Genomic DNA, 72,089 nt, shown 5'->3' with positions numbered 1-72,089 from the left:
AACCCTCTGATCGGACCCAATGAGCTACCGTACCGGCTCCTACTAGTTCATCGAGGCACCAACTCTTCTTAACAGAAATACAAAACGTGTGTATTTTGAGGTATGAAATTTTTCTTATCATTGAATTTCGTTTGCTGTACTTTCATGTAATGTTAAATTATTAAACGTGTGCTGCGCATATTTTGTGGTTTATGTAATGAAGCACTATGGCCTTTAGGTGATTATTATCTATGTTATGTAAATGAACAAGAAGACACTTGAGAGATGGTGTAAGATTACGGCATTAGGTTAACTAAATTCGGCACAGATGACAAACTGCCTATTGGCTTCTGTCTCGGGTTCTTCGGCCGACGTTCATCTAATGATTTTTCTGACGTTTCGCCAGCACGAGTGGCTGGCATTGTCAAAGCTTCACCCTCCATTGCCGGTGGTGAACTGGAGCCGAGATAGCGGCCGCAGACTATATGTACCTGGCGCGCCAACGTCCGAGGGCTTCTCCGCGGTCATTTCCGGTGCGGTTCTCTTCTTGCTACCTGCGACGGTCGTTCGCTGCAGTACGGGAAGCCAGGATCCGTTTACCTTAAGGCTTTCCTCTTTCTTGTTCAAACAGTTCGCGTGTTTTTGTATTTCTACAGCTTCTCTGAACAAGCGCGTGTGATAATGCTTCTCTACAGCCAGAACTTCCGTGTCGGCGAATTTTACTACGTGGTCGGTCTCATTCAGTGCGTGGAGGGTGAAGCTCTGACAATGCCAGCCACTCGTGCTGGCGAAACGTCAGAAAAATCATTAGGTGAACGTCGGCCGAAGAACCCGAGACAGAAGCCAATAGGCAGTTTGTCAACAAGTGGCCACGAAAGCCTTAACAATTTTGTATTCGGCACAGATGTTAAAATATGCTATACGCCTTTACAAACACGTTTTCGTTCTTATCGACGCTATAAGTTTTTCATTATTAGCAAGGTGAGTATAAATAATCCTTTTTTTGAAAAGAAGTATCGCAACGAAATTAACGCATTTTTGTACAGAGTTTGATGTTCCAATATTAAAAACATCTGTGTGTCGGAATTTTGATACCTCTTCTTGCTGGGATTTTACAACACCATACATATGGAAAAGGCCAAAAAATTTGTGGCTGTTCTGTTACGCAAATGTCTTACCATTGTATTAAATGGAAATTCCGTCCCTAGAACGTTTCACTAGAGTAATAACTAGTTGCTTGTCAACGTCTGTGGTTTTTAAAATGCAAGTTATTAGAAACCTGAATCAAGGATTTTATTACGCCTTATCTGATCTGGTGAACTAATACAAACCATAAGCATACTCTTCTTCATCCTCAAGCAATCTTTTCTTTACTTATTTTCTTTGCTTAACCTGGTTTTCAAATTGAATAGCAACAATGTCAGCCGCAGAAATTCTCCTGTTATATATTTCCTTCAGTATCGACAGTGTGAAAGTACCTGGGTCAAATCATAGCCATTGTAGAGTTCGTAGTCTGCCAAGATTACCACAGTTAAAACCTATACAATCATCATGTACCGCAATTTCAACAAAAGTTGAGGAGACAAATGTTGTCTTGGGGCGTCGTTTCCATATCAAAGAGTTGTGACTTTCATCAAGATTTTGAGTTTCTCCATGTACAAACTTTTCTAGAAGTTTTGAATATGGTAAACATCTAAATGTAGATTTTTTTGTATTTGATAGAGCCTTAGGTAACCTGCTTATGTGAATAGTTGGTGCCATCGTGCTCAGCTTTCTTGAATTTGCACAATGATATCATACAAATTACGTAAAGGTTTGACATCAGTAGACAGTTAACGAAAATATATAGATCTCACAGCTTTCCGCATATTCTTTACATTTCCACTGTTTCCCCTTACGGCCTTGCCGTGTACACTTGTAAAGAACGGACTTATTTGTCCGTGAGCCTCTTAGTACCGCCTATAGGTCCCCATCTAAAGCTTTTACCTTTCCATTCACTTTTTAACCTTCAAAGTCTGTTCGTCTTTACACAATACTAACACATTCTGACGTTTTCATAGCACAAGTAGCACCATAGAGTTGTTTTTCAAAACAGTTTTGAATGCGCTGGAGTCATTATCAGCTAAGTATCGTGCATGTGTAACATCATACTTTTCCTCACTTCGATGACACATAAGCTTTATACCTGCAGGTTACATTTCACCACTGAAACCGGAATCATTTCTATAGGAAATTGTCTTAGGTTCAGCATGAAACTTATTTTTCCCCTCTTTATTCTCAGTATTCTTCCTGAATGTACAGTTACTACAATATTTATTTATTTCCTGAATGTCAAGTATTTTAAAGCGTCATCGCTGACGTATTGCCATACTTCATCCATGTTCCATCATATGAGACAGACACATCGGTGTCTAGTGTTTTCTCTGCTTCTAACGTCGTATAATTATTTATCTTCGCAGCTTCCTGTGCAGAGTACTTTAACTTTTGTTCCAGCTCTTTTGAAGAGTACTTGGATGTTCTTTACTTCTGGTGGTGAAGCTAGCATCCTCAGAATTCCACAAAACAATCTGGTACCTTCTCTGCCTATACCAAAACATCTCACAACATTCAGTCATTGCATATTTGCTTCATATCTACGGTTACTTGTTGCTCAAGTTCTAAAAGCTGTGTCTGAATGACCGTTGTCGCAAATGAAATGCAGCTTTCACACTATTCCAATTCTGTTGCATTCATCATTCTTCACCTTATAACCGCAAAGCTATTTCACCAAATGCAACAGAAATGCCAGCAGTTAAGTATTATTGGATAATATTTTCAAATCAATAAGCCTTAAACCACTAATAGCTTGAGCGCCTGAGCCACATTCATCAATTGATACATTACGATCCATTATTCTGTTTGAATTACTTGTTTTCTTACTTGGATAGAGGTCTTCCTTCATTGTTATTCAGCTAATTTTCAAGATGTCTTTACAGCACTGAGACGAACGACACTATCTAACTCTTTTAAACATTTTACTGCAACGAGGCACGCTGCAGATTTAATAACAGATCTACACACAACTTTTTCAAAAACCTACTTCTTAGTAATCGCATATAAACAAACAGCATAAGCCAAAGATTTCAAAACCAGTGGCATTGATGTTATTCCACAGCCTTCTTGATGTATTACACAAACATTCTCTTCACCGTGAGTGCATAAAACTGCAAGAAAATGCCACAGGAATAAATAATATGAGGAAACAAAGAACAAGAAAGGGCATTGTGCAAGCATTTGGCAGTTATTTTTATCACGCTTAGGAGTGGAATTGGAACGCAATATTCAGAAATTTAAATTTCAATACTATGTAGTAAATGAAGAGCCAATAAGAAGGCTTTTACAATTTTGGTCGCTTACGCATATGTCCCTCTTTTAGGGAGGAATCGTTCATGTAATGAGGTGGAAATAAATAATATAAAACAATGTGAGTGTATGCTTTCCCGGCGTATACAGCTGGCGAAGAGTTCTCGGGCTTCCAGCCGGGTGGCGGTGTCTTCAAACAGCGACGTTTCGACGAGTGACATACTCATCATCTTCTGGCGAAGTGCCGAGACTTTGCGGATGCCGGTCCCTTTATACCTGCGGTGTGCCCCCCACCACCTGGCCGCGGGAGGCTGGGTCCAGAGGAGCCCGCGGGCGAGGTGGAGGGGGAAGCGGGTGCGCCGTTCGAGTCTCCGTCAGAGCATTCTGATTGCGTCTCGTGAGCTGGACGGTTCTTGTTGCGTTCCTGGCGAATTGCGGCTAATGCTGGATTCCAGGCCGCGCTCAGTTGATAGACTTCGTCCCTGTTCACAAGGTTCTCGTGGACCCGTATTTCTATTGATTCTTTAATGACGCTATCCCAATAGCTACCGGCTCGGCATAGCACCCTGGTGTTTTCGAAGTCAAAGGTGTGGTTTTCTTTGATGCTATGTTCAGCTATAGCAGATTTCTCTATCTGTCCAAGTCGAACATGCCTGATGTGTTCCTCGCACCTTTTTGAGATGCAGCGCTGCGTTTGACCAATGTACTGCATACCACATTCGCAGGCAATGTTGTATAAACCAGGTGTGTTTAGTTTGAGTGGGTCTTTAGCTGAGCCCAGCAGCTCTTTCGTCTTCGGCGGTGGTCGGAAGACGGTATTTATGTTAGATTTTCTTAATAGCCTCCCGATTTTGGCTGATGTGGTCCCCAAATATGGAAGAAAGGCGAGTCTCTTGTTAACTTCCTCTTCCTCTTCCTAAACTTTGTCAGCCTGTCTCCTCTTGAAGGCCCTGCCAATCTGTGTGTCACTGTACCCGTTTTTCCGAAATACCTCTCTTAGGTGGTGTAATTCGTCTGAGAGGCTTTCTTTGTCACAAATGACGTGCACCCTATGCACCAAGGTGGTCAGTACTGACTGGCGTTGCGCCGGATGGTGGCAGCTGGTTGCATGGAGGTACAGGTCTGTGTGTGTCTTTTTTCTATATACTGAATGGCCCAGTGTGCCATCCGCTTTCTTCCTGATCAGTATGTCCAGGAATGGAATACAGCCATTCTCTTCTCCTTCCATCGTGAAGGTTATATTCTCATGTATGCCGTTTAGGTGGTCCATAAACTCCTCCAGTGCCTGCCTACCATGCTGCCAAATCACGAAAGTGTCGTCCACATAGCGGAAGAAGTGCCTGGGTTTACGGTGAGCAGTTTGTAGTGCCACCTCTTCAAAGTGTTCCATATAAAGATTCGCGATCCCTGGAGCAAGGGGAGATCCCATGGCCACTCCATCCACTTGTTCATAATGCTCTCCATTGCACTTGAAGTAGGTGGTCGTAAGTGCATATTCAAAGAGCTTCACTGTTTCAGGCTCGAAGTGCCGATTAAGGAGCGCCAAGGCGTCTTGTAGCGGTAATTTTGTGAACAAGGAGGTGACGTCGAAGCTCACGAGTAGGTCATCACTCTGTATTCGGATGTCCTTCAGTATTCTAACGAAATCCGCGGAGTTTTTCACGTGATGACTGCAGTGTCCCACCAGTGGTTTCAATAGTGTCGCCAGGTATTTGGCCAGTCCATAACTGTGCGAGTTGATAGTGTCCAGAATCGGCCGTAGAGGCACCCCATCTTTGTGAATCTTGGGCAACCCATACAGACGCGGTGTCGTTGGCGCTCTGGGATACAGCCGTTTCTGCGCTGCCTCTGGTAGATCTGAGTCCTTCAGTAGCGCCACGGTTTTCCTGGCCATCGTCGATGTAGGGTCCTTGTTGAGCTTCCTGTAGGCTGGGTCTTGCAGCAGAGAGCAGATTTTCTGTTGGTAGTCGACTGTGCGAATCAGCACCGTCCCATTTCCCTTGTCTGCTGGGAGGACCATGATGTCAGCATCATCCCTCAGTGCGCGGATAGCCTCTCGCTCCTGCGCAGTAATGTTAGCTTTAGGGAGTCGTGACTTGTCGATGATCCTGCAGGTCTCCCTTCGGATCTGCTCAGCTTCCTCCTTGGGTAGGCCCCGGATTGCTTCCTCTACGCTGCTGATGATGTCCCGTTTCGGTATGGTCCTTGGTACAGGTGCAAAGTTCAACCCTTTCGTGAGGACAGAAGTTGTGGCTGCATCTAGCACCTTATCTGTCAAATTTACAATAGCTCTGGTGCTATTTGTCACCTTCTGGGTCGACTGAGCTCCAGAGAGTCTGCCGAATTTGTTGATCTGTTTTGTGGCAACATGTCGTTTCTGCACCTCACTGTCGGCGTGAGAGCTGCAGTCAACCCACTCCCAAGTGTGTGCCGGTAATGCTTCTGCCATTTTCAGGTGACATGCGATCAGGATGCGTGCATTCTTGTCCAGTTCTTGCCGTGTGTAGTGAATGCGTTCCCTGACAATGGCCATCCCTGCTCGCCGTAAAATACGTTCGGTTTTCTTCGTTTTCACAGGATGTCTTAATTCCGCAAATCGTGGCAAGATGTTCTTGTCTCGGCAACGTTGGAGGAAAGCCAGTGAGCTGAGCAATTTGGCCTTCCTGTTGCGTTCTTTCTGCAGCAGCTTGAAGCTACAGAGCATCTCCTCCCCGTAGAGGTGTCGTAAATGTGAGTGTATGCTTTCCCGGCGTATACAGCTGGCGAGGACTTCTCGGGCTTCCAGCCGGGTGGCGGTGTCTTCAAACAGCGACGTTTCGACGAGTGACATACTCATCATCTTCTGGCGAAGTGCCGAGACTTTGCGGATGCCGGTCCCTTTATACCTGCGGTGTGCCCCCCACCACCTGGCCGCGGGAGGCTGGGTCCAGAGGAGCCCGCGGGCGAGGTGGAGGGGGAAGCGGGTGCGCCGTTCGTGTCTCCGTCAGAGCATTCTGATTGCGTCTCGTGAGCTGCACGTTTCTTGTTGCGTTCCTGGCGAATTGCGGCTAATGCTGGATTCCAGGCCGCGCTCAGTTGATAGCCTTCATCCCTGTTCACAAGGTTCTCGTGGACCCGTATTTCTATTGATTCTGTAATGACGCTATCCCAATAGCTACCGGCTCGGCATAGCACCCTGGTGTTTTCGAAGTCAAAGGTGTGGTTTTCTTTGATGCTATGTTCAGCCATAGCAGATTTCTCTATCTGTCCAAGTCGAACATGCCTGATGTGTTCCTCGCACCTTTTTGAGATGCAGCGCTGCGTTTGACCAATGTACTGCACACCACATTCGCAGGCAATGTTGTATATACCAGGTGTGTTTAGTTTGAGTGGGTCTTTAGCTGAGCCCAGCAGCTCTTTCGTCTTCGGCGGTGGTCGGAAGACGGTATTTATGTTAGATTTTCTTACTAGCCTCCCGATTTTGGCTGATGTGGTCCCCAAATATGGAAGAAAGGCGAGTCTCTTGTTAACTTCCTCTTCCTCTTCCTGAACTTTGTCAGCCTGTCTCCTCTTGAAGGCCCTGCCAATCTGTTTTTCACTGTACCCGTTTTTCCGAAATACTTCTCTTAGTGGTGTAATTCGTCTGAGAGGCTTTCTTTGACACAAATGACGTGCGCCCTATGCACCAAGGTGGTCAGAACTGACTGGCGTTGCGCCGGATGGTGGCAGCTGGTTGCAGGCACTTCTTCAGCTATGTGGACGACACTTTCGTGATTTGGCAGCATGGTAGGCAGGCACTGGAGGAGTTTATGGACCACCTAAACGGCATACATGAGAATATAACCTTCACGATGGAAGTAGAAGAGAATGGCTGTATTCCATTCCTGGACATACTGATCAGGAAGAAAGCGGATGGCACGCTGGGCCATTCAGTATATAGAAAAAAGACACACACACAGACCTGTACCTCCATGCAACCAGCTGCCACCATCCGGCGCAACGCCAGTCAGTTCTGACCACCTTGGTGCATAGGGCGCACGTCATTTGTGACAAAGAAAGCCTCTCAGACGAATTACACCACCTAAGAGAGGTATTTCGGAAAAACGGGTACAGTGACACACAGATTGGCAGGGCCTTCAAGAGGAGACAGGCTGACAAAGTTCAGGAAGAGGAAGAGGAAGTTAACAAGAGACTCGCCTTTCTTCCATATTTGGGGACTGCATCAGCCAAAATCGGGAGGCTATTAAGAAAATCTAACATAAATACCGTCTTCCGACCACCGCCGAAGACGAAAGAGCTGCTGGGCTCAGCTAAAGACCCACTCAAACTAAACACACCTGGTATATACAACATTGCCTGCGAATGTGGTGTGCAGTACGTTGGTCAAACGCAGCGCTGCATCTCAAAAAGGTGCGAGGAACACATCAGGCATGTTCGACTTGGACAGATAGAGAAATCTGCTATAGCTGAACATAGCATCAAAGAGAACCACACCTTTGACTTCGAAATCACCAGGGTGCTATGCCGAGCCGGTAGCTATTGGGATAGCGTCATTAAAGAATCAATAGAAATACGGGTCCACGAGAACTTTGTGAACAGGGACGAAGGCTATCAACTGAGCGCGGCCTGGAATCCAGCATTAGCCGCAATTCGCCAGGAACGCAACAAGAACCGTGCAGCTCACGAGACGCAATCAGAATGCTCTGACGGAGACACGAACGGCGCACCCTCTTCCCCCTCCACCTCGCCCGCGGGCTCCACTGGACCCAGCCTCCCGCGGCCAGGTGGTGGGGGGCACACCGCAGGTATAAAGGGACCGGCATCAGCAAAGTCTCGGCACTTCGCCAGAAGATGATGAGTATGTCACTCGTCGAAACATCGCTGTTTGAAGACACCGCCACCCGGCTGGAAGCCCGAGAACTCTTCGCCAGCTGTATACGCCGTGAAAGCATACACTCACATTTACGACACCTCTACGGGGAAGAGATGCTCTGTAGCTTCAAGCTGCTGCAGAAAGAACGCAACAGGAAAGCCAAATTGCTCAGCTCACTGGCTTTCCTCCAACGTTGCCGAGACAAGAACATCTTGCCACGATTTGCGGAATTAAGACATCCTGTGAAAACGAAGAAAACCGAACGTATTTTACGGCGAGCAGGGATGGCCATTGTCAGGGAACGCATTCACTACACACGGCAAGTACTGGACAAGAATGCACGCATCCTGATCGCATGTCACCTGAAAATGGCAGAAGCATTACCGGCACACACTTGGGAGTGGGTTGACTGCAGCTCTCACGCCGACAGTGAGGTGCAGAAACGACATGTTGCCACAAAACAGATCAACAAATTCGGCAGACTCTCTGGAGCTCAGTCGACCCAGAAGGTGACAAATAGCACCAGAGCTATTGTAAATTTGACAGATAAGGTGCTAGATGCAGCCACAACTTCTGTCCTCACGAAAGGGTTGAACTTTGCACCTGTACCAAGGACCATACCGAAACGGGACATCATCAGCAGCGTAGAGGAAGCAATCCGGGGCCTACCCAAGGAGGAAGCTGAGCAGATCCGAAGGGAGACCTGCAGGATCATCGACAAGTCACGACTCCCTAAAGCTAACATTACTGCGCAGGAGCGAGAGGCTATCCGCGCACTGAGGGATGATGCTGACATCATGGTCCTCCCAGCAGACAAGGGAAATGGGACGGTGCTGATTCGCACAGTCGACTACCAACAGAAAATCTGCTCTCTGCTGCAAGACCCAGCCTACAGGAAGCTCAACAAGGACCCTACATCGACGATGGCCAGGAAAACCGTGGCGCTACTGAAGGACTCAGATCTACCAGAGGCAGCGCAGAAACGGCTGTATCCCAGAGCGCCAACGACACCGCGTCTGTATGGGTTGCCCAAGATTCACAAAGATGGGGTGCCTCTACGGCCGATTCTGGACACTTTCAACTCGCACAGTTATGGACTGGCCAAATACCTGGCGACACTATTGAAACCACTGGTGGGACACTGCAGTCATCACGTGAAAAACTCCGCGGATTTCGTTAGAATACTGAAGGACATCCGAATACAGAGTGATGACCTACTCGTGAGCTTCGACGTCACCTCCTTGTTCACAAAAGTACCGCTACAAGACGCCTTGGCGCTCCTTAATCGGCACTTCTAGCCTGAAACAGTGAAGCTCTTTGAATATGCACTTACGACCACCTACTTCAAGTGCAATGGAGAGCATTATGAACAAGTGGATGGAGTGGCCATGGGATCTCCCCTTGCCCCAGGGATCGCGAATCTTTATATGGAACACTTTGAAGAGGTGGCACTACAAACTGCTCACCGTAAACCCAGGCACTTCTTCCGCTATGTGGACGACACTTTCGTGATTTGGCAGCATGGTAGGCAGGCACTGGAGGAGTTTATGGACCACCTAAACGGCATACATGAGAATATAACCTTCACGATGGAAGGAGAAGAGAATGGCTGTATTCCATTCCTGGACATACTGATCAGGAAGAAAGCGGATGGCACGCTGGGCCATTCAGTATATAGAAAAAAGACACACACAGACCTGTACCTCCATGCAACCAGCTGCCACCATCCGGCGCAACGCCAGTCAGTACTGACCACCTTGGTGCATAGGGCGCACGTCATTTGTGACAAAGAAAGCCTCTCAGACGAATTACACCACCTAAGAGAGGTATTTCGGAAAAACGGGTACAGTGACACACAGATTGGCAGGGCCTTCAAGAGGAGACAGGCTGACAAAGTTCAGGAAGAGGAAGAGGAAGTTAACAAGAGACTCGCCTTTCTTCCATATTTAGGGACCACATCAGCCAAAATCGGGAGGCTATTAAGAAAATCTAACATAAATACCGTCTTCCGACCACCGCCGAAGACGAAAGAGCTGCTGGGCTCAGCTAAAGACCCACTCAAACTAAACACACCTGGTATATACAACATTGCCTGCGAATGTGGTGTGCAGTACATTGGTCAAACGCAGCGCTGCATCTCAAAAAGGTGCGAGGAACACATCAGGCATGTTCGACTTGGACAGATAGAGAAATCTGCTATAGCTGAACATAGCATCAAAGAAAACCACACCTTTGACTTCGAAATCACCAAGGTGCTATGCCGAGCCGGTAGCTATTGGGATAGCGTCATTAAAGAATCAATAGAAATACGGGTCCACGAGAACTTTGTGAACAGGGACGAAGGCTATCAACTGAGCGCGGCCTGGAATCCAGCATTAGCCGCAATTCGCCAGGAACGCAACAAGAACCGTCCAGCTCATGAGACGCAATCAGAATGCTCTGACGGAGACACGAACGGCGCACCCGCTTCCCCCTCCACCTTGCCCGCGGGCTCCACTGGACCCAGCCTCCCGCGGCCAGGTGGTGGGGGGCACACCGCAGGTATAAAGGGACCGGCATCAGCAAAGTCTCGGCACTTCGCCAGAAGATGATGAGTATGTCACTCGTCGAAATGTCGCTGTTTGAAGACACCGCCACCCGGCTGGAAGCCCGAGAACTCTTCGCCAGCTGTATACGCCGGGAAAGCTTACACTCACATTTACGACACCTCTACGGGGAGGAGATGCTCTGTAGCTTCAAGCTGCTGCAGAAAGAACGCAACAGGAAAGCCAAATTGCTCAGCTCACTGGCTTTCCTCCAACGTTGCCGAGACAAGAACATCTTGCCACGATTTGCGGAATTAAGACATCCTGTGAAAACGAAGAAAACCGAACGTATTTTACGGCGAGCAGGGATGGCCATTGTCAGGGAACGCATTCACTACACACGGCAAGAACTGGACAAGAATGCACGCATCCTGATCGCATGTCACCTGAAAATGGCAGAAGCATTACCGGCACACACTTGGGAGTGGGTTGACTGCAGCTCTCACGCCGACAGTGAGGTGCAGAAACGACATGTTGCCGCAAAACAGATCAACAAATTCGGCAGACTCTCTGGAGCTCCGTCGACCCAGAAGGTGACAAATAGCACCAGAGCTATTGTAAATTTGACAGATAAGGTGCTAGATGCAGCCACAACTTCTGTCCTCACGAAAGGGTTGAACTTTGCACCTGTACCAAGGACCATACCGAAACGGGACATCAGCAGCAGCGTAGAGGAAGCAATCCGGGGCCTACCCAAGGAGGAAGCTGAGCAGATCCGAAGGGAGACCTGCAGGATCATCGACAAGTCACGACTCCCTAAAGCTAACATTACTGCGCAGGAGCGAGAGGCTATCCGCGCACTGAGTGATGATGCTGACATCATGGTCCTCCCAGCAGACAAGGGAAATGGGACGGTGCTGATTCGCACAGTCGACTACCAACAGAAAATCTGCTCTCTGCTGCAAGACCCAGCCTACAGGAAGCTCAACAAGGACCCTACATCGACGATGACCAGGAAAACCGTGGCGCTACTGAAGGACTCAGATCTACCAGAGGCAGCGCAGAAACGGCTGTATCCCAGAGCGCCAACGACACCGCGTCTGTATGGGTTGCCCAAGATTCACAAAGATGGGGTGCCTCTACGGCCGATTCTGGACACTATCAACTCGCACAGTTATGGACTGGCCAAATACCTGGCGACACTATTGAAACCACTGGTGGGACACTGCAGTCATCACGTGAAAAACTCCGCGGATTTCGTTAGAATACTGAAGGACATCCGAATACAGAGTGATGACCTACTCGTGAGCTTCGACGTCACCTCCTTGTTCACAAAAGTACCGCTACAAGACGCCTTGGCGCTCCTTAATCGGCACTTCGAGCCTGAAACAGTGAAGCTCTTTGAATATGCACTTACGACCACCTACTTCAAGTGCAATGGAGAGCATTATGAACAAGTGGATGGAGTGGCCATGGGATCTCCCCTTGCTCCAGGGATCGCGAATCTTTATATGGAACACTTTGAAGAGGTGGCACTACAAACTGCTCACCGTAAACCCAGGCACTTCTTCCGCTATGTGGACGACACTTTCGTGATTTGGCAGCATGGTAGGCAGGCACTGGGGGAGTTTATGGACCACCTAAACGGCATACATGAGAATATAACCTTCACGATGGAAGTAGAAGAGAATGGCTGTATTCCATTCCTGGACATACTGATCAGGAAGAAAGCGGATGGCACGCTGGGCCATTCAGTATATAGAAAAAAGACACACACAGACCTGTACCTCCATGCAACCAGCTGCCACCATCCGGCGCAACGCCGGTCAGTACTGACCACCTTGGTGCATAGGGCGCACGTCATTTGTGACAAAGAAAGCCTCTCAGACGAATTACACCACCTAAGAGAGGTATTTCGGAAAAACGGGTACAGTGACACACAGATTGGCAGGGCCTTCAAGAGGAGACAGGCTGACAAAGTTCAGGAAGAGGAAGAGGAAGTTAACAAGAGACTCGCCTTTCTTCCATATTTGGGGACCACATTAGCCAAAATCGGGAGGCTAGTAAGAAAATCTAACATAAATACCGTCTTCCGACCACCGCCGAAGACGAAAGAGCTGCTGGGCTCAGCTAAAGACCCACTCAAACTAAACACACCTGGTATATACAACATTGCCTGCGAATGTGGTGTGCAGTACATTGGTCAAACGCAGCGCTGCATCTCAAAAAGGTGCGAGGAACACATCAGGCATGTTCGACTTGGACAGATAGAGAAATCTGCTATAGCTGAACATAGCATCAAAGAAAACCTATGCCGAGCCGGTAGCTATTGGGATAGCGTCATTAAAGAATCAATAGAAATACGGGTCCACGAGAACTTTGTGAACAGGGACGAAGGCTATCAACTGAGCGCGGCCTGGAATCCAGCATTAGCCGCAATTCGCCAGGAACGCAACAAGAACCGTGCAGCTCACGAGACGCAATCAGAATGCTCTGACGGAGACACGAACGGCGCACCCGCTTCCCCCTCCACCTCGCCCGCGGGCTCCTCTGGACCCAGCCTCCCGCGGCCACGTGGTGGGGGGCACACCGCAGGTATAAAGGGACCGGCATCCGCAAAGTCTCGGCACTTCGCCAGAAGATGATGAGTATGTCACTCGTCGAAACGTCGCTGTTTGAAGACACCGCCACCCGGCTGGAAGCCCGAGAACTCTTCGCCAAATATAAAACAAGGTATAGACTGTTATGTTTTCGTAACAGTGGAGACAGAGGTTCCGTAACTGTAAGAAATTAAAATGAAGCTATTTTGGAGGAATTCCAGATGTAATGAAGAGCGAAGTTGTGGATGGTAATTTCGTTGTGTTTCTACTGGTCGATGACTTTTAATATGAGACAAGGTGCACATAAAATTTATTTAAAGACTGTGCAGCCCTTCCAAGAGACGAAAGAAGGAAATGAATTAATTTCCTGATGGAGATACCCGCAAGCCTGTGTCGGGTCATAGTCCCACATCGAGCCTCTTCCCAGGTGGTGGATCAAAGAACACTCATTACGTATAATGCGCACAGAGGAAATAGAACACTTGGGGTGGTCCAAAACTATCAAACCCAGTGGTGGATCGAAAGTAGTGGAAAAGGCAATGCCTCTAGTGTGGGCATTCAAATATAGCGCCATTGGCAGTCCTGGTTGGAGTTCGTGCAAAGGGCTGCCTCCCCACATAAACCATTTATGCAGACTCTCTCGAAAAACCTCGGAATGAGAGTTGTCTCAGCTGGATTCGGACACGGCGGCGGACAGTGGACTTCTCCTTTGGAACCTGGAATGTAAGGAGTCTACACAAGCTAGGAAGGGTGTAGAATATGACCAAGGACTTAGAAAAATACAAGCTGAAGGTATAGCTCTCCAGCAGATTAGATGGAAGAGTATGGTATTAATGAAGAAGCAATGTGAATGTCCTGCATGGGAACTGTGGAGAGCGCCGTGAGTTCGGTTCTGGTTTATATATATGGTGACTGCAACTAAAGTTAAACTTTCAAACCGCTGTAGAAATAACTCCACTGGTCAGAATGACGTCAAATTGCAACTGAATAGTATCGGAGAAGGAGAAAAACATACGGTGGAAGAAAAATAAATAGTTACAAAATGTAGCAATACATGGCGCTGTAAGCATCATAAGATAAAAGTGGTGGACTGAAAATGACAAATGAATCATACAACAATGCCTGAGGGTACGTTCGTCGTTACACAAACTGTACTACTCTGTGTGCATGGGTATACAGGTGTGATACTGTTAGTTACGTGAGGTCATCCACCGCGGCAAGCTCATATTACATCTGATGGGAGAAATCGGTTTTGAACTGTCCTGAGGCAAAAAACCGCATAAAAACTATCAAACACATCAGTTTTTAACCGTCCTGAGGCCAAAAACAGCACAAAAAGCATCAATCACATTGGTTTCTAATTGTTCTGAGGAGAAAAACTGCATACAAACATCAATCAAAATCAAATCCGATTATTAATATCTTTGTGATGGCTCAAAACATGCTCCATATGCTGTCCACAGTTTTCTGCAACAAGTTGAAACCGAGAAACAGCATGTTCCACAACTGATGGAAGTGTTTTCAGCCGGCCGGAGTGGCCGAGCGATTCTAGGCGCTTCGGTCTGGAACCGCGCGACCGGCATGCGACCATGCCTCTGGCATGGTTGTGTGTGATGTCCTTAGGTTAGTTAGGTTTAAGTAGTTCTAAGTTTTAGGGGGCTGATAGTGCTCAGAGCCATTTGAACCCTTTTTTTGAAGTGTTTCCGGGGTTACGTCCAGAATGTGTTGGGCAATGCGTGCCTTCAATGCGGTTAAGTTGGCAGTCGGAACACTGAACACCACTTCTTTCAGATATCCTCACAGCCAGAAGTCACATGGATTAAGATCAGGTGATCAGGACGGCCAGGCTGTACGGAAATGGCAGCTGATATTTCTAGCATTTCCGAAGTGGCGCTTCAGCAACTACTTAACTGGATTTTCAATGTGCTGGGATGCGCCATCCACGCTGTTGGATAGCTGGAATAGCGCGATTGCGCAAAAGACACTTGTAGCGCTTACCAGTGATGGTACAGGTAACAGGACGGGAATCACCGGTCCTTCGAAAAAATATGGCCCTATGATAAATGATGCAATAAATCCGCACCACGCAGTGACCTTTTCAGGATGAAGTGGTACTGGTTGATTTGCTTGTGGATTTTCCATTGCCCATATTCGACAGTTCGGTGTTTTGACATATGCTGCCACTGGGAAGTGGGCTTCGTCTATCCACAAAATCTTCCACGGCCAGTCATTGTCCACTTCAATGGGAGCAAGAAATTCTAAAACAAAGGTCTCTCTTGCTGGCAAGCCAACAGAAAGCAACTCATGCACATGGGTAATTTTGAATCGATACTAAAGAAAGATGTTTCGTAGTAGTTTACGCACCGTGCTCAAGGGTATGGCCAATGTTCGGGCAATTCCCCGTTCACTACACGTTTGCACACCACCACTCGTCTCCTCCTGCATTTCTGTGGCCACTGCTTCCACTGACGCCGAATAAATTGGTTTCCTCCCTCTACCAGGGTGCACACCAAAAGAGACCGTCTTTTCGAATTTCCAAATCATTGTCTCCATACCAACGGCAGTTATCGGACCAAGGCCTGTTTCAAACCCTTCAGTGTCCGGAACGTCTGCTAGCGACGTGTGCACAGTCATCATTCTTGTAATACAGCTTTACAAGCAGAGCACGGTCCTGCATTGAGACAGTCATGACGAGTGTCGCAGACGCGAAAGAAGGAGTAGCCGTGTACCCGGCGTGTTTAGACCAACTTCAGTGGGTCGTGCGCATGACGAGTGCTTTCATTTTCATATTATGATGCATACAGGGCCATCTATTGATCGATATCGATTTTCACACAATTTTTTTTTCTTCTGCCATACGTTTTCCCCCTTCTCCCACAATTTGGCGTCATTCTAGCTAATGGTGTTATTTTTCAGTGTTTTGAAAGTTTAACATAAATCATAATTACCCTGTATATTGTTATGAGAACTGGAATTTCGTAAGAGGTGGTGCTGGACTGAGAGACGATGTACACACTTTAAACCTATTTCTTTCTCCAAACAATTGAAATCCCCACTCCAAGAGGGTGTGCACCCAGTTCACAATTATTCGACAAAATATCAAAACATCATTTTAACAGAATTAAAGCTTTGCACAATTCATAAATGCTCAAACAAGAAAATAGAAAATTAACATTAAAATTTAGGATTTTCGTATCGCAGTGTTGACAGATTCAGGTGCGTGTAGCTCCAGCTACAGCACCCCCAAATTAATTTCCTTAAATGATTAAACAAACTATCCACACAAGTTTCTCAACATATGCAAGTTACAGTCCCAGAACACTAGTACTGGTCAGGCTCTAGCTTCAGTTACGGTTTCAGTAAATTCCAAGGTTCATATCAAAAGTTAACCTACGTTCAACACGACTTATTTTTAATGCCATAGTCTTAATAACAAACAATTCGCATCCAAACACGCCGGAATGATTGATATGTAAAGAATAGTCGGTGCAAAATACCAACGACCCATAACAGACTGCACTAATGGTCATTTACTGCCAAAGAGGAGGGCTCCAAGGTAGCTGGTGCATAAATAACTTTGTGTTATTCAACAAGATAATAAGTAACTCATAGGTACTGCTCGTTTCTAGTTAAGAATCAATAGAACACATGAACACAGAGCACAAGCTCACCGATGGACGGCCGTTTGTCGACAGAGCATAAGATCAGTTTCTAACCACAACAATAACAAGGACACTTCTTTGTAAACCGTTCCTCGGCTGTGAAACACTTTCTTACAAATACACATCTCTGGTTAACAGTACAAAAAATTTCACAGCAGATCAATCCATCAATAATCAGTGACAGAGCGACAGGGAACAGAAATATCGATAACGTACAATGTCCTTTGAGTTTGACCCACTCTAACCACAGAAAGAATCATCAGGACTTAATACAACAGGATATATCAATGTGCTCTTGTTGTTCTGAGTCCTTCCTAGTATCAAGTCTCTCAGTCTGCTACCACCACTAGAGTGCTCCATTGCTGCCAGTCCAGCCGGTGAAATGCAAACAGTGTCGTCTCGCCACTCCCCAGGCTTCCCTGTATGAGCTCTGTCCTCACACCAATGTTGGCCTGTTGCTCGCTGCTACCAACTTCCGATGCCTGTTGCACTGACCGACTCGAGCTGACGGGGCAGCCAATTATATAGTTCTTCTGTGTGCTTTGGTAGTTCAGCTTTTGAATTTCTGAGTATTAATGGGTAATATTTAATAGACACAGTTCTCGCGTTTTCGTTTGTGTCGAAAAGTAAACTTATTTTGTGATATACACTAAGTTCATGAGGAGCGAGTTATTCAGACACACTTCTTGCAATTAGGGCCTGTGACTGCTGTGTGGTGTGAGCTGAGTTGGTGATGCTTCGCTTTCAGCTGCAGGCAGTGTTGACTTCGGTTACTTAGTGTGGGGCTGCAGTGGATGGACCGGCCTTGGGGATTCAACAAACGTCCAGCACGACCCACAAATCCGCTGATCGGTCTGCAGTGGTAACCAGCCCAGTAACACCTCACCCCAGGTCGAGTGGGGGACATGGCAGGCTGCAGAAGACTCCCCAAGGGGCTGACTGTAAGGCCTCTCAGTCTGACAAACAGGTTCCACGTGCTGTCTGTGGCCGACAGTCTCTCACAGACACACGCATTCATTAGTCCTATTTCAGAGTAAACATCTCAGTCTGCAAGATACGTGCAGTCACAGAGGTGGAATTATTTATCATTGGGAGCTCCAGTGTGAGGCGTTTTGTGAGATCCCTTATGGACATGGCTGCAAGGAGGCGAAGAAATCCAGTGTGCACTTCATGTGCACACTGGGTAAAGTTATTCCACATGTGGAAGGAGTTCCATTTAGTACGAAGAGAGAGCATAAGCTGCAGCTAATCGCAGGTGGTGCATCACGTCAGTAAAACTGATGGGTATTGCTTTGGATCGGAAGAGATTCTCTCTGGTTTCTAGGTGATATTAGAAGTGGTAAAGGCTGCCAATCTTCTTGCGAGATGAAAGTAAAACTCACCATTTGCAGCACAGTCGACAGGACCGATTACAGACCTGGATGGTCTGAATAAGAAACTCAGATGGTTCTCTGACCATGTAGATTGCAGATTCCTCGACTTGCGCCATAGGGTAGTAGGATTTCAGGTTCCGCTAAATTGGCCAGGATTCCATTACATGAAGGAGATGACTACACGGGTAGCAACGACTGTGTGGTATGAATTGGCCTTTTCTTAGTTTAGAGGGTCTTGGGGAAAGATAGAAAGGGCTTCAGTCTCAAATGGTGCAGGTCGAACACAGGAAGAACGTACGTCTACGAACCATTGGTATAACAGTTGTCAATTGTAGTAGCTGTGATGGAAAAGTACGAGAGTCCTGAATGCTAATAGAAACTACTGATACTCAAATCGATATAAGCCCTGAAAGCTGGAGATAAGTTCAGTCGAAATATTTGCGAAAGACGTAACGGTGTCGAGAAAGGATAGGCTAAATACAGTTGGCAGTGGCGTGTTTGTTGCTGTTAGAAATATTTTTCTTGTATCGAGTTTGAGGTAGCTAGTTCCCTCCAGTTATTATGAATGGAGGTTATTCTTGGCAACCGGAATAAAACAATAATTACATTGAATCCAAAGAGATTTTGGTCGTGTACAAAATATGCTAGCATCAAGACATAGTCAAGGCTTCCTCTGCGCGACAGCAACACTATTAATGACAGTGGTGATAAAGCGGAGTTACTAAAAGCCTTCTACTGAAATTCCTTCATCAAAGAAGACGAAGTAAATATTCCAGAATTCGAAGCAAGAACAGCTGCCAACATGAGTAATTTAGAAGTAGATATCCTTGGAGTAGCGAAAGAGACATAAATCACTTAATAAAAGCAAGTTTTCCAGGTCAGACTGTGTATCAAGTAGTTCCCTTTCAGAGTATGTTCATGCATTAGCTCCATATTTAAAATGCTCGCTGGAAGGAAGATCCGTACTAAAAGATTGGAAAGCTGCCCATGTGACACAAATATTCAAGAAAGGCAATAGCAGTAATCCTCTAAACTACTTGCCCATATTATTAACGTCGATATGCAGTAGGATTTTGGACCATATATTGTATTCGAAAATTAGTGCTACCTCGAAGAGAATGGTCTCTTGACACACAGTCAACACGATTTAGAAAACATCGTTCTTGTGAAACACAGCTAGTTGTTTACTCACACAAGGTGTTGAGAGCTGTCAGCATAGGATTTCAAATTGATTCCGTATTTGTAGATTTCCAGAAGGCCTTCGACACAGTACCCCACAAGCTATTTGTAACCAAGTTAGTGCTTATGGAAAATCGCCTCAGTTATGCGATTGGATTCGCGATTTTCTGTCACAGAGGCCGCAGCTCGTGGTAAGAGACGGAAAGTCTTCGAGTAAAACAGAAGTGATTTCTAGCATTCCCCAAGGATAGTGTTACAGGCCCCGTTCCTTATCTGTCTATATAAACGGTTTAGGAGACAATCTGAGCTACCGTTTCAAACTGCTTACAGATGATGCTGTCACTTACCGTCTAGTAAAATCATCAGAAAGGTCATAAAAATTTTCAAAAAGATGTAGAAAAGGTATCTGTATGGCATGAAAATTGGCAATCGACCCTAAGTAATGATAATGTGTGATGTCATCCGCATGAGTGCTAAACGAAATCCGTTAAACATCGGTTACACGATTAATCAATCAAATTCAAGTATAAAGGTCTTAAATTCAATTAAATAATTGCAGTTTCAATTACAATTACGAACAACTTAAGGTGAAAAAAATACATAGAAAATGTTGTGGGAAAAGGGAACCAAAAACTGTGTTTTATTGGCAGAACATTCAGAAGATCCAACAGATCTAGACTGCCTAAACTACGCTCGTCCGGTCTCTTTTGGAATACCGTTGTGTTGTGTGGGGTACTTACCAGGAAGGATTAAAGGAGTAAATCGAGAAATTCCGAAAAGGGAGAGCATGTTATGTATTATCGACAAAGAAGAGAGTGTCACTGACATGATACAGGATTTGGGGTGGGAATCATTGAAACAAGTTTGTCTCACTGGGGCACGAAATTTCAGTCACCAACATTCTCCTCCGAATGAGAAAATATTATGTTGACATCACCCTACACAGGGAAAAATTATCATCATAATAAAATAAGGGAAATCAGAGCTCGCACGGGAAGATACAGGTGTTCGTTTTCTCCGCACGTTATGCGCGAGTGGATTATGGAGAATTATTGTGAAGATGGTTCGATGAACCCTCTGCTAGGCTCTTGAATGTGTTTTGCAGAGTATAGACATAGATGTAGATGTACCTGTACGATGGCCCAGGTGCCTGCTCTAACGACGCGATTTCTCGCGCATCGGGGGTTCCAACTGGTCATGTGCCTGACGACGGGTGGTACCGACACATACATTATGTAACCAAAAGTATCCGGACATCTGGCTGAAAATGACTTACATGTTCGAGGCGACCTCCATCAGCAATGCTGGAATTCAATATAGTGTTGGCCCATCCATAGCCTTTACAACAGCTTCCACTCTCGCCTCGCAGGCATACGTCCAATTAGGAGCTGGGAGGTTTCTTAGGGAATGACAGCCCATTCTTCACGGAGTGCTTCACTGAGGAGAGGTATCGGTGTCGGTCGATGAGGCCTGGCACGAAGTCGGCGTTCCAGAACATCCCACGGGTGTTCTATAGGATTCGGGTCAGGACTCTGTGCAGGCCATTTCAATACAGGGATGTTACTGTCGTGTAACCCCTCCACCACAGGGCGTGCATTATGAATAGGTGCTCGATCGTGTTGAAAGCTGCAGTCGCCATCCCCGAATTGCTCTTCAACAGTGAGAAGCAAGAAGGTGCTTAAAACATCAATGTAGGCCTGTGCTGTGATAGTTCCACGCAAAACAACATGGGGTGCAAGCCCCTCCATGAAAAACACGACCACGCCATAACACCACCGCCTCCGAATTTTACTGTTAGCACTACACAAGCTGGCAGACGACGTTCACGTGGCATTCGCCATACCCACACTCCGCCATCGGATCGCCACATTGTATACCGTGATTAGTCACTCCACACAACGTTTTTCCACCGTTCAATCGTCCAACGCTCCTTCCACCAAGTGAGGCGTCGTTTGGCATTTACCGCTCAACCGTAAAATCCAAGTTTTATCACCTCCCTCCTAACTGTCATAGTACTTGCTGTGGATGCAGTTTGGAATTCCTGTGTGATGGCCTTTATAGACTGCCTATTACACATTATGACCTCCTTCAATTGTCGGCGGTCTCTGTCAGTCAACAGTCGAGGTCGGACTGCAGGCTTTTATGCTTTACGTGTCCCTTCACGTTTCGACTTTACTATCACATCGGAAACAGTGGACCTAGGGATGTTTAGGATTGTGGAAATCTCGCGTACAGACGTATTACACAAGTGACACCCAATCACCTGACCACTTCTAAGTCTGTGAGTTCTGGGGAACGCCGCTTCTATCTCTCTCACTATGTCTAATGAGTACTGAGCGCACTGATATAGAGTATCTGACAGTTTGTAACGCCGGAAATGCATATCCTCCTATTTCCATCTATTGTACCATAATTTTTTCATTATTTTGTTACCTGAAGATATAACATTTCTGTGTCTTTATATATTGTAATTGTTTTAATATTTTTGTATATATATATATATATATATATATATATATATATATATATATATATTTATGCATTTATGTCGATGTATAATTGGTTTGTTTTGTAAATATTATTTGTATTTTACGCTGGGTTTTGCCTAGGGAAAACTATGCTATCGAACGAATACGATAGGTCGTGTGAAGAACGAAAGTGTGTAGGATCCTTGGTAGTGTGAACTCGGCCGCGTGGAGCGCGGGCAGAGCAGAAGGGGTCTGGCTGGAGTAGCGAGTGGAGGAGGTGTTGTGTGACGCTCCCGCGAGTTGCCGTGCTTTCCGGGTTCAGCAACATGTAATTGCGCTCGACTTGCGATGATAGTTTCTGACATGGTGTCGCGGACAGGAAGCATTATCTGGCGGACATCAAGAGCCCGTTTCGCCTGGTGACCGTGTCGAGAAGAAGGCGCGCCAGCATCCAGCTTCTGCAACAGCGACGGCCGACAATGAGTGACTGTCGCCACCTCCTCGATCGACGACTTCAAACCTTCAATCAACCAACAAGGAAGACTAAAAGCACGTAAAGTTTCAGAACTGTATGGCAGACCTCAGCTTTTCAAAGTGTTCAAATCGCAAAATTACAGCAACTTAGCATGAACCTTTGTTGCTCAGTGTCCCAATTGCATTACCAAGCAGGGTCCCTTCCTTTTCCGAAATGAACCCGAGTGTCGTTGAAATTCAAACGCCAGCATTAAAGCAGCATCATTCACTTTCATTGCTTTAATTTCAAAGTTCAGTTTAAGTATTCAGAGCTGGCTACAATATTTAGATTACACGAGCACAAATTAAGAGTGCGAGTTTTGTTACCGTATTTTAGCTTACCTGTGACTGCAGCTCAGCTTGGTACGTACAAATTTTACTATTGTTAATTGTTCAGAATCATTTAATTCAAGTTCGAAGTTAAATCTCTTACTTCTAAATTGCTTAGATTCAAGTAGCTTTTGAAATGATTGTTGAGGTAGCCCAAGACTAACTGTATTTTACTGAATTTCGATATGCTTCAGAAACAAAGTTCACTATTAATCTCAGTCACTAAATTAACTTTCAATTTTCCGGTTTTATTAATTCTTTTGCTAAATTAAGTCAGAGTGTAGCGAAATTTATTACTTCTGACAAACTTTCAGTTTTCACACTACACGTGTCAACCTTCAGTTGCCACGCTTCTATTGCTAATTATATGTGTAATAACCTTTCTTTTTCAGTTACTATAGTAATGGTCCATAGGACTGGCGACCGTAATTTCCCCCAAATCTCAAATATCTAATTACCGCTAGTTAATTGTTAACGTAACGACCGCACATTTACTTTCTTTATTAACTTTACCCTTTTTCAAAATTAATTTCCACCAGTTTTATTTGCATTTTTCCTTTCATTTAGAGGTAAGCCTTTCCTCGCTCTTTACCGACAGATTAACTTCGGTGACGATTGCTTTTCCCAAATTTCCATTAGGTACACGCGGTTTAATTTTTCACTGTCATTAAGGTCGATAAGTGAGGGGGAGGTTACACGTGGCGACCTGGTGACAGGACAATCTTCAGATTTGAGGTTGTTCTGGACACGAATTTAGTTTGGTGCAAATGTCGTAACAAAGTATTGGTTACGAACAGATAGTTACGTCAGCGAGATTAAGTAGTGGGAGGAATCCTAATTAGATTTGAGATTTGTTATTTGTATTGAAAATTATTAAAATGAGTGAAGGCAACAATTACCAAAATTTGGCAGACTTGGATACAGAACAATCGGTCGAACAGTGGGAAACGCGCACCGCGGTACCCATTGCTCAGGGGCAGGCGGCTAGCGTGAAAGACGCGACCGCCGAAACGCAACAAAGAGCAGAAATGGAATTCCAAACTTAAGAAAATGTTTCGGAATCGGAAGTGAAAATCAAGTCTGAACCCCTTGATGACGAATACGCAGGGACAATTAAAGAGGAAGCCGCTACGGAAGTAAAACCGGTAGTTTCCGGGAATTTAGCTGATTTATTGAATGTTTTGATTAACGAAATCAAGGCTCAGTCTAGCAAGATAGAAACTCAATCGGCAGAAATTAAAGTTCAGGCTGCCAAGCAAGAAGATCAGTCTGAAAAAATTGACAGGAAGCTAGGCAATCAGAACAAGGCTATTAATGTTGGAGTTGTTAACGCAAAAGTTGATAAAATCAAAGAAGATATTGTTGTGATTAATACCGAAATCGGTAATCTTAAACAGGAAATGATAGGCGTTCAGGCGGAAATTGCGAGCATAAATAGGCGTTTTAATTCAGAAGTTAGCAGAATCGAAAAAAGTGTAGGAGAAGCAGTTGCTCCGATCATCGAGAATAAGGTGACGGAACAAATTCAGTTAGTGAAAAAAGAGGATCAAAAGAAGGCGGAAACTTTAAAGGCTTTAGTATCCGAAGTAGATACCAAAGTGACGAAGCAGGCTAATTCCTGCGAAGAGAAAAAAAAGGAAGTAGAAACGCTTGCGACAACCACTTGCCAAGTAATTACGAGAGTGTCGGAATTAGGAAAGAAACTTGACGAAAAACTGAGCTATGTGCCAATCTGTGGACATAGTTCTGAATTGTTGACGAAAGAGAAGCGGTTCGACCCCTTGAAAAAAGGCGGTATACACGCGACGGATTTCATTAAAAATTGTGAAAGAGTTTTACCTAGATCATGGACTAATGAGAGAAAAATTAATGCGGTTTTTGATGTGTTGGCTGGTGATGCCAAGCGTTGGGGCTTAAACCTCAACATTACGAACCTGACTTTTGACGAGTTTAAAAATTTGTTTCTGGCTGAATACTAGTCAGAGCAAAAACAACAAAGTGTCTGTCACGAATTTGTCGTATCGAGGCCTTTCGATGCGAATTTGCGCGGCTCGATGAAAGAGTTCTGTGAGGGGTGGATCTGCAAATTGGAATATTTGCGTGATCGCCGCACGGAATCTGAACAAGAAGCTTCCAGATGATACAAAACGCTACATAGGAAGCAATTACAGGACAATCAATGATTTCCTGGAAAGAGTTGAGGACGAGGAGAATTGGCGCAATAATCGCGACAGTGGTAGAGTCCGTGGTAACAACAACGGGTACCACAGCAACCACAACAACGATAACCATGGGAATATTGCATACCGCAACTTTGGCAGCAATAAGAATAGTGGTTCGGACCGTAATAACAATCGGTACAATGCAAATAATAACAGGAATGACGGAAACCAGTATCATACTAACGTGATACGGGCTTCACAGGATAGTAATAACGCCAGAGGGTGCGATAAGCCGCCTCAGCAGCATTCGGGGAGCAGATCTGCTGGGACGAGACAGGGAAACCATTAGCCGCGCCGTGAGGGGCCGACCGGGCGTGGAGAAATTTTGGCGGCCCAATAACAGGAGAAAACCCAGGTGTCGTCGTTACGAAAATTCCGTGTGAAATAATCAACGGCGGGAGAGTGTGCCAGTGTTTGGAGAAAGGTGTGCGCCCACAAGTAGTAGATCAGCTGTAGACACGGCAGTAGAAAATACATTCACTGTCAGTGAGAACAATGTAAGTAGTGTTCCGGAAATCGATTATAAAGTGGCAGCTGTAATACCCACAGCGGAACTGGAGATTGAGTTTCAGAATGATTCGCAAGTGTTGAGAGAAGATCAGATGTCGGATAAAACGTCCGTCATCGAGCGAGGGGATGCAGAGAGGGTTGAGGTCTGGTTAAGGCAGTTCGGTCGCTTATACGACGAACTAAGAGATTATAGGGGTCTGTATGGGAGAAGTGTTTATGGGGAGCGCGTGCAGGATTTGCCGCGTCTCGTCCCTCAGGAAGATAGTGTTTATGAAATGATAGAAAGTTCTGGCCCTAACCGGCAGACTTTACCGGAAACAGTTGATGTTAATGGGGAGCACGAGCAAGTTTCGTCGTGTTTCCCCCCGCAGGAGTTGAATGTTGAAGTAGTAACGGAAAGTTCTGGCCCTGACCGGCAGATTTTACCGAAAGTTATAGTGGTAGAAGTAGCCGACCCATCCGACGCAAAACTCCAGTTTAAGGATTGCGAAAGTATTGAGGAGAAAGATTACGAGAATTTTAGTGATAGCCGGACTCGACTGGTAGAAAAGCACGTAGATTACAGCGTGTATGAGGTTAGAGCTGACTTTATACGGTCAGACGGTAGAATGTGGGTTGCGCAGATCCAGAAGAAGTAATTGCAGATACTACTGGGCACATTCCTCCAGGTGGAGTGGCAGATGAGATCAATCTGACCAAAGAGGAATCGAAGAAGGTGACAATTAATGAATTGATAGCAAAGCAACACTGACTAGTAGACGAGTTACAGGAAAAGGTTTCGGTATTGGAGGCGAAGCTACAGACTAAGCCTCAGGACAAACGTGTTGAGATTAAAACTGTATGTGAACAGAGGCTGAAAAAGCCGCCAGATAAGCAGGATTTAGGATCAAAGCCGGATGGTTTCTTCTGGAATGACCTGAATATAGACGAGGATTTACTGTGGGAAAATAAAGAAACAGTCGAGGACAAGTGTAGACAGATAGTAGTGTCTGTTAATATGCACGACCTACAACTAAACGTGTTGATTGACACCGGTGCAGAATTGAGTGCTGTATCTGCGAAAATATTTGAGTTACTGAAAGACAGACCTGGCATCGTAGTTATGCCAGTAACAGGAGTGAAAATTATCAGTGCTACTGGGAAGGCCAGTAAACCGGTCACAAAACAGATTTTTGTCAACTTCGAGATATGTGGGGCACGATTTGAACAAGAGTTTGTCGTCGTGCCAGACTTAACTACGGAAGTAATTATCGGGTTAGATTGGCTATTAAAGTACCGTGCAGTGATTTATTGCGAAAGCAATACTTTGACATGTACGTCCCAAGATAAAACAATAGTAGTTAGTTTTGACGAGGCGGGAGACGGTGTGCATAGGCAATACCAGCCTATACACATTGTTAACTGGCCGGATGACATTGACGCAGGAATGAATTTGAACTGCTGTAACGTGAGGAATCTCAGCATTGACAGAAGTGTAGAAAGTGAATTGGAAGAGATAATCAAATTCCCTCCACGGAATGACATTAGTATTGGTGTGAAAAAAGATCGTTTGCGAGAAGTAATGAAGCTAAAAGCCGATGCTCGCATACGATGTCATGACGCTAAAGCGCGTTTTGCTAAGTTTGCAATCGGAGACTTAGTACTTGTAAAAGCTCATGAGAAATCGAGCGAGATAGACAATGAAATCTCGAAATTTAAGTTTGTTTATAATGGACCATATAAAGTCATTGGTATACCTCACACAAATGCTTACTGCTTAGAGTATCCAAGCTCTGGAAAACTATTAGGTATACGGAATATTGTAGACTTGAAATTGTACCAACCTAGGATCGATTAATACCACACAATGGGTAATTTGTACAGCATGTAAATATAGAGTGTAAGATTTAAGGTTTGCTAGATTGCCATGCTTTTGCCTGACCAAGAGGTCATTAAAGAAGTTGTAATTAATAAGTAATTAATTTTTGATTAAATGATTTGATCAATTGAAAAATCCAAGCTGCTAGTTTAAGTTTTCAGCTGAGTCACAGTAGATTTAATTTAATATGATTTTGTAACAAGCTGTAAGATTTCATGAATATGTGTTTTACTAGTCATTGCCGATGTACTTAGACGATGTTTTAAGTTTCAGGCTTGTACATGTGTGATGATGGACAGTGTTGAGTTATCCACTGTGATATTGTTAATGGACTCCTTGAGATTACTCGGGAGTGAGTTTTTCCGAAAGAATTCAGTGAAACGGACGTTCTGGAAATGCCGTTACACAGGCGAGTGAGATCAAGCGTGCCGCACAGGCGGGCGCAACAATACTGGCAAGGCGGAGCCGCTGTCGGCTCATGTGCCGCTGTCGGCATTCTTGGCACTTGCGAGTACGGAAGGCGGAGTTGTTTTTCTTCCTGGACAGCTGATGTGAAAGAATTCTGCTCTCAATATTTATGTTTTTGTCGATCTGCTGTATATTATTTTTTTGTTTAGCGTTAAGTGGACTCTCATGGCGAGAGTATTAATTATGAAAAGGTTATATAAAATGTGTATTCTATGTAATTAATTATTAATTTGCGTATTTTGATGTACCTGTTTTTTAAGACCGTGTACTCTGATTAATTTTGTAAATAGTAGTACATTTCTTGATACTGTTAAGAATTTTGATTTTTTGGAGAGCTAAACCATTTTCTATGTTTTCTATGAATTTTAATATGTTGCCACCCTGTTTTCTTTTGTGTAATATGACAGAGTGGAATAAGATTAGGAGTGTCTCCACTCAATTATTATGGTCTAATAATTGGTTTATGGTTAATTAGCCTAATGCTAAATTTTCTTGATGTTTTGAGCATATGCATTTCCGCTGTTTTTTTCCTTTTTGGGACATTTTCTGAGTCTGTTTAGGTTACACGAACATCCTCAGACAATGTGGGGCACGTGTAACGCCGGAAATGCATATCCTCCTATTTTCATCTATTGTACCATAATTTTTTCATTATTTTGTTACCTGAAGATATAACATTTCTGTGTCTTTATATATTGTAATTGTTTTAATATTTGTATATATATATATATATATATATATATATATATATATGTATATATATATGTATATATATATATATATATATATATATATTTATGCATTTATGTCGATGTATAATTGGTTTATTTTGTAAATATTATTTGTATTTTACGCTGGGTCTTGCCTAGGGAAAACTATGCTTTCGAACGAATACATCGATAGGTCGTGTGAAGAACGAAAGTGTGTAGGATCTTTGGTAGTGTGAACTCGGCCGCGTGGAGCGCGGGCAGAGCAGAGTAGAAGGGGTCTGGCTGGAGTAGCGAGTGGAGGAGGTGTTGTGTGACGCTCCCGCGAGTTGCCGTGCTTTCCGGGTTCAGCAACATGTAATTGCGCTCGACTTGCGATGATAGTTTCTGACATGGTGTCGCGGACGGGAAGCATTAGCTGGCGGACATCAAGAGCCCGTTTCGCCTGGTGACCGTGTCGAGAAGAAGGCGCGCCAGCATCCAGCTGCTGCAACAGCGACGGCCGACAATGAGTGACTGTCGCCACCTCCTCGATCGACGACTTCAAACCTTCAATCAACCAACAAGGAAGAATAAAAGCACGTAAAGTTTCAGAACTGTATGGCAGACCTCAGCTTTTCAAAGTGTTCAAATCGCAAAATTAAAGCAACTTAGCATGAACCTTTGTTGCTCAGTGTCCCAATTGCATTACCAAGCAGGGTCCCTACCTTTTCCGAAATGAACCCGAGTGTCGTTGAAATTCAAACGCCAGCATTAAAGCAGCATCATTCACTTTCACTGCTTTAATTTCAAAGTTCAGTTTAAGTATTCAGAGCTGGCTACAATATTTAGATTACACGAGCACAAATTAAGAGTGCGAGTTTTGTTACCGTATTTTAGCTTACCTGTGACTGCAGCTCAGCTTGGTACGTACAAATTTTACTATTGTTAATTGTTCAGAATCATTTAATTCAAGTTCGAAGTTAAATCTCTTACTTCTAAATTGCTTAGATTCAAGTAGCTTTTGAAATGATTGTTGAGGTAGCCCAAGACTAACTGTATTTTACTGAATTTCGATATGCTTCAGAAACAAAGTTCACTATTAATCTCAGTCACTAAATTAACTTTCAATTTTCCGGTTTTATTAATTCTTTTGCTAAATTAAGTCAGAGTGTAGCGAAATTTATTACTTCTGACAAACTTTCAGTTTTCACACTACACGTGTCAACCTTCAGTTGCCACGCTCCTAGTGCTAATTATATGTGTAATAACCTTTCTTTTTCAGTTACTATAGTAATGGTCCATAGGACTGGCGACCGTAATTTCCCCCAAATCTCAAATATCTAATTACCGCTAGTTAATTGTTAACGTAACGACCGCACATTTACTTTCTTTATTAACTTTACCCTTTTTCAAAATTAATTTCCACCAGTTTTATTTGCATTTTTCCTTTCATTTAGATGTAAGCTTTTCCTCCCTCTTTACCGACAGATTAACTTCGGTGACGATTGCTTTTCCCAAATTTCCATTAGGTACACGCGGTTTAATTTTTCACTGTCATTAAGGTCGATAAGTGAGGGGGAGGTTACAATTTGATGGCAGCAAAATACACATAATTTGAAAAACGTATGTTTTTGGGGGTGTCCGGGTAGTGTATGTTCCCATAGCTCAAGTTACTTCACGTTCACCATTCACAAGAATCTATATCCGTCAACAACAGAATCTCCTATAATACAATGACTGCCAGTCATAGCGACGTATCCTCCTTTAATGCACACGCCGACTGCGCAGTTAAGGAGGAATTCCTGAAGGAGGAATTCTCTACTGAATCGTATTGTGTGTATCTCTGGTTGCCAAATCATAGTGTTATAACAATGCTGGGTGTTTTTGACGCCGGAGTGGGTCAGGAAGACATCTATTAACCGGTGGTCGGTAATGAATGTCTGCGACATGAGAGAATCGATAGTAGTACCCATTCGATAAACTTCGTAATTGATAATAACATCTGTATCAAGAGTACATGGTTTCAACGTAAAAACATACACAAACGAATATATACATAGGATACGGAAGGATCCCGAAGCAGTATGCGAACAGAACTAAAGATCCGTGGAGCTTATAAAACCGCACTGAAGCACTGGTAAACGTGAAACTTAAATAGGTATGTAGAACTAGTAAGCAGATTACACATTATTATAAAAATAGATTAAAAGGAAGTACGAGTCAGCACTGCCAGGAAGCCCAAGTAATTGTGAGGAAAAAGAAGGAGACACTGATAAACACGACTGGTGTCAGATTAAGGAAACGGTAAACAAGTAGCCTCATAAAGTCTGGGCAAACGAAAGGCGTCAGGTAAGGTGTGGTTCAGTCAAGTGTGCCAGCAAAAGAGTGGAGAGAGGAGGTTGGTTAAGAAGACGTGGCTAGCAAATGTCAGGCATCAGGAGCTACAGACATGTATATTAGGGTAAGGAAGGAAATGGCAAGTATACTAAGGCGGGAGAAACCGACGTATAACAAGAAGCTAATAGAAGAAGCCGAACGGGAATGTATTCAGCGCAGGACAAGACAAATATAACGATAAGGACAGAAAGTAACACAGAGATATAAAACAAAAGAAACATTAGGTAATGACACACATGGGAAGATTCTCACTAATACCTCTGAAGTAGAACGACGATGGCCGAAGTACTTAACGTGAAGTACAAAATTCTGTATCAGTTTATACTGAAAAGAATGATTCCTATTGGAGAAGAAATTATAGGGGACTGTCACTGTGGTTTCAAAAGGAGTAAGCCAACTGTAGATCAGCTCTCCACGCTCAGACAGGAAACGGAGACTAGGGACATAGTACTGTTCAAAAAGCTATGAGAATACGCATAGGGGCGTATTTGCGAATGTCCTGAAAGAGTTTCAGTTTCCACAAAAATTAATACGTCTGCGTTAGATATACTTAGAGGGGGTTTGGTGGCCAACGGAAGTGTTAAAACTCAGAAGAGTGTTCCTAGAGCCACTCTGTAGCGATTCTGGAAGTGCAGGGTGTCGCATTGTCCTGCTCGAAATACCCAAGTCCGTCGGAATGCACAGTGAATATGAATGGATGCAGGTGACCTGGCTGTATGCTTACGTACGTAAGACTCGTATCTAGACGTATCAGGTGTCCCATATGACTCCAACTGCACACACTCCACCCCATTACAGAGCTTCCACCAGCTTGAACAGTTCCCTGCTAATATGCAGGGTCCATGGATTCATGAGACTGCCTCCATACCCGTACACGTCCATCCACTCGGTAGAATTTGAAACGAGATTCGTTTGACCAGACAACATGTTTCCAGTCATTATCAGTTCATTGTCGGTGTTGACGTACCCAGGCGAGGCCTAAAGCTTCGTGTCGTCCGGTCAACAAGAGTACCCAAGTGGACCGTCGGTTCCAAAAGCCCATATCGATGATGTTTCGTTGGTCTCATTCTTGCAGGATCTTTCTCCAGCCGCAGCGATGTCGGAGATTTGATGTTTTACCGGACTGCTGATATTCACGGTACACTCGTGAAATGGACGTATGAGAAAATCTACACTTCATAGCTGCCGCGAAGTTTCTATGTCCCGTCGCTCGTGCGCCGTCTATAACACCACGTTCAAACTCACTTAAATCTTGATAACCTGTCATTGTAACCGCAGTAACCGATCTAACAACTGCACCAGGCCCTCGATGTGTTATATACGTTTTTCCGACCGTAGCACCCTATTCTGCCTGTTTAAATATGTCTGTATTTGAATACGCATGCGTATACCAGCTTTTTTTTTTTTTTTTTTTTTTTTTTTTTTTTTTTCTTTTTTTTTTTTTTTTTTTTTTTTTTTTTTTTTGAAACTTCAGTGTAGAACGAACTCACAGCTGGGTAATATTTAAAAAAATTATTGGGTATGATGGAATGAAACAGTTTGTAGAAAACATTGGTTCCCTTACGCAAGAGCAGTAATCTACATACTACTTGCAGTTAATGCAAACTGAAAGTCAAATTCACTTCAGATTTAGCAAACTCTAACACAGTCATCATGAAAATGTCTCCTGCTTTACAACGAATGCAACTGGAATTCGTGAACTAAACAGCGACAAATTTTCTGAGTTCACGCTGATAGCGTACAAAAGCTATGACGGGCGGATAAGGAGGGGGAGGGAGAACTAAGCAACTCATGTAAGGGGTGGAGAAACAAAAGAGAGGTTTCATCTGAAGTAGAAATCGAAACTACGAAAAAACGGTGTTTGGTGATCACCAGACATGCTGAAGCTACCACTTGATAACAAGTAGCTGCTTCTTACAATGTTGTTAAGTAGGAGAATATTGTTGGTATGGAATTCTAAACTGTTTAGTTGTTTTTGATTTTGGCTGTTAACAAGAAAACCTCCTTCAATTGAACGTACGAGCAAGTTGAACTGGGCGGCTCCCCCCGTCGGAGGTTCGAGTTCTCCCTCGGGCGTGGGTGACTTAGTAGTTTAAGTTAGATTAAGTAGTGCGTAAGCTTAAGGACCGATGACATCAGCAGTTTGGTCCCTTAAGACTTTTACACAAATTTCCAAAATTTCCAACTTGGGCGTTTGAGAATCCAGAGCCATATGGAATTTTCAGCTGTAATGTCCATCAACATCTACATCTACATCCGTACTCCGCAAGCCACCTGACGGTGTGTGGCGGAGGGTACTTTGAGTACCTCTATCGGTTCTCCCTTCTATTCCAGTTTCGTGTTGTTCGTGGAAAGAAAGATTGTCGGTATGCCTCTGTGTGGGCTCTAATCTCTCTGATTTTATCCTCATGGTCTCTTCGCGAGATATACGTAGGAGGGAGCAATATACTGCTTGACTCCTCGGTGAAGGTATGTTCTCGAAACTTTAACAAAAGCCCGTACCGAGCTACTGAGCGTCTCTCCTGCAGAGTCTTCCACTGGAGTTTATCTATCATCTCCGTAACGGTTTCGCGATTTCTAAATGATCCTGTAACGAAGCGCGCTGCTCTCCGTTGGATCTTCTCTATCTCTTCTATCAACCCTATCTGGTACGGATCCCACACTGCTGAGCAGTATTCAAGCAGTGGGCGAACAAGCGTACTGTAACCTACTTCCTCTGTTTTCGGATTGCATTTCCTTAGGATTCTTCCAATGAATCTCAGTCTGGCATCTGCTTTACCGACGATCAACTTTATATGATCATTCCATTTTAAATCACTCCTAATGCGTACTCCCAGATAATTTATGGAATTAACTGCTTCCAGTTGCTGACCTGCTATATTGTAGCTAAATGATAAGGGATGTTTCCTTCTATATATTCACAACACATTACACTTGTCTACATTGAGATTCAATTGCCATTGTGTCGTACGGCGAAACATTTTTTATATTTCACGAAACTGTCTATGGGGGCACATGCTGCTACTTCGTCAATATCCATTGAACGTTCCGGCTCTCTTTAAATTAGGTCTGAATTGCTTCATACGTCTTTGTGACAAGGTGCGATACGAGCTCTGGTCCAAATCTACAACCATACATCGTAATACACCTCCTGGCGTGTGGCAGAGGGTACCTCGTTTACTACAGTTATTCCCCTACTTTTACCACTGCCGAATGGTGTGCCAGAAGAACGATAATTGGCATCGTCTTTATATAACTTTACCTTCTTTTCCGTAGATATAGATAAGCACAAGAAATATATCAAATTACTCTTCTAGGAAATTAGGCGCTCAGATTTTTCACAGTATAACACAACATGACGCGCAAAACATGTGCTGTTGGATCTGCCACTGGAGATTTTGCTAACCGAACCCTTGTTGAAACAGTTGCTCTTCGCTGGTTGTCTTCTGTTGCCTCTGTTAATCGCATCCGGCAACGGTCCCACATTGACAAGCAATACTCAAGAATCTGTCACACGAAAGTTTCGTAGGTTACATGTTACATGGCTGGTACACACTTTCTGAGGATTCTTCAAATGAATCTCAGTCTCGCATCTGCCTATGATAAATTTTATGTTGTCGTTTCACTTTAAATAACTCAGTATAATAACTCGTAAATATTTAGAGGACTTTTCTCTTTCCAAAGATAGATGGGCTGTCGAACAGCAGTAAACTAAGCTATCTTATCGCTTATTTCTACGCATCAAGTTACATTTCTTTACGATGAGTTGCGAATCGTTTCATAGAACTTCCGATGTCATCCACAAAATCATTTATAAATAATGTCAAGACTAAAGGTCCTACAACACTCACCACTCACCAGGGACTCGTCAGAAGCCTTTGTGTCTGAAGAGTCCCTCCATTGAGAATGACATCTTAAGTTCTGTCTGCTGCGAACTCTTCCATCCAGTCAGGAACGCAGTCTCATGTTTCGTATGGTCGTTTACGAAATTTTAACTTTTATTCCTAGAGAGGCTGTACAGCCGTTTTTGAGAAAAACCTTTATTAACAAATAGTAATCATATACATGAAAAATCACAATGAAAATGCATATTTTAATTTAAATAATAAAAATGAAAGGATAAAATATGTTTTTGGGCGGCAAAATTAATCTTTTTACAAACTTAAAATTCTTCTTGTAAAGATTGTTGTTCTGTTCCTGTCTTGCTTCGCCTCCAATAGATTATTCTGTTCCGCGTTTGTCAAATTTTATTTCTAGGCTGTTGCCACATTATTTATGCTTATCAACCTTTTTGGTTTTCCAGTCGACCATTCCCACGTAGATAAAGAAGTTGATAAGGTTATCAACTCCTTGGATGTCAGTTATATAATGTGCCAGTAATCACACCATGGAGTCATGTTTTGTGGTAGGATACATGTTGTATACAGGGCGATGTACGATGTCTGTCTGTCTGGTTTCGAGCTCCTTGTTATCAAGGAGGCAAGTCTGTTCCTGACCCATCGCCACTTACGTAAACGACAGTAGCTAGTGAAAGGCTGAAGTTGAGAATCAACCAAACCACATGAAGGACGTTTATCCGTGTCTCTAGTTCCTGTTCCGTGGAGCTTTTCATTTCTTGCAATATTATTCTTAACACGTGGATGTAACGTCTGATGTACGTATTTGAGGGTTATGTATTTCCACACAGCTCCCAGACGGTGGCCAGTTGCTTCTATTCTGTATTGTGTTTTTCCTCCTATTTCCATTCGTGGTGAGAATCTCTTGTTGTCAGGTGGTTCCTCCTTAAGAGCCCAACTCTTTGTAAGTAGCTTGGAGGCAGAATCCTCTAAAACGTTTGAACTTGTAGTTAGTTTTCTTTATATCGGTCAGTCAATGCATACTTGCAAGACGAACGATTAGGAAAAACTTTGTTGTGATGTTGCCTAGAATTTCGTTTATCAGTGTTATTATTGAGACACCGCGCCGATGCTTATCTGTTGATGTGAATTGATGTAAACAAGTTGGCTAGCATATCGTACGACAGCTTCGCGAACGCCTCAGGCTGCGTTTCGGAATAAGAGTGCGGATATGGGGAACGTTGTAGCCTGTACGTATCGGATCGTCCATAGTTCAGGCTGAACATTACCTACGCCCTTCTCTTCTACAAACATTACCTACGCCCTTCTCTTCTACAGCTGTCTCCTAAGCAGAGAAGAGTCTGCATGCGTGCGGCGACGTCACGGCGACCGGCTACATGGTGGGTGTAGTTGCCCTTGAGAACGGAATCTTTAAAGACAGGAGCCGGTGTGCCGCCAACGCCACACGCAATCCTCCAGCTCCAGAGGTCGGCTTCCAGTTCCAGGCGCCATGGGGTCAACACTGCCGCTGTTTGTGCTACTGCTTGTCGCATACACCGGCGCCGCTCAGCTACGTGAGTGCTTACTGTGAATGTCTTAGAACGCACAGGCGTTGTGCTAACGCGTCTACCTACATTCCTGTGCCATGAAGATTTGCCCTTGTTGATATTTCCTTTATTATCAGCTTCTGTCTAAGGTCTCAGTATCAGATTTCGTGCTATGAAACATTAACGGGTGTTCTACACTTCCTAAGTATAAGAGTATTTTATGTACACTTTCCCTCACTTATTATTTCTAGAACGTGTACATTTAATTCGCTATTTACCACCTTAAAATTTAACATATATTTTTAGCGCAAAATTATTACACCGTCCAGTTTCTTCATCTCCGAATTTCCATTCGACCATATTTCTATTTCGCACAACTCTGTGATCTACATGCAGAGTTTCAGAATCCACCCAGTTTCGCTTCAATAACTGATTCCTTCACACCTGACTTGTCTAAAAACATAGCGTATCTAACGTTTCTCCACTTGCGACTGCCTCATTCCGCTGTCATCCACAGTCCATCCACATATAAACTTTTCCTCCCCTATTATTTCTAGAACGCTACATTTAGTTCGTTGGATGGGAAACTTCGAACATCCTGAGAAATGGGGCTAACTCACACTAACAACGGTCTGAGGCCATAAGCCAAGACCCGACGCATTAGTTCTTCACCTTGTTTCGTGCTTAAGTTGATATTTAGTGGAGGTTTGAGAAATTCTGCCATTTGCTACAACTGCAGTGATATTAATTATAAAAACTGTAAAACACCGTCAGAATTATTACGCATACAGAAGTGGTATTAACAAGCGTTAGTAAATGTTAATGCCTTCTTAACAATATTGCCATCTACGAGTCATTTATATTGTATGGTTACTTTATACAAGTGCAATTAGCTACCTATTTCCGTTCTCCTATTTCATTCAATAATAGTTAAATTTTCTGTCAAAGGTTATATAACATAATGAGTAAACTATGTCGTGTTGAAGTACCAATCACAATATGTGGATGCCCAGGAATCATCCAACTGCACTTGGAGTAATTGAATACTGCAAAGTGAAATATTCAATTCCAATATATGACATTATGTATGTTATATATCTACTATATAAACAGAAACCGAAATGAAAGTGCTCAAGAACTAGGTATTTTGCCTTCCACTAAAAATTTTAAAAACATATTTTTTGACAAACTCTACTTGGTACTGAAGGAGGGTACTGAAGGAAGTCGTAATAGTCAAATTTGCAGAGAATTTTCTGCTCTTTTAAAAAGTGAATAGATGCCAAAGCTCTACGACCATAAGAGATTGATATTTTTTGAAGAAGAAAACTGAAAAGAGTCCTTTATTTTGAACGCATTTTGACTACAGAGAGTTTAGGCAATATAAATTTTGTTGAAAAAAATTAGTTTTCCAATCTTTCGAGCCATATAGTAAAATAAAGACATTTAGTAAAGAAAAATCTTCTACCCCACCTTTTGCAAGGTTTATCTACTATTTGACGGGACATATCCAAAAGAACAGATGCCACACTTTCATACAAATGCTTCGGTTAGATGGGCAATGGATCAAACTTCTCCAGTGCGGATGCACGTCAGACCTCCTGCGGGAATCTGAGTAGCGAGCATGGAGGAAATGGACATGGACTATGGATCCGCGGCGCTCGTTGGGGAGTCGGTTGGCCTTGAGGCCTACCGAGATAACCCCAACAGTTGTGATGAACACTGCGTTCCGGGTGACACAGTGGTTAACGCATCCACCTTGTAAGCAGAAGATCCCGGGTTCGAATCCCGGTGTGGCACACGTTTTCACTCGACTTCGCTGATTCTATATAACATCTGAACACAGCTGATGTCACTAACCCGTTTCCTTTCCAGTCTCCCCCTACAACTTCAATTTACATATAAGGGGCCATATGTGTTTTATCTGGTCATTCCACTTTCTGTCACTCTGGACGGTTGCTGCTATTACAGGAATTCTATGCTAGTTACTCTTTCCAGTGATTTGTAGTCAATAGTGTAGTCGGGCAGCAGAAGATCTCGTCGTCCCTGCACCAAGCGCCGAACCTGCGCAGGTTTTTCTGTCATTTTGATGTAGTACTCTGGGAGATGCAACCGTCCTACAGACAGCAGCATTGTGCGCGAATAGCGTCTCGGATACGCAAACATAATCTACTTTATCATTATCACAAAATGTCAATAACAGCGGTCCTCTAACTCCGTATCGTAATCCCGAAATGTATGTTTATCTTTCTCGAATTTTTGTAGTTGAGAAATACGTGTTCATGCCGTAAGAAACAACTGTATCTAACCAAAAATCTGCTCCGATACCCGGTAAGCCTGTACATTCTTCTCAATACCACAATACGGAACTGTATAGAATCCTTCCTGAAGTCAAGGAACATGGCACATACCTGAGAACCTTTGCCTATGGTATAAGGGTCGATCAAGACGTTTCCGTTCGAAGGCCGTACAGTGCAGAACCAGTATGCCACCGAGGCAAAATCGCTGTGGGCTTTGAGGTGATCATCACACGGACGAACCAGGTTGAAGATAAAAGTCTGGTAAATTCCGTATCGTGCTACATCAAGATGTCCGTAACTGCCTGCTGTACATATTTTTACGACAGAGATCGTCGAAACTTTTAAGGGACCGAAGGCATGTTAATCGCACGAAGAGAGAGCAAAGTTCAGATGGCTCTAAGCACTATGGGATTTAACATCTGAGGTCATCAGTCCCCTAGACTTAGAACGACTTAAACCTAAGGACATCACACACATCCATGGCCGAGGCAGGACTCGAACCTCCGATCGTAACAGCAGCGCGGTTCCAGACTGAAGCGCCTAGAGCTGCTCGCCCACAGCGGCCGGCGGAGAGAGATCGTGAGATTGGCCTGGTGCTCGAGTGTCTCCCACTTTAGGAAATTTGCGACATGGGGACGTGCGTTATCATAAATTTGGCCCTTGATTCCACAACTGTGGTTTTCGAGAGATGTTCTGCCCCATCTATATTCTTCATTCTGCGATCTGTGCCTACCTGAGTTCGTCCATCAGCAGCCAAGAACACAGTAGCAGCACGCTGGTCGTATTTCAACGTATTTGGTAAAAACGTCGCAATAATTCGTTTCAACCGCAGGCCCCTTGGAAAAATATGAATGCCACATTTTCCGTTGCCTAAATGTCGGTACTCATATACCTGTATCGATGTCGCTCTACGGTGTATATATGCTGCAGCAACGCTCTAAGACGGAAACTTTTTAATCGCCCTTTATGCTATGTTTTCTGCAAATCTTCTTATTGGCATTTGTTATATTATTATTCCAGTGAAGAAAATGTTTACCTCTTTGCGATTACACAGTGTTATTAATCTACAGTTTCCAACTTCTCTAAGTGAGTACTTAAACACTACTGGCCATTAAAATTGCTACACCACGAAGATAACGTGCTACAGACGCGAAATTTAACCGACAGGAAGAAGATGCTGTGATATGCAAATGGTTAGCTTTTCACAGCATTCACACAAGGTTGGCGCCGGCGGCGACACCTACAACGTGCTGACATGAGGAAAGTTTCAAACCGATTTCTCATACACAAACAGCAGTTGACCGGCGTTACCTGGTGAAACGTTGTTGTGATGCCTCGTGTAAGGAGGAGAAATGCTTACCATCACGTTTACGACTTTGATAAAGGTCGGCTTGTAGCTTATCGCGATTGCGGTTTATCGTATCGTGACATTGCTGCTCGCGTTGGTCGAGATCCAATGACTGTTAGCAGAATATGGAATCGGTGGGTGCTGGAGGGTAATACGGAAAGCCGTGCTGGAACCCAACGGCTTCGTATCACTAGCAGTCGATATGACAGGAACCTTATCCGCATGGCTGTAACGGATCGTGCAGTCACGTCTCGATGCCTGAGTCAACAGATGGGGACGTTTGCAAGACAACAACCATCTGCACGAACAGTTCGATGACGCTTGCAGCAGCATGGACTATCAGCTCGGAGACCATGGCTGTGGTTACCCTTGACGCTGCATCCCAGACAGGAGCCCATGCGATGGTGTACTCAACGACGGCCCATCCGTGTTTGGCGACATCGCGGTGAACGCACATTGGAAGAGTGTATTCGTCATCGCCATACTGGCGTATCAGCCGGCGTGATGGTATGTGGTGCCATTGGTTACACGTCTCGGTCACCTCTTGTTCGCATAGACGGCACTTTGGACAGTGGACGTTGTATTTCAGATGTTTCACGACCCGTTGCTCTACCCTTCATTCGATCCCTGCGAAACCCTACATTTCAGCAGGATAATGCACGACCGCATGTTGCAGGTCCTGTATGGGCCTTTCTGGATACCGTAAATGTTCGCCTGCCGGCCGGAGTGGCCGAGCGGTTCTAGGCGCTACAGTCTGCAACCGCGCGACCGCTACGGTCGCAGGTTCGAATCCTGCTTCGGGCATGGATGGGTGTGATGTCCTTAGGTTAGTTAGGTTTAAGTAGTTCTGAGTTCTAGGGGACTGATGACCACAGCAGTTAAGTCCCATAGTGCTCAGAGCCATTTGAACCATTGTTTTGAAATGTTCGCCTGCTGCACTGGCCAGCACATTCTCCAGATCGCTTACCAATTGAAAACGTCTTGACAATGGTTTCCGAGCAACTGGCTCGTCACAATACGCCAGTCACTACTCTTGATGAACTGCTGTATCGTGTTGAAGCTGCATGGGCAGCTGTACCTGCACACACCATGCAAGCTATGTTTGACTAAATGCCCAGGCGTATCAAGGCCGCTATTACGCCCAGAGGTGGTTGTTCTGGGTACTGATTTCTCAGGATCTATGCATCTGAACTGCGTGAAAATGTAATCACATGTCAGTTCTAGTATAATATATTTGTCCAATGAATACCCGTTTATCATCTGAATTTCTGCTTGGTGTAGCAATTTTGATGGCTAGTAGTGTATTTTGTAGAGCAGAAGAATACACCAAACAGCTACAAAAGCATTTTTCCTGAAATTTACTTTTCCGTTTCCGTAAGCCATGCTGCACTGATTTAAGACCGTGGTTGGTTGTCGACCACTACACAAGACCGACCCCTCAGTGCTTTGAGCAGCGGCTCTCTTGTGTATGGCGTGGTACTCGTAATACAGTCGGCGAATGGAAGCAAACTTGTCCAAACTGGTCTGCAAATAAAGTAGATAACCAGAACGAAGTTTTCACACTGCAGCGGAGAGTGCGCTGATGCGGAACTTCTTTTCAGTTTTAACCTACTTTATTTGCAGACCAGTTTGCCGAACCGAGATTCGAGCTCGGGACCTATTTCCTTGCTCGGGCAAGTTCTCTACTATCTGAGCTACCGAAGCACGACTCACGACCCGTCCTCACAGCTTTAATTCCACCAATACATCGGCTCCTGTGAGAGCGGGTCGTGAATCGCGCTTGGGTAGCTCAGAGCAATTCCACCAGTACCTCGTCTCCTGTGAGAGCGGATCGTAAATCGCGTTTAGGTAGCTCAGACAGTAGAGTACTTGCCCGCGGAAGGCAAAGGTCCTCAGTTCCGGCACACAGTTTTAATTTGCCATGAAGTTTCAAGGTAGATAACATTTGGAAAGGCATCTCATGCCTCTCTTCTGATATCCATCGCCTTAAAAATTATCGCGGAAAATGTGTTTCTCTACCATTTACGCCCAGCTAGATACATGTGAATATAGTTACAAAGTGCGTAAACTACCTGATGGAGAAACAAAACGCTATTGAACGAAAATTAATTTCATCTTCTGGATTAGTTGCCGGCCGAAGTGGCCGTGCGGTTAAAGGCGCTGCAGTCTGGAACCGCAAGACCGCTACGGTCGCAGGTTCAAATCCTGCCTCGGGCATGGATGTTTGTGATGTCCTTAGGTTAGTTAGGTTTAACTAGTTCTAAGTTCTAGGGGACTAATGACCTCAGCAGTTTGAGTCCCATAGTGCTCAGAGCCATTTGAACCATTTTTTTCTAGATTAGTTTAAAGTGTTGTCCCGCTGAACATACATTATGTGTTGTAACACCTGAAAGAGCAATTCGATGTGACTAAGAGAGACTTAATTGTAGTTGCTGTATCTCATCGCAGGGTCACAATGTTTTTGAAAATCTGTTGTCTACATCTACATCTTCATCTACATAGATACTCTGCAAATCACATTTAAATGCCTGGCAGAGGGTTCATCGGACCACCATCACAATTCCCGGTTTTCCAAACTCGCATAGCGCGCGGGAAAAATGAACACCTGTTTCTTTCCGTACGAGATCTGATTTCACTTATTTTATCGTGATGATCGTTCCGCCCTATGAAGGTCGGTGTCAACAAAATATTTTAGTATTAGGAGGAGAAAGCTGGTGATTGGAATTTCTTGAGAAGATTCCATCGCAACGACCTTTCTTTTAATGATTTCCAGCCCAAATCCTGTATCATTTCTGTGACACTCTTTCCCATATTTATCGATAATACAAAACGTGCTGCCTTTCTTTGAACTTTTTCGATGTACTCCGTCAGTCCAATCTGCTAAGGATCCCACACCGCACAGCGGTATTCTAAAAGAGGACGCACAAGTGTAGTGTAGGCCGTCTCCTTAGTAGGTCTGTTACATTTTCTAAGTGTCCTGCCAATAAAACGGAGTCTTTGGTTAGCCTTCCCCACAACATTTTCTATGTGTTCTTTCCAATTTAAGTTGGTCGTAATGGGAAACTGCAAACAGTTCTTCTGATTCTATTCAAGCCAGATCAATAACGTTCTTTCCCTTTTGCTCCGTCCTTCTTTCACTTGGAAATGATATCGGATTGTGGCTTTTCGTGATTAGGCGATATTCGTCACTAAATATCCACTAGCGGTGTCCATAAAAAATTGTGCATTACACCTGTGGAAACCAGTTAGAATAGGCTGACGTGTTGGAGCAACTGATTATGTGTTCTTAGAGGGTACTCATATATTAAGTACAGTGCACTATGTTCGAGTTTTGTTTTCTTATTGTAATGATGAAGAAAAGAGGTGCACAACAACCACGTATTAGACAAATCATCAATGGCAGAGGCTACGCAGCAAATTCGTGTAGTTTGCTTTCAATCCGACTTGCATCATACCCATCTCTTCCCATGGCGTCCCACAGCTAAGTGCCGTAACATGAAAACGTCAAAGAAAACCCCCTGAAGCTCTGATACGGGTAATTGTCGTATACACTTTAGGTGTACTCAGAGACGTGTCTCAAGGAAAAAAATAGAGTGATTATAGGTTGTTGCAGATGATCACATTTTTCGTCAAGTTGGAATTAGTTAATTTACACCAATGAAAATAAAGTCATGTATGTGGAACTAATTGTCTGAATCGATGTAGAGGGTGATGCAAAAGTCTGTATACATTTGAAAATTCAGTAATTCACTGAATAATGTAGCTCAAAAGGTATAAACTGACACACACGCTGGAAATGACATATAGTTTTATTCAAAACCAAAAGAATAACGCAGAAAAAGAACATCAGACTGCTCTTCATATGATACAAAAGCAATAATTAGCACAAAAAAATGATGTTCTTTATAGCAAATGCTCGCCATATCGGCCATCAATCATCACCAATACCTGTAGTTCAGAGACAGTTTTGTGAACATCACTGTACAGCATATCAGAAGGTGTGGCGAGAAATTGCTACACGATGTTGTCTTTCAGCATCCCTAAAGATGTCGGACGATCGCGGTACACTTAAGACTACACGTAACCACATAACCAACAATCACATAGATTACGGTGTGGGTACCTGTCAGGCCAAGCATACCGAATGTGGCGGATCGGCACTAGATCCGCATCAAACGATGTGTGCAAGAGATCTTTCACACGAGTATTAATGAGGGGTGGAGAGCCATCCTGCATAAAAGTCGTACCTTCCAGCGGGTGTTCATCACCTAGGCTAGGGACGATGCGTTCATGTAACATATTGGTGTACATCGCACACGTAGTTTGATAAGTAGCAGCCCGCATTTCCTCGAAGAAAAAGGGTGTCATCACGACTGACATGGTAAATACACACCTCACCGTGATGTCGTCATGCAGTTCGGTTTCCAAGACAGTTCTAGTAATTTCGGTATCCCAAATTCTGCAGTTTTATCTGTTGGCCCGTTTTTTCTCCCGCTTGTGGATTCAAAAAAACCCCATGCCATTTTAGGCACGTGCGTCTCGTTTTACACCTCAACTTACATTATTCCGTGAATCATAGCATTTTCAAATGTTAGCGGACTTTGCGGTCACGCTATATTTCGACCTGCTGCATCCACTAGGATAGCGCAGTTGTTTCAATATGTGGTTTTGACTGTCAGTACGTGTTACTAATAATTTACAAAGTGGAAATCATAAACGATAACTTAAATGCCATGACAACAGCTGAGAGTTTGTTATGAAAAGGGACGGGTTATTTGAAGCAGTTTTATGTTGAAGCCTAAAATCACTCTTACTTTTCACGAGAAGTAACTGTCCACTCCAGAGGAACAAATAGTTTCCTGTGGTAGGGAAACAGTCAGCCTCAGGAAGGCTCAATGCCTATTATGAATTATCCGAACGACCACGTAAAAATTCTTCAATTTCATTCTTGGAACCTACAAGACCACTCGTTTGCGTAGCAAATGACGTGTTAAAAGAAAAATTTTCCTCAAGAGGAAGTTGCACAATGTTTGCAAATGATGTAATGAAGCAGCCCGTACAAACACATTACGAAGCTTTTCAATGTTCATTTGTTCTTTTATGTTTAATTTACTTGGCACTTGAGTAGGGACTCATATTGTCATCAAGCATATATATGCCTTCTGGAAACAAATTCACACAAAACAGACGCACAGCTTGAAACCTCCCAAACCACTTACTACAGAGACTTACGCACAGGTCTTATATGATGTTTACAATAAAAGAGGACCAGCACCTCAGTCAAAAATGAGTATACTGTAAAGTTTCTTCGACGTAGCAGTATTGTTATAGAAGTTGTAGAGGGCAGCTCATGTTGACCCGATGTTGCAGCAGTTGTAGTATCGCATCTGTTCGGACAGCTAAAGGAGAAATGGTTGGCATGCTGTCGGTTACCGCTATCACATAATAGCAAGTTGTTTCGTGTATCAGCCATGGTTGAACGTAAGGAGTGTTTTAATGTTCTTAAATGTTCTGATAAACTGATGTTTCTCCCGCCAGAACTCAAATCACCAGTACTGGGTTTATTATAGCGTACCACGTCTCTCTGATTATTGGTTTGACGCCGATTAATATATCTGCAGCTGCTGCTCCTAAGTGTTTCCCTTTCTGATACGAGTGACTTCTGTAGCTACTCTATCTGCTGTTTCGTTTCCAGAAATACCGTTGTGAGCTTTATCCCAACACAGACTTACACCTTGATTCCTGTTAGTGAGTTTTCATACTAGGTTCATGATGTCTAACGTCAATGGATGATTGTTTCGTCCTGTACAGAGGTATCTGAATAATTCAATCGCTGATATGACATCACAGATGTTTCGAAAATAAAATGATTATTGCATTTGGTACACCTCACACTGTTTCAAGCAAATTTCTAGCTGAAACTTTGGAAGGTAGGGAGACGAGGTACTGGCAGAAGTAAACCTGTGAGGACGGCGTGTGAGTCGTGCTTGGGTAGCTCAGATGGTAGAGCATTTGCCCGCGAAAGGCAAAGGTCCCGAATTCGAGTCTCGGTGCGGCATACAATCTGCCACGGAGTTTCATATCAGCGCACACTCCGCTGCAGAGTGAAAATCTCATTCTGGAAATTCCTAGCTGATTAAATATTATCTTTTTGGAAGCACTACACACAATCCGTTAAAACTAGGAAATATACGGAACAGACTTTGCATTGTTTCGTAGACATAGATAGAACAACACATTCCTCTCTTTATATCATGGTTTCGTTGTGTTGTCGCATAAAACAATCTCAAGTGTTCAAATGTGTGTGAAATCTTATGGGTCATCAGTCCCTAAACTTACACACTACTTAACCTAAAGTATCCGAAGGACAAACACACACACCCAAGCCCAAGGGAGGACTCGAACCTCCGCCGAGACCAACCGCACAGTCCATGACTGCAGCGCCTTACACCGCTCGGCTAATCCCGTGCGGCTAAAACAATCGTCGTATAAACTGATCCATGAAAGAACAGTATGTCCAGAGAAAGCACCAAGTTTAAAGTTTCTGTTTATGGAGACTTATTTACGTGTACGGCACACAACCCTTTGATTCTACTTTATTATTGCATGTTACAGCGTCTATTCCTCGACATGTGATAGCTGCCACTTCGCCCTAGAAAAAAATAATATTGTGACATTCGTAAACCGGTTAATATCATTCCTCGCCAATCAGACAGACGTAATAGTTTTGTACGTGTTGGCGGAAGGTATAAAGTTTAAATGTTGTTTCTGGTATCAAGTGTGCCAACAGCAATTTTTCTTCGAAACTCAAGACTATTTCTGCTTCTTCCGTCATCCGCCTTGCCAGATGCCCCTAGGTTCTCACAGCTTCCAGTAGTGTTGTACCTATAAATGACTTTGATTTTTTTTCTATTCTTACGATCTCATTTAAGGACATTGTAGACAATCATAGTGTGAGGAGACTTCAGAGAGTAGGTAACACTTAATTAAGACAGAACAAGTTCACTCGCGCTGTGATGCTCCTGTTACTCGTGCCGCAGCAGGACTGTGTTTGCAGGGAAGTCGAAACATGTACTATCATCATGTTGTACAACGATCTTAGTTTGGGACTTCACGTGTAACTTACTTTCTGAAGTCCCTACGTAGGTATTTAATATCAAGTGATATTATCAGAATGTTCGTCGTTTTATAAACTATGTTTTCCGTTACAATTTTATTTTGTAAGAAATTACTGGTCCTCTCCTTTCCACCCCCCACCCCACAGCGATTATAATACTTTCGCTACTTGAGCCAGCGTCGACGGAAAACTATTTACCATACTGATACATAACTTTATAGCAATGATCGGACAGGTTTTCCACGATCTTGTCGTGATGTTGGCAGATGCCTCGCCCAAAGACACCGTGCTTTCGTTCACTCTCACATCTTTGTAAACTTTCTGCAAGCGCCCACGACGCTCTTGTTTTCCGACAAACGTGTTTCAGCTCTCTGCTTGGAAAGCACCTCTGTTACAAAAGCCGTTTCAAAAGGTACGTATAGCGCCGCCACCTATCGGAACTTCATGAAAATATAGGCCAGTGGTTCTCAACGTGGGAGCAATAACCCCGTAAGGGATGAAATGAAATTTTCTGAGGGGTAAAAACTAAATTACTCGAATCTGTTTCAGTCACGAAACTCAATTATTTCGAAAAGATAATTGCTATTATCACAATTTTTAAGACTATAGTGTTGATTATATAAGTTATCAATCACTACTTTTTCGCAGTAAAATGTAAATGACGTGTCACTAGGGCCTCCCGTCGGGTAGACCGTTCGCCTCGTGCAAGTCTTTCGAGTTGACGCCACTTTGGCGACTTGCGTGTCGATGGGGATGAAATGATGATGATAAAGACAACACAACACCCAGTCCCTGAGCGGAGAAAATCTCCGACCCAGCCGGGAATCGGACCTGGGCCGTTAGGTATGACATTCCGTCGCGTTGACGCACGCTGAGCTACCGTGCCGGCATACCACTCAGCTACCAGGGGCGGACACTTTTTCGCAGTTAGTAGCATTAATGTATTGGTGGCTAGAGATTCCTCCCTCAGTCCACACCACACATACGTTGTGCTTTATACCATGCATCGCTGATGGTAAAAATGAGGCATATACCTAACACATGTTGAATATCTCAAGAAAATGTCTTCTCCAAGTTGTCGATAGTAGTCCAGAAATTGCTTCACTACTCGCTTCGAAAGAGGTAAATGAATTAATTGACAGCACGACACAGCAGTAACTATGCACGGCCTACCGTAGCGCTGTATATTTTATTATTATTATTATTATTATTATTACTATTACTGTGTTCGTGTGGTCAGACACAAAGGATTAACAGCCTGAAGTCTTCCAATTTTTGCCAGTTAGAAGTAAGGCGCGCAGCAATCAAGTGACTTACGAACAGTAACTATAGTGCACAAATTTTAAGTTGATTGGGTTTCATTGGGGTTGCAGTGTGCAATTCAACCAATTGACGCTGTGGAGAGGAGTAATACATAGGAAGTGTCTGCCTTCACTGTGATTAGTTAGCTTTCTTGTCTGATACGGAGTAGTGGGGAGTAAGTGCTATGCACCTCGAATTCCTTCGTCATTCATTGTCTCTCTTCTCTCTCTAGCTCACTCTCTCTCTTTTCTCTCTTTCTCTCTCTCTCTCTCTCTCTCTCTCTCTCTCTCACACACACACACGCACATACAAACACACAGACATACACACCAATGTAAATACCGCTCATATTTCGTCATTTTAAAAACAAAAGTGTTCCAACAAAAGCCATTATTGTACAGCATAGTTGGATGCTAATGTTGGTGATAATGTGGGGGACAGTGACAAGAGACGGGAGGGGAAGGTGGGAGGGCGGTGGTACGAGCTAACGTCTAATTGCACTCAGGGTCTAAGAAAGCTTGGAAACCATTGGTGTAGGGGCTGAAGCGCCAATATTCGACGAAGTTCCACAAGAAATTCTGCATTTTTTTCAACCGAAGTAGGGCAAGAAAAACATGTGCTATAATTCTGATTGAACGTCATGACATGCCGTTAGGCGCCAGAACTGGCATGGCGACGCAGGGGTGAAACACAGGCACCAGTGTGCTCTATAGTTCCACACAGTCAATAAGTGCCCTGACAAGGTGGCTGGGTTTTACTCGTAAAGCTGTTTTACCAAAACAACAGCAGTATTGCAGCTGCTCTTCGCCAGTATCGACACTTTAATGTCTTACGGAGAGGTTCTCTGTCCACACCGGGGTTGAAAAATATGGTTCGTAAGTTCCAGTTAACTGGCGATTTGGAAATTGACGCTGGAAGATGCCAATTTCAGCAAAGTTTCTTGAAGAATTTAGTGCTGACGTGGATGAGAGCGCTGGACGCAAAGTACGATCTTGAAGCAGTACACAAGCTGTGTCACGACACTTGAATGCCGCCCGGGATTAGCCGAGCGGTCTAGGCCGCTGCAGTCATGGACTGTGCGGCTGGTCCCGGCGGAGGTTCGAGTCCTCCCTCGGGCATGGGTGTGTATGTGTTTGTCCTTAGGATAATTTAGGTTAAGTAGTGTCTAAGCTTAGGGACTGATGACCTTAGCAGTTAAGTCCCATAAGATTTAACACCCATTTGATTTTTGACAGTTGAATAATCCGTCGTCCACACCCCACCTTAAAAATTTCGGATAGCAGTAGAGCAGTCTCTAGTGTAGTTCGAGACTGTCGTGTACGCAGATGATCATCACTTCGAGCAACGGTTGTAACCTAGGACGCATACATGGTACGCAGTTAAAAATTGTTACCCTCTCATGTGGAAATCAAAATGTGTTGCTTTCAACAATTTATTTCCTGTTTCTTTTCCGAATGTTCTTAAAAAACGCCTACACAAGGTTCCATTGTCCTACGATCACTCGTTTATTATCAGGGTCCTTTTGAGTAGCTTAAGTTTAATTATAATAATTTTGTAGTTTCATACATACAGTTGGCCTAGTATTTTTGTCTGGTAGAAATTGTCTCTGAGCAAGATTGAAAATAGTTTCAGTACCCCTGTATCGTCAAGGTTTCCAGACGTTATCGTTACCTTCTCCAAATTACTCCCAATTTTAAATCTATTGCCGAGCTCTAGAATAGAAACAACATTAAAATGCAATCCTAGTGCAAAAGCACAAGAAATTCGTTACACACGAACCTTTGTCACATATGTGAACAGCTTCCTTTTCAGATAATAGACAATTTTCCCCTGAATCTGTGACATACAATCTCGAAAACCTGGTACTTAATTTTACCATTCAGCTATAGCTCATGGCTGTAGATCTTCGTACTTGTATATGTCCTGGCACCAGTGCAATGAGTACCGAGCCCTATAATGTCCACAGAGTTAGAAGCATTTCTGGTATATGTTAAAACTGCAATTCAAGTTCTTGAAATAAAAAAAAAGTCTTTTTAAAAAGTAGCAAATAAATTAAAAACAATATTTGCCACGGTTGACAGCCCACGTCCAATAGTTCAGATGTTTCGTCAGTTTTATTTGTCATACGACGTGTTTTACATACGTAAAATAGTGCACTAATGAAATTCTGTTTTATTACAGCACCATCGATGAAAACTTGCAAGCAGACTGACCCAGACTTCAGCGGCTGTTTGAAGAATGCTCTCATGGACTCCAGACCGATTCTGAGACAAGGTAACTTCTGTCGACGCAGTGATGTATTTCTCGAATGTATTATTTTTACTTCCCCTCCCAATCGTCGATATTATATAAGAGGTAGGTGGAGCAGCAGCGTGAAGTCGATTTCCTCGTGCAGTTCTTGGATGTCATGCGCCGGTGTTTTTTCGAGTTATATATAAAACAGCGCTTATTGTTGTCAGATTTTGGGAAGATTTCAAAAGGGTGCAAAGATTGGAAACTTCTAAATGTTCAGAGGTTGTACAGAGTTTCACGGAGAGCATAAGGGAACAATTGACAGGAATGGGGAAAGAAATACAGTAGAAGAAGAATGGGTAGCTCTCAGGGATGAAGTAGTGAAGGAAGCAGAGGATCAAGTAGGTTAAAAAACGAGGGCTAGTAGGAATCGTCGGGTAACAGAAGAAATATTGAATGCAATTGATGAAAGGAGAAAATATAAAAATGCAGTAAATGAAGCAGGCAAAAAGAAATACAAACGTCTCAAAAATGAGATCGATAGGAAGTGAAAAGTGGCTAAGCAGGGATGGCTAGAGGACAAATGTAAGGATGCAGAGGCTTAACTCACGAGGGTTGGTTCAAATGGCTTAGAGCACTATGGGACTTAACATCTGTGGTCATCAGTCCCCTAGAACTTAGAACTACTTAAACCTAACTAACCTAAGGACATCACACACATCCATGCCCGAGGCAGGATACGAACCTGCGACCGTAGCGGTCACGCGGTTCCAGACTCAAGCGCCTAGAACAGCACGGCCACACCGGCCGGTCTATCTCACTAGGGGTAAGATAGATAACTGCGTACAGGAAAATTAAAGAGACCTTTGGAGATAAGAGAACCACTTGTATGAATATCAAGAACTCAGATGGAAACCCAGTTCTAAGCAAAGAAGGGAAAGCAGAAAGGTGGAATGAGTATATAGAGGGTCTATACAAGGGCGTTGTACTTAAGGACAATATTATGGAAATGGAAGAGAAGCTCTCCTGCGAACCTTGCAGAACTAGCACTCCTGAAAGAAAGGATATTGCGGAGACATGGCTTTGTCACAGCCTGGGCGATGTTTCCAGAACGAGATTTTCACTCTGCAGGAGAGCTTCTGTAAAGCTTGGAAGGAAGGAGACGAGGTAATGGCAGAAGTAAAGCTGTGAGGATGGGCCGTGAGTCGTGCTTGTGTAGCTCAGTTGGTAGAGCACTTTCCCGCGAAAGGCAAAGGTCCCGAGTTCGAGTCTCTGTCCAGCACACAGTTTTAATCTGCCAGGAAGTTTCAGTTCCTGATGATAATTTAATTTATAATTTAACATAATTTTACTGTTCGTTAGTTTCGTCTTTTCATTTATTATTGAAACTAAATGGTCATTTCCATGCTGTTAACATTCAGAGTTTTTTACATGTAAATTGTACATTGTAATTTAAGTTTTCTGGAGAGTAGTTCATTTGTAAATTTAGTTGTAAGCTCACTTTGATAAAAAAATTTCGATAGTTAGTAATGTCTTCTTTAACTTATATTTTATTTCTTGAATATAGTCCTTAAGGAGCGCCTACCTATTACAGAAACATATCTGGAAGGATTAAGGGGTCAGAGACATATCGTCTCGAAATCGGAAATCTGGACCAGAAGTCGTTAATGAATCTGTCCATACCACGTCTATAATGTTTCAATATGATCAACCAAAACAGTCAGATAATCATTGGCTGTAGTGCGACTGTGCATGGTAGCCACTGAATACCGCGATATGGCTCCCCAAATCAACACCGAACCCTGGTGTAACTGAACTGTTACGCCAGTGGTATATTGTAGTACTTTGCGTAGAACCACTGATTTGCAGATGTTCTCAAATGTCTTGATTGTTGCTTTCTATTTAGTGTCTTCCTCTTATTTGTGGGAGTGAGTCAGGTGCAGCGAATCAAAAAGATAAGATGTTGTTGACCGTATATGCTTCATATATGTAAGTAGCAGTACTGCATCACATCTGCCTATCCGTTCTCATACATGTTTTCTTTCCAGGAATTCCGAGTCTGGGTCTCCCATCTATTGACCCGATGCACTTCACGCAAATCAGCATTAAGGACACACCCGATCGGCCAGTGTTTCTTAACCTGGAATTCAATGAGGCCGATATGATCGGCATGGGTGAGGGAATTGTTGACACCCTTGAGTAAGTAGCTGCTGCTGCAGCGATCTTCAGAGCAAATTCTTGTGTGATGCAGTTCTCCGACCTTATCAGCTCTCTGCCTCATAAACTTGAACTTTTTTTCTGTAGTTAAACCTTGGTTCTCCACTACACGTTTTACACTCCAAACCTCCATTAATTACATAATTAACTGTTCCTTGATGTCCCAGAACGACTTTTGTCAACCCTTTTGTCTATTTTCACATAAAATTCTTTTCTCCCAAATACGACAGAATACATCTTCATTACTTAACCGCCATACTAAACACATCAATAGCAGTCGTCTACGAAACATTTTCTAACCTTTTATTTGCTTCTTGTTGTGCTGTCTATCGTCTACGTTTCACTTCCGTACAAGGCCACACCTTAGAAAAACGGTCATGGAAAACGCTCCCTAACACTTAAATTGATATTTGATGTTTACATTTTTATCTTTCTCAGAAAATCTTTTCTTGCTATCGCAAGTCTGCATTTTACGTCCTCTTTGTATCTCCCATCTTCAGTTATTTTGTTACTCAAACAGCAAAATTTCTCTCCCACTGTTAGCGTCTCATTACCCTACCTAATTCTTTGTGCTTTTTCTATTTTAATCCGTCCTTTCTCGACTATCTTAGGTTTACTTTTGTTGATGTTCACGTTTTAACTTTTTCTCAAGACTCCATTCACTCTTTCTAATCGTCCTTTGGTGTCTGTGACCGAATTACAAGAGGAAAAAAAATTGGAAAGGGCACATGTGAGAATGCACGTTTGGAACTAAGAACGTGAGAACGTGGTGGATATCAAGTGGACGAAGACTTCTCTGATATTGTTGTCCTTGATCATGAATGTCATGCACTGGCACGAACATTTCATGCTCTGTTGATAAAGGAAGTACGTGCTTCGAAGACCGGCAATAGTCCTGCAGTGAGCAATCAATTACACCTGCATCCACAAATTGTAGTACACATTAAGGACACCAACCTGCGTCACAAACAGCACAGGTTGCAAAAGGTTCTTATTGTTGTAATTTGGGTGCGAGGTACTTTCAGAACCCTCCAGTGTTTCCCACTTATAACAAACTATATCCTTAACATTGCGATTAATATTAAAACATTTTACCATATTTTCCACATTATGGTGTTGTTATAGAAGTCCAAGGCAGTGACCTCTACAGTCGTCAGAATAGCACTGTGACAAATGTGGGCATGAGGATCTGTCGAACGTCTGACTGTAATAATGGGACATTGTTATCAGAATGCACAGTCACTGATCATAGATACACAGACGTCCTCCATCACAGCTGCTGTCAGTGCAACTGGGAGAAGGACGCTGGCCACGATGATATGCGCTGGCGGCGGCTCATCTCGCATTCTTGACTACTGTGGCGAGAAAGGCACACACTTAGCACATCCCGACGTCATAGCCAGTTAGCCCCAGCACGGATGCCATAGTCTGTGTTGCCAGAACGAGCACAGCTAGCACACTACTACTGTGCTCTCGTTGATGACATAGACTGAACCCCAAAAAGGCAGTGAATAGCTCTGCAATAAGTGGTTGCAGTCATGGAAAGTTATGTCATGGGCTCTCTGCGACAGACTGGCCTGCAACACTGGAGACTGCATACAGCTGCAAGTCGGGGGCCGCTATTACTGTGCTCTCCCAGAATGATGGTGGTTGATCAGCTCGCAAAGGATCATCAGTGACGCCTTCATAGACCTGGTCTTGAGAGGTGTCAAAGTGTTGCCATCAGGCCGGCCGAAGTGGCCGTGCGGTTAAAGGCGCTGCAATCTGGAACCGCAAGACCGCTATGGTCGCAGGTTCGAATCCTGCCTCGGGCATGGATGTTTGTGATGTCCTTAGGTTGGTTAGGTTTAACTAGTTCTAAGTTCTAGGGGACTAATGACCTCAGCAGTTGAGTCCCATAGTGCTCAGAGCCATTTTTTTGTTTGTTGCCATCAGTCAAGGCGTGGATGAGGCAGCAGCAGATCTCAGTAGCAGAGTCCATCAGATCTAGTAACCAATGGCATCTTACATTGTAGCCATATCAGTAGACCCAGAATGGAGCCACGGTATTGGGTAGCTGCTACACTAAGCAACTGCTGAGCTACAAGTGAGAACAAAGCTATGGAAGTCTGTGTATATGTACTTGTCTGGCTACACCAGACTCATTATCATTCTGTGAGATCATTGAATGTGCCCTGCTTTTCTGTGCTTGTCACCATTCTTGGTCACCTCGGGAAGTCACAACTTAGCCTGCACACTCTTTTCTGCTATATCAATAACTGAACAGTTACTCTTGCGTTTGACCTGAGCATTCTTGCGACACTGCACAGTCAGCATTTTTACGTTATTCCTGTGTTACCACGACGTCATGTTTCTACATTGCTTGAAAGAGTGTTCAGCCTGTCCAGGGTGTTGAAACAGTCTCTGTATTTACTGCTGCTCTATCACTATTTCTCTCTCGCTGGCATTCCACTTGGTCATTCATTCATTCTGCTCTGCCTCTGGCATTGCAGGGCATTTTTTAATATGGGCCAGTAGTATTATTCTGTGGCGCAACATCATCTAGGGTCTCTGCTTCTCCTTTACCCATGCAACCCGAGAAGAAAACATTGGCCATTATTATCTTGCAGTTACTTTCAAAAGCCAAAAACTGCTAAATTCTAAACTGATGAGGGAAACTGGCACAAGTTAATTACTTCAAAATGCCATCCTTGGATTTGGTTATATCTTCTGGACACTGCCACAAAAGAAAATGTACTTTTTGTTGAGATATTTCAATTTTGACAGCGTACTTCATAACGAAATAATTTGCCACTGAAGTACTTCGTCACATTTCTGTTATTTGTCTTTTCATTCTCTTCTATAAGGAGTAGGGAGTGGAGGGATTGATTGAGATCCATCCTAGAGTTGCACTTTCTTCCAGGTTAATAACAGCAAGTTTGTAGTGCAGCAGATGGATTCTCATATGGGAATAAATTGAAAGGGATTATAAATTAAGTCCTTTCCCATATGACCAAGAAAAACTTCTTGAAAACCTCAACCGGTACTGGGGAATGTGAACTAACTTTTCTCTAGGACAGTCATACTCTTATTTACTGTCCTCTATACAAAACTATGATTGTTCGTGTGTGTGAATGAGAGTGTGTAGTAGAGATGTTTAAGTTTTGTATATAGGGGATCTCATTAATCTTTCTTGTACATGGTGTGTTCCATTTATCTTGATCATCCAAAATAGCTTTTTGTGTAGAAGCATTGTACAAAATGTATGAAACAAATGGTATTTAGGTATCAGGGCAGCATCATAGGCTTTATTGTAACTCTGTTCACAACGAACATATTAGTAGCAGAACGAATTTTTTTAAATAGAACCCTGTATTTTCTATTCAGTAACCCACTTCTCTCATCAAGACCTGTCCAAAAATATTACAGTGTGTAGAAATGACGTTACTAAAATCATAACACGAAACTGACTTTGACTCTCTGTACTAGTACATAGGGCACACATTCGGGGTAAAGCGACTGGTCTAGTTGCTGATTTTGACAATCCGTCCGTTCTGTAAAACGTCTTCAGTTGAATGTTTGTGTGAGAACAGTGCACTACATCGGAAGAATGTAAGTGGGCTTAAACTTCCTATTTCCTGAAGCGTTAGAACAAGAATAGAAAGCATCCGATACGAAGGTAGATTCTTGTCAAACTATAGCTGTCTGTAGAGTTCCGTCTTCGTAAGTAACTTGCGCCTGCCTACAATCACAATAAAAAAAAAAAAACGGATGACGATGCAGTTTTTAAGCAAGCCCTACCAATACTGTATACAACATATCGTTTAGTGGTATTATTCGACAGCAATATTATTCCACCTGAGAGTGAGAGCACTTCGTTCGGCCTGTAGTCAGTTTATATTCTAGTATTTCACGGGGACACGCTGAACCACTTGATAGTGGATGCAAAACTGTCTTGGAAGCAGTTACAGTGCGATGTATTTTCCTTAGTCACCACTGTACCTGTTCACTGTAACATCATCACGCTTTTCCTATTACGGCAACGGGAGGCAAAGAGCACTAATAATTTGTTGGGTAGTATTACAATACCGTATTGCACCTACCCATTCTGTTAAAAAGGAAACATTATTGCAGTTACCGTTCTCCTAACTTACAGTGTCCACAGATGAGTAGCATTTCCACCTTCTCTTCCGTCGTGTACATTGTACTGACGCAAAGTTTCAACTTAAAACGGTCGACTGAATTACAGATGTGCATTTTCTAAGCACTTCCATTTGTTTACTTTTAGCTTCAACAAGCGGACGACTTAGCTTACAGAGGGTAGTTGTTAGTACAGGAGAGCCACATTAATTTCATTTTATGTTGTTAATAACATGAATGGGATACTGATACGTTTTTCAACGGTACTTGAGGAGAGGAAGTGGAGCAAAGAATAAAATATACAAGGTACTACTTAAAATAGACGCACTATCTTCGTAATTAACACGGTTGCAAGAAAGGCTATGAAACTGGATAATGACCCCATCGTAGCTAAAAACATTTTCGTCATAGATTTTTTATTTTGCTGCTGGATACAGATTATTTGGTGTGGTCTGTGGAAGTGAGAAAGGTTTCCCACTTCTACTGACCACACCAAATAATCTGTATCCAGCAGCAAAATAAAAAATCTATCACGAAAATATATATAGGTTTCATAGCTTTTCTTGCAACCGTGTTAATTACGAACATAGTACGTCTTTTTTAAGTAGTATAGTGGGGTGTTGAAAAACTTCACAGACCAGTCGGGGGCCCTGGCTGTTGACTTATATGCAGAGGTGCTTAGATAAATTTTATGACTATATAGAGAAATGAGAAGAAATGCATTCCTATCCATCTTGTAATGAATAGCTACATTACTTAAATTCTATTTTAAATCTTCACGGCATTTCCTTTTGTTATGTAAATTGTATGTTATTTCCACACAGTTATAGAAGTGATTATTTGTTGAATGTAGATTAACCTCAAAACTGGTCTGTGCAATTGTTTGCAGGATGAAGCCTGGTAGCTACAACATGAAGGCACACATACACTCTGGCGTACCATTCCGGCTAGTCGGGCCTTACAAGGCCGACGGCAAGGTGTTGGTACTCCCTGTCAAAGGAGAGGGAATAAGCAACATAACAGCACGTGAGTATCTAGATTCTCGCATCTTACGCTCTCTCATAAACACTTTTCGTGAAAGTGTTACTGGTTATCAACGAGGATCCGCTTTTCACGCCATGCGGGTTAATTTATTATTTTTCTTCGAATGCTGTTAAACGAATAGACGCAGAACCTGAAACATAGCGTGGTATGCTACAGTGCTCCTCCTCTAGACTCTGTGAAACTTGGCATTTCGGTCGCGAGCATGTCTTGCGTTGTGCATGCCTTTAACCAGCTTTTGTGCACGCGCAAACTGATACGACGCCATTGCCTTATGGATCAAATACATACGGATTGGATAAACAACGTGCACATTGCGTGGCGTGCACATCTAAGCCTTACTGTTCAACTGCAGGTTTACGTCAATGCCAATCTTGGCAGCACACTGTGGCAGTCGTTTATCTCTGTTCCCTTGGAAGTCGACATGAATCCAATTAGATTGTAGTACGCTCCTCAGACATTCTGATTCACTCACTATACATAAAATTAATATGTCTGACGTAATTTTCACTGGTAGAGACGCGTCAGGGTAGCCGAGAGCACTAACGCGTTGCTTCCTGGACTCAGGTAGGCGCGCCGGCCCCGGATTGAATCCACCTGGCGTATTAACGACGAAGGGTTGGTGTGCTGGCCAGCCTGGATGTGGTTTTTAGGCGGTTTTCCACATCCCCCTAGAGGAATACCGGGCTGTTCCCCACGTTCCGCCTCAGTTACACGACTCGCAGACATTTGCAACACCTTCGCACTATTCCATGGCTTACATTAGACACAGACAGCTGGGGTACACTAATTCCTTCCTGGGGGGTACGGGGTGGCGGCAGGAAGGGCATCCGGCCACCCCTTATACTTAACATGCCACATCCGATTAACCATGGCTGACCCTGCGTACCCACGGGACGAGGCTCAGACAAAGAAAGAAAGAAAGTAATTATTACTGGCAGTGGCTGCAGGGATATAAATTTGTTCAAATCATAACACTTATACACCTGATGCTATCTCAGTTAATCTGAATAAAAAAATATGTGAACAAACAAATAGTGTACTCATGGGCGGACACTGCACATCGTTTTTTGGCGAAATGCTGAATTTTTCGGACGTCCCCTCGGCCGCCCTCGCTACCAGGCTCTCGAACCGGCAGGTGGGGAGGAATGGAAGGGACGTAGCGTTGTGATATGAGGAAAAGGGGGCCAACCTGTTTTCCAATCTTTGAGTGGGCGTTGTTCGTCCGTACCGCGTGCTGGCCATACATAGCGTGGAATTTCACGCCGAATTTGGCTGATAATCTACCTTCCTATTCACAGACACGAGCCGAACATCATTTCTTGATGTTTTCAATATCGAATGTACGCTGTCATATAGGAAGTGTTTGGACAGCACAATGTAATGTGGAATTAACCACCATGTGACACGAGAGGCGGAGTCCTCACTGTAGAAGGTAGCGGAGGGTATTTTGTTATCAGCAGAGAATCAGTAACAGTAGAATTCATCGGTGAGGAAAGCACAGCTACTAAATGTGTGGACTAGTCATCAGATGTCACCTCACCAAGTAATCCATCACGGACCACAGCTAAAGCAAGGCCAACCAGACCTCTTCGTACTGACGCACAGGGACCGTCGAGGTTGGGGGGAAAGTTGTAATAAATCGCACTAATTCAGTGGAAGACATCATTCGTGAGTTCCAAAATGCTGCCATCAATCCAGCCACCACAGTGACTATGCGCAGGGAATTACAAAGAAAGCGGTACAAGGGTTCAGAAATTTATTTATTTATTTATTTTTTTGGTTGGCTCTGAGCACTATGGGACTTAACTTCTGTGGTCATCAGTCCCCTAGAACTTAGAACTACTTAAACCTAACTAACCTAAGGACATCACACACATCCATGCCCGAAGCGGGATTCGAACCTGCGACCGTAGAAGTCACGCGGTTCCAGACTGAAGCGCCTTTAACCGCACGGCCACACCGGCCGGCCTTTTTTTTTTTTTGGTCATCAGTCTACTGACTGGTTTGATGCTGCAGCCCGCCACGAATTCTTTTCCTGTGCTAACCTCTTCATCTCAGAGTAGCACTTGCAACCTACGTCCTCAATTATTTGCTTGACGTATTCCAGTCTCTGTCTTCCACTACAGTTTTTTCCTCTACAGCTCCCTCTATTACAATGGAAGTCATTCCCTCATGTCATAGCAGATGTCCTATCATCCTGTCCCTTCTCCTTATCAGTGTTTTCCACATATTCCTTTCCTCTCCGACTCTGCGTAGAACCTCCTCATTCCTTACCTTATCAGTCCACCTAATTTTCAACATTCGTCTATAGCACCACATCTCAAAAGCTTCGATTCCCTTCTGTTCCGGTTTTCCCACAGTCCATGTTTCACTACCATACAATGCTGTACTCCAGACGTACATCCTCAGAAATTTCTTCCTCAAATTAAGGCCGGTATTTGATATTAGTAGACTTCTCTTGGCCAGAAATGTCTTTTTTGCCATAGCGAGTCTGCTTTTGATGTCCTCCTTGCTCCGTCCGTCATTGGTTATTTTACTGCCTAGGTAGCAGAATTCCTTAATTTCATTTACTTCGTGACCATATTTATTATGAGCCATATATCTCCGTAGTCAATCCTAAGCGACAGTTGTGAGGGTTGAAAGAACGACTCCAGTGGTCACTGGGTGACTGGAAACGAGTGATTTCGAGTGATGAATCACTCTCTACCCTGGGGCAATCCGATGGACGGGTTTGTGTTCAGCTGATGTCTGGTGAACGTTAACGGCTGTCACGTGTAGCGCCAACTGTGAAGTACAGAGGAGATGGTGTTAGGATATAGGGGTGTTTCTCGTGTTAATGTGGTCCCTTACTGCGCTTAAGGAAACCCGAAACAAGGAAACATATGAATACATTTTACATTGTTTGTTTCGGCATGACAATTCATTCTGTCATATAACAGCATCTTTGATGCAATGATCTGTGAGCAATAAGATTCCTGTAATGGACAAGCGTGCCCAGAATCACGACATGAACCGACTGGGACTCCTCTGCTATGAGAACGTCGACTTCGCTCAAGATCCCAGACCTTCTCTACTTTTGACTCTTCAGTAATAAGGACCTGCCATTCCTCCATAGACATTTGGATACCTCCTTGGAAGTATATCCAGCAGAGGTGAAGAGGCCATACATGTGAAGCGCAGACACATTCCATATTAATGTCCACGAACAGTTGTCCAGATACTTGTACGGCGCATATTCTTCGTTCAGGCTATACTCCTCCGCTGCTGATTTCTGTGAGTGTACCGCGAGAAATCTAACTAGTCCCTATCTCCGTGTCGAGATCCCATGGTGCGTTTTTCTGATTTACTGGACACTTTATTCATATCAAATAATACGTATCCCCGGAACTTAAAGTTTCATTGGGTGATCGATAGATCCTAGAGCATCATTCGTTTTTATTGGTGACTGCAAGATAATTTTGATGTCGCTTTATCCAGGCGGCCTATCCACTTTATTAAGAGTGGCCCCACATAATGTGGCTGACGTGGTGTCTTTTCTTTCAATGAATCCCCTTTTTAATGGGGTTTACTGTAACCGCTTTGATGGAACACTTCCTCCCTGTGATTGTAGCTCCGCTGGAAGACTTTGCTTATCACGATGCACGATGACTTGTGCTCTATGGACCAGTACGGCAAGCACTGTATGTTGCACCATTCGATGGTGGCATTTAGTTGCATGCTTCCTACAAACTGCACGACCTAGACTACCATTAGTGTTCTTATTTATTAAGAAATAGTAGAAAACGAGACATCAATTTCCCGTCTAGCTCCATTATGAATGTTATGTTGTGATAGGTGTTGTTTAAGTATCCACGAATTCATTGGTGGAGGCGATGGCCACCATAATGAGTAAATATAGGGACTTGGCGACACTCTGCTAGGAGATGATGACTATCGCTCTAAACGTACGGTCTAGATCGGTATTTAAACACTGCCACCTGGCTAGAGTCTCTAGAGCTTCTTATGTATAGTATACTCTGGGAAACCATTCACTCAGGTAGCTTTTACTATTATCTGGGAGGACAACTGTCCATTTTATCTTTCACTACTGTGGTATTCTTGGTATTTAATATATTTGTCATTATTCATAATACTCTATTTAATTTAAAATAACTTATTCATATGTCGTTCTAAACGAAACAGGGGTAAATTGACATACTAAAAATCTTGCACTAAGCCTTAATTATAAACCGACATATAATCTTAATCTACAAATTACTCTCCACCAAACTGAGACCTTACACCAACGAAACTGCAGGTTGTCCAAAATTTAACAATCTTATACATAAGTACATATGTTCGTATTGTGTATTTACGTTACACGAACTACTGAGCTCTATCAACTTTATGTATTTTATTGTTAGGATAAATTACGGTTATAGGCTGTAATAGTCTACGTGAGGTATTACACTGTTTATACTTATTCTAATCAAAATTTAATGTCAATACACCTGCCCCCTGACGCTTCACAATATTTAGAAATATCCCTTAACTGAATCTGCAGTAAGGTAACTAGTATTAGTAAAATAATGTTATTTCTATACTTCTGTGATCCAAGAAAACTTAAAAACTAGCACCTCGTAACAGCGAAAGATCCGTAATGTACATTTTAAACAGCGAAATATCCAAGGCAGAAGCTTGTGGTATATCATTATTGAGTCTTTCAGGTACAGAATGTAACTCAGTATGTGTCACCTCTGTGTGTATTACCATAACCAAAAATATGACAGAGGAACTAAATTATTTTTTTTCACCAAGAACTCCCTTACAGGATAAATGGAGTGCTCCAAGAGCAAATTCGCTAGATTAGACTCTAAGATGTTTTAATTCTTATGGTAGCTTGATGAAAATGGATGTATGCCTTTCTGCACAAGAGTCAATGAGATGTGATCCAAATTCACATTGGATTTCTTCCTACTATTAACTTCGTTAAAGATGCTAATTCTTGGGGATAAGCTCTCATATTATTAACAACAAATGACATCAATATTGTACAGCCGGTGTCAGACTCCTGAACGGGGATCAACAAGATGTTCATTGTCTTTTATTATTTAAATGAGATGAAAACCTTGAACTTGCTGTTCGGACATTTCATGGTATTTTTCCCTCTTCATGTGAAGTTCTGACAGTTAAAAGCCTTAGCGAAGACGCAAATTACTCTCAACACTAACAGTTTATTACTCATTATACATGATGTATCGCAATTAATGGTATAAAAGCATACAGTTGAACGTACACGATGGTATAAGCTTAAAGTTTCTGTAAACATATAATCGTCGGCAAGATAATAGCAACTTTGTGGCTACCAGCCACACCTGACTTTATTCTGCGTAAATGTCATCCCAATTAAGAAAAATTAGCAATACTATACAACGTTAAGAAAAGTTATCGGAGATATTTTGGTAGAAGTGCAGCCGCTATGAATAAAAACGGCGACAGTTATTGAATTATCCTCGAACAAGAGGGAGATGTTCAAACTGTCGTCCTAGTACTCAGATGCAGGCTTGTACCCGTCGCCGCAAAGAGTTCCGAACGCTTTCATACTGAATTATTTCGAAATTCTGCAAGCACTGACAAGCTCTGTTTGAGTTCTTTAACAGTGTTAACCGCAGTGACGTACGCTACACGTATGGTGGCCCCAAGCGTAGAAATCCGTTGTCTCTCAGCTCGAGTGATCTTGGAGTCCTCCTCGCCCAGTTCATCTACGGCCATATCGCCAATTTAGATGCCGTCTCACCATAACAGCAAAATGCGCCTGTGCCAATCATGCATGTATCACGTCCTCTGACGTTGCGAACAGGGAACATCCTCAAGCAATCCTTGTTAGATGATGTTGCAGAAACCAAAGGTCATACCATCCACTTAGCTGGTTTGGTAAAATGTGCAGCCCAATAAGACGATCACTTAACACCTCTAATCATACATTCAATAAGAAACGACGCGGGGATGTAGACACGTGCACATGTGCGTTGGAGCCTAGATGACTCCAAATGTGTAATAATTAATCACAGCAAGTGAACCCTGCTTCGTCTGTGAATAAAGTGTTATTGTCAAATGCAAGGTTGCTACAGCTTGTTGCATTCACTGACAGAACGTTATTCTAGGGCCGAGGTCCGCCTTACTAAGACACTGAACTCGTTGAAGGTGGTGTGTGTACATCGCAAGGTGATGCAGCACAATTCTCCATGTGGCACATTCCAGGAATTTCTGTGGCAAATCTACTTGTCGTGATCCATGGACAATGTTCGGCTGTTTCCAGCTCCATATCATCAAATTCTGGTGGAATTCGTGCACGCCTACCCAATCCCGCAGCATCTGCAAAGCTCCCAGTTTCTCGGAGGCGTTGATGTACCATTGTAAACGTTCGACTGTCTAGGTCCCTTCAGTCAAAGTAGTATTCCTTGGAACAAGCGTGCAGTCTCCCATGCATTGCCATTATCCTTACCATACACGAAATGCATGTCCCCATACTCCTCATATACATGGAAGAACCCAGGAGATACTAAAAGGTATCAGATAGATTATATAATGGTAAGACAGAGATTTAGGAACCAGGTTTTAAATTGTAAGACATTTCCAGGGGCACATATGGACTCTGACCACAATCTATTGGTTATGACCTGTAGATTAAAACTGAAGAAACTGAAAAAAGGTGGAAATTTAAGGAGATGGGACCTGGATAAACTAAAAGAACCAGAGGTTGTACAGAGATTCAGGGAGAGCATAAGGGAGCAATTGACAGGAATGGGGGAAATAAATACAGTAGAAGAAGAATGGCTAGCTTTGAGGGATGAAGTAGTGAAGGCAGCAGAGGAACAAGTAGGTAAAAAGACGAGGGCTAGTAGAAATCCTTGGGTAACAGAAGAAATATTGAATTTAATTGATGAAAGGAGAAAATATAAAAATGCAATAAGTGAAACAGGCAAAAAGGAATATAAACGTCTCAAAAATGAGATCGACAGGAAGTGCAAAATGGCTAAGCAGGGATGGCTAGAGGACAAATGTAAGGATGTAGAGGCCTATCTCACTAGGGGTAAGATAGATACCGCCTACAGGAAAATTAAAGAGACCTTTGGAGATAAGAGAACGACTTGTATGAATATTAAGAGCTCAGATGGAAACCCAGTTCTAAGCAAAGAAGGGAAAGCAGAAAGGTGGAAGGAGTATATAGAGGGTCTATACAAGGGCGATGTACTTGAGGACAATATTATGGAAATGGAAGAGGATGTACATGAAGATGAAATGGGAGATACGATACTGCGTGAAGAGTTTGACAGAGCACTGAAAGACCTGAGTCGAAACAAGGCCCCCGGAGTAGACAATATTCCATTGGAACTACTGACGGCCTTGGGAGAGCCAGTCCTGACAAAACTCTACCATCTGGTGAGCAAGGTGTATGAAACAGGTGAAATACCCTCAGACTTCAAGAAGAATATAATAATTCCAATCCCAAAGAAAGCAGGTGTTGACAGATGTGAAAATTACCGAACTATCAGCTTAATAAGTCACAGCTGCAAAATACTAACACGAATTCTTTACAGACGAATGGAAAAACTAGTAGAAGCCAACCTCGGGGAAGATCAGTTTGGATTCCGTAGAAACACTGGAACACGTCAGGCAATACTGACCTTACGACATATCTTAGAAGAAAGATTAAGGAAAGGCAAACCTACGTTTCTAGCATTTGTAGACTTAGAGAAAGCTTTTGACAATGTTGACTGGAATACTCTCTTTCAAATTCTGAAGGTGGCAGGGGTAAAATACAGGGAGCGAAACGCTATTTACAATTTGTACAGAAAGCAGATGGCAGTTATAAGAGTCGAGGGACATGAAAGGGAAGCAGTGGTTGGGAAGGGAGTAAGACAGGGTTGTAGCCTGTCCCCGATGTTGTTCAATCTGTATATTGAGCAAGCAGTAAAGGAAACAAAAGAAAAATTCGGAGTAGGTATTAAAATTCATGGAGAGGAAATAAAAGCTTTGAGGTTCGCCGATGACGTTGTAATTCTGTCAGAGACAGCAAAGGACTTGGAAGAGCAGTTGAATGGAATGGACAGTGTCTTGAAAGGAGGATATAAGATGAACATCAACAAAAGCAAAACAAGGATAATGGAATGTAGTCTAATTAAGTCGGGTGATGCTGAGGGAATTAGATTAGGAAATGAGGCACTTAAAGTAGTAAAGGAGTTTTGCTATTTGGGGAGCAAAATAACTGATGATGGTAGAAGTAGAGAGTATATAAAATGTAGGCTGGCAATGGCAAGGAAAGCGTTTCTGAAGAAGAGAAATTTGTTAACATCCAGTATTGATTTAAGTGTCAGGAAGTCATTTCTGAAAGTATTCGTATGGAGTGTTGCCATGTATGGAAGTGAAACATGGACGATAAATAGTTTGGACAAGAAGAGAACAGAAGCTTTCGAAATGTGGTGCTACAGAAGAATGCTGAAGATTAGATGGGTAGATCACATAACTAATGAGGAAGTATTGAATAGGATTGGGGAGAAGAGAAGTTTGTGGCACAACTTGACCAGAAGAAGGGATCGGTTGGTAGGACATGTTCTGAGGCATCAAGGGATCACCAATTTAGTATTGGAGGGCAGCGTGGAGGGTAAAAATCGTAGGGGGAGACCAAGAGATGAATACACTAAGCAGATTCAGAAGGATGTAGGTTGCAGTAGGTGAGATGAAAAAGCTTGCACAGGATAGAGTAGCATGGAGAGTTGCATCAAACCAGTCTCAGGACTGAAGACCACAACAACAACAACATACTCCTCATACTGTAGTTTTCCAAGCTACTGCCAACAACCGTACAAAACAACTCATGCTCTGGAAACACTTGATGCGAGTGACACTCTGACTGTGTACTCTACTGTAGTTCCAATTCTGTTTACTACTCCAGTTTTACAAAACGTGAACACAGCTCACACCCCCTACCGGCATGAGGCTCACATGGCTCTGAGCACTATGGGACTTAACATCTGAGGTCATGAGTCCCCTAGAACCTAGAACTAATTAAACCTAACTAACCTAAAGACTTCACACACATCGATACGCGAGGCAGGTTTCGAACCTGCGACCGTAATATGGTATTTACACAGAATCACATGGGTAGTGACTGATAATTACAAAGTTGCAATTACCTTGGAAATGTTTCGTTTGCAGAGCTATTTGTATCGAGACCTTTTTGCTTCTGGTATCGTGTACTGTCAGTGCGTTTACGCTGTTAATAATGATACACTCTATGCATGAACACAGGTATTTAAGGTATGTTTGGACCACATCCCTCCACCCCGTCTCCCACCGCCACATTCCACTGTTGCATGAGACAAATGTGATGATATGGACCAGTTAAGTAAATAGTGGAGTATTTGAGAAGACAGCATACCACAAATTGATTCCCACTTTTAAACAGCTGTTTGTGCAGTGGGGCAAGATAAACGTTATTGGCCTTTCCCTTTCATATTAAATTGGGTCACAAAATAGTACAAAATCTTTAGTAGGTTTTGAAGCCAGCTTTATATTTACTGTTAATTGTGGAAACTGTGAATGTTGTAGATCAGGTCGTGCATAAGGATTTCAAAGCTGATGCTTAAAAATGTATATTATTATTTTTTATTATTACTATTATTATTATGTACTACTCATTGTAATGTTTACTTAGTACAGATGTCTAATTAGATTTAACAGAGATCGTGAAGATCCTAAACTTTGCCACTTACAATAAACACACCTATTAACTGTTGTAGGTATATAATCATTCATAATAGCTTATTTAAGACTGTACACCTCTCATAACACAGAATAATGTTGCCTGTACAGTAAATAATATTTAACCATATTAGCAATTTTTAAAAATATTGACTTGGAAGGAATGTCTGTAACCATTTATAAGACTTGATACCAACACCGTTACAAAGAATTTTTTATTTCTACCATGTGTCATTCGCAATAATTTAATTCGACTTAGGACACCACTATGAATAATGGAGATTTCAAGAAATGCGACATAAACGGAAATAATTCGTCTTTAAATAAACTTATTAATCTGTTATCTACTGAAAGCTGCTAAATCTAGCTTAATGTATGCGAGACTCCTCGTCCTGTGCTTTTTCTTGAGTGACCTGAAATTTACTCTAATATTCTTTCCCATGTTCCTCTTGCTTACAGCTAGACTGGAGGCCGACCTGGAAATGACTGGACAGCCGGTTGAACGCGATGGAGAGGTGTACTGGGATGTGACGGACTTCAAAGTCAATCCCCATTTGGAAAAGTTGGTGGTTGACTTAACGGGTTTATACAACAACGACAAGGCACTAGGTAAGCAGTGGAGTAGATCCTGCGTTACTGAGCAAATAATTTATGTACCTGTTCTAGAAAATTATACTGTAAAGGTCAGGTACGTTGAAGGGGTGAGTCGTAGGAGAAATTAAGCTTGAAGGTAATAATTTACGAAGCGATCCACAGAGTTTATTACATTTTGGTCAGTAGAAGTAACATTAATGCCATGTGGACTGAATGAGTTCTTAATTATTTCATTTTGTGAAGAGTATGAGACCCGTTACAAAAAAGGCAACTTTCTACAGCCCAAGGGTCCTTCGAAGGGTGCTATTCCTTATACCAAATGATTTATCTAAGGTGGGAAATATATTTGGTTAATTTATTTTTGATGAGTTATATCACTTAGGAAAATTACGTAACCAATGGAATTTATGTCATATTGGTTAGATTCCTGTACACGCCAAGGAATGTTGGCTCTTTTGAAAGCAACATCTGGAAAATCCTGTACTCCTAACCAAGTTAACGACGTGTATCGGTGCCCCAATACATATTTCAGTCACATTGTTGAAAACAGTATATTGTAAACCTTATTTACGTTAGTACCCTGTTGTTTCCAGTCATTCTGAGATATTGTCCAATAGCAAATCGTTATAGGAAATTAATGACACGTATGACATAGAACTAAAGAATAAATAAATACGAATGAGAGAGGTAGCGCCGATTGTAAACTACAGAAACAGCACAAAAACAACATCCTCTTATTTACCTAGACGGAACAGAATATACCAATATTACATATTGCCATCGTTCTTCCGACTTATAAGGAAATTGTGTGTGTGTTTGTGTGTGTGTGTGTGTGTGTGTGTGTGTGTGTGTGTGTGTGTGTTTCTGTGTGTAAACTATCGGGTTTACAGGCCTACGCTTGCAAATTTCTGGCTGGCATGATATACAGAAGTAGGGAACGGGAGATCTGTAAGATGAAGATAATAAACATTTGAAAACAGGTGAACGGATTTGTAATGAAATTATGCAGTTATCTCACAATCAAATTTCTCACTGCATCGCCGTCCTTCTTCATACCACAACCAATATCAGGCTCACTACGCGGGCCGTCATGCATACTCCCACAATGTATTTTTACTGGTCAAAATTCTGACAAACGCTAGTGCCTGTCAACTGCATAAATAACACGTAAAAAAGATTTGTCGGTCTGTGCTCTACAGTGTGTTCCTATCACAGGAACTCTTCATTTTAAATTGCGAAGGATGCAAGGTAGCAGCTGACAACGGCTTTGCCGCAGTGGATACACCGATTCCCGTCAGATCAACGAAGTTAAGAGCTGTCGGATGTGGCTGGCACTTGAATGGGTGACCATCTAGGCCGCAGTGCGCTGTGGCCATTTTTCAGGGTGCACTCAGCCTCGTGATTCGAATTAAGGAGCTACTCGACCGAATAGTAGCGGCTCCGGTCACAGAAAACCATCATGACGACCGGAAGAGGGGTGTGCTGAGCACACTCCCCTCCTATCCGCATCCTCAGCTGAGGATGACACTGCAGTCGGATGGTCCCGATGGGCTGCTTGTGGCCTGAAGACGAATGTGAACTGGTCGTCAGATGTCACTTCAACAACTAATCCATGAGGGACATTCAGTCTTTCTCCGTGTCTATGAGGCCCCGTCTTCCTCTGGGCTCTCGAAGGAAGAAACCGTCTGGTACCAAAGCTTGACGATGTCCGCACTACAAGCGGCCATCTCCAACACTAACCACTGCAGCGCACTGCCGCTGTTTCCACACTACTCTCGGCTCAACGGCACTCTGGTTCCTCAGAGACGGTTTTCCTGGGCAGCCATCAACGAACCCGACCCACTGCGGTATCTCCGACCAATGCTGCACACAACATATTGATCATTGACGATGATGCAAAGAAAAAGGCAACTGATGCCCCAGCTTGACTTTACTGCACTGCATAATTTGCCCACGGCTACCCACAGTGATCTACAGCACCAGCTCAAGACGATGTCACTGGTCGCACTCCCTACTGCTTTGGTCCAGCCAGTCTTCGGTCTTTCCAACGCTTCCATCAATCGTAAACACGGCGTCAATGCACTGACCCAGCTGCAAACCACAACATTATCATCCACGTACTCACAGCAGCCCGGAGCTGGCTTCCAGAAGATGTGTCCGATTCAGTCCCGTATTTCCGGCTTCATTCCCTGTCGGCTCCTTAGGCCAGCTACGCTGTTGCAAAACAAGTGTGGACAGCCCACCATACTTCGCCCAGACCCTGCCCCCCCCCCCCCCCCCCAACTATGGCGCTGGCTTCATTTCCAAATGACGTGCCTGAATAAGCTACACACTGATAAAAGCTGTGTCGTGCCAACCCCAGCGAGGCCCTGTGTGTCACTGACTGTGCCGCCTTCTGAGACAAGAGTTGGTGATGTATGCTGGTCCCATTGACTTGGTGGGCGGGGTTAGAAAATTGGTGCTACGAAATTTCTGTTTCATGATGTACATCTCAGAAACTATCAGCTTGTTTATCTGTGCTTCAGAGCTGAAAATTCACAAATTATATTAGTTACGATTAAAGAATGCATCTGGGAAATAAAACTAATTCAGAAATGTGTGTGAATGTTTCAGCTGACAACACCCTCAAGTTCCTCAACGAGAATTCTGGGGAGATCGCGAAGGAGCTGGAACCCGCCATAGGGGAAGCATTGGGCGCTTCTTTCAAGGAGATGGCCAGGAGAGTGTTTGGCAAGGTCCCGTACAACTCAGTGTTCCCACCTTCGTGAAGATGCGACGATCTATACGTTCTGCTCGAAGAAAACGACTATATTAGTCTTGCTATGTAGATGCACGATCATACATACCTACCTTGCTGCTTGTGTATTGTACTTTGCACAAATCCTACAATGTAGAAAAATTGTATGTATAATCAATACTTTGACTATTAAGAGTTTCTTTCACTTTCAGATACTATGTTCCCTATTTTTAAAATCGTTTGTAAAAATTTACGTCAGACTTTATTCCTACAGACTTAACACCATTAAAATTTCATACTCTATAACTCCATACTGAAACAACGCCTTGGTAACGAAAATCTATCGTCCTGTATTTCTTTGAATCCGTCGTAGCCATGTGTGAACTCAGTAATATCACAATGCAAAGTAATGTTGATCAACGTGCATACCACAAATTATGCTTATAGTTATAAAATAAACTGTTTTTTGAGAAAATTAACCTTCCTTACTATTCATTCTTCAGTAGCGATGAATGTATTTCATTGAATATTTTTATCACGCAGCCTCTATTTACCGGTGTGTTTAGTACACTAATACATATTTTCTCATTTTCGTCAAGCAAATGTATTTATCAACAGTGTTACGGTACCTTTCTTCACTTCCCCACATGGTCTCTTACGTATTTTGGTGAAATGTGGAATTACTGCAGCTTCACTTATATATAAGTGAAGCTGCAGTAATTCCACACACTTTATATATAATCTAAACTGAAATACACAGACGGGAGGGAGGAAATGTGTTGGCAGAAGAGCTAACACCGTGTTACGAGTTGAGGCCGAAATGCACACGTTTTAGCTCACGCAGGCTAGCGTGAGGGGGGGATAACTATACTGACGTGAGGTCTGGAACATGACAAGGAATGAGAATGCAGAAAGCGGACGTAATTAGTTTGATACCTAACTTTAGTCCATTAATGATGAACGTCGCTCATGACGGTACATGATTCAC

The 72,089-nt window shown here is 43.3% G+C and overlaps 1 protein-coding gene across 1 annotated transcript; it reads left to right on the top strand.

Annotated features, from left to right (window-relative positions):
* Positions 1 to 36,249: 36,249 nt before the first annotated feature.
* On the top strand, positions 36,250 to 71,294 carry LOC124711582 (protein takeout-like). The gene is made up of 6 exons (XM_047241729.1): positions 36,250 to 36,377; positions 50,596 to 50,688; positions 52,695 to 52,845; positions 57,872 to 58,008; positions 68,230 to 68,379; positions 70,978 to 71,294. The coding sequence occupies exons 1-6, from the start codon at positions 36,314 to 36,316 to the stop codon at positions 71,130 to 71,132; spliced, it is 750 nt and encodes a 249-aa protein (XP_047097685.1). The 5' UTR covers positions 36,250 to 36,313; the 3' UTR covers positions 71,133 to 71,294.
* The last annotated feature ends 795 nt before the right edge of the window (positions 71,295 to 72,089 follow it).

This window comes from Schistocerca piceifrons, chromosome 8 (assembly GCF_021461385.2).
Source record: "Schistocerca piceifrons isolate TAMUIC-IGC-003096 chromosome 8, iqSchPice1.1, whole genome shotgun sequence".
Classification (NCBI taxonomy): domain Eukaryota; kingdom Metazoa; phylum Arthropoda; class Insecta; order Orthoptera; family Acrididae; genus Schistocerca; species Schistocerca piceifrons.
Note: the sequence above shows the minus strand (reverse complement) of the source record. Positions and strands in the feature narration are given on the sequence as shown.

Coding starts and splice junctions, on each gene's coding strand:
- LOC124711582 (XM_047241729.1), top strand. CDS start 36,314: ATGGGGTCAACACTGCCGCTGTTTGTGCTACTGCTTGTCGCATACACC. Junction 52,846..57,871: donor GGAATTGTTGACACCCTTGA/GTAAGTAGCTGC, acceptor AATTGTTTGCAG/GATGAAGCCTGGTAGCTACA. Junction 58,009..68,229: donor AATAAGCAACATAACAGCAC/GTGAGTATCTAG, acceptor TCTTGCTTACAG/CTAGACTGGAGGCCGACCTG.